At 35.9% G+C, this 72,089-nt stretch overlaps 4 protein-coding genes across 6 annotated transcripts; 2 read left to right on the top strand and 2 right to left on the bottom strand.

Annotated features, from left to right (window-relative positions):
• Positions 1-19,302: 19,302 nt before the first annotated feature.
• LOC127119967 (protein PIN-LIKES 7) lies at positions 19,303-69,884 on the bottom strand. Of its 2 annotated transcripts, none has more exons than XM_051050351.1 (11): positions 69,737-69,884; positions 21,801-22,016; positions 21,570-21,649; positions 21,361-21,485; positions 20,979-21,100; positions 20,643-20,855; positions 20,313-20,432; positions 20,138-20,238; positions 19,997-20,049; positions 19,717-19,902; positions 19,303-19,629 (listed from the first exon to the last, which is right to left on the bottom strand). In XM_051050351.1, exons 2-11 carry the CDS (start codon positions 21,936-21,938, stop codon positions 19,502-19,504), a joined length of 1,266 nt encoding a protein of 421 aa, XP_050906308.1. In that variant the 5' UTR covers positions 21,939-22,016; positions 69,737-69,884; the 3' UTR covers positions 19,303-19,501. The 2 variants fall into 2 exon arrangements, with proteins under 2 accessions (XP_050906308.1, XP_050906307.1); XM_051050350.1 differs by lacking the exon at positions 69,737-69,884 and adding an exon at positions 68,974-69,084.
• On the top strand, positions 42,367-43,815 carry LOC127123557 (uncharacterized). Its single transcript, XM_051053766.1, has one exon. The coding sequence runs from the start codon at positions 42,367-42,369 to the stop codon at positions 43,813-43,815; it is 1,449 nt and encodes a 482-aa protein (XP_050909723.1).
• LOC127123556 (uncharacterized) lies at positions 44,121-49,270 on the top strand. The gene is made up of 5 exons (XM_051053765.1): positions 44,121-47,584; positions 47,856-48,320; positions 48,807-48,912; positions 49,006-49,152; positions 49,250-49,270. The coding sequence occupies exons 1-5, from the start codon at positions 44,121-44,123 to the stop codon at positions 49,268-49,270; spliced, it is 4,203 nt and encodes a 1,400-aa protein (XP_050909722.1).
• Positions 62,240-69,886, bottom strand: LOC127119966 (protein PIN-LIKES 7). Of its 2 annotated transcripts, XM_051050347.1 has the most exons (12): positions 69,737-69,771; positions 68,974-69,087; positions 68,216-68,431; positions 67,984-68,063; positions 67,775-67,899; positions 67,426-67,547; positions 67,090-67,302; positions 63,212-63,331; positions 63,034-63,134; positions 62,889-62,941; positions 62,608-62,793; positions 62,240-62,520 (listed from the first exon to the last, which is right to left on the bottom strand). In XM_051050347.1, exons 3-12 carry the CDS (start codon positions 68,351-68,353, stop codon positions 62,393-62,395), a joined length of 1,266 nt encoding a protein of 421 aa, XP_050906304.1. In that variant the 5' UTR covers positions 68,354-68,431; positions 68,974-69,087; positions 69,737-69,771; the 3' UTR covers positions 62,240-62,392. The 2 variants fall into 2 exon arrangements, with proteins under 2 accessions (XP_050906304.1, XP_050906306.1); XM_051050349.1 differs by lacking the exon at positions 68,974-69,087 and having other exon boundaries at positions 69,737-69,886.
• Between the last annotated feature and the right edge of the window lie 2,203 nt (positions 69,887-72,089).

Below are 72,089 nucleotides of genomic sequence, written 5' to 3'. Positions count from 1 at the left end.
ATAAGAAACAAATCTGATGTGTTTGAAGTCTTCAAAGATCTTTGTCTAAAACTTCAAGGAGAAAAGGAAAGTCAAGTTATCAAAATTAGAAGTGAACAAAGAAGGAAGATGGATCCCAAAATATTATTTTTGGGCTACAGCAGAGCATATAGAGTCCTTAATTCCAGAATCAAAATAATGATGGAATATACTAATGGTGTGGTTGATGACCAACAAACTGATGTCTCAGACGATGTTAAGACATCTCTGAATGATCCCCCAGCTGATTTCTCAGACAAGGTGAATGAGCCTCCTCAAGCTGAACCTGACAAAGTCAACAAGGGACCCTCCATCAGAGTTCAGAAGGATCATCCCAAAGATCTCATTCAAAGAGATCCAAGTAAAAGGGTCACAACTAGATCAAGGGAAGTGATCTCAAATGTCTACTTGAAAGAGGAAGTATATGTTGAACAGCCTAAAAGGCATGTGTACAGATTGAAGAAAGCCCTCTATGGTTTGAAGCAAGCTCCTAGGGCTTGGTATGAGAGACTCATAATGTTCCTCACTAACAATGGTTATAAGAGGGGAGGTATTGACAAGATGCTATCTGTGAAAAACGAAAGAGAAAAGCTCATGGTGGCTCAAATAGATATGGATAATATTGGGTTTGGTGGGAGGTTAGATCAAATGGTAGAACATGTTGTTAGACAAATGCAGTCTAAGGTTGAGATGAACCTTGTTGGACTTGGGCTACAAGTCAAGCATATAGAAGAGTCTATTTTTCTATCTCAAAGCAAATATGCCAAGAACAAGGTTAAGAAGGTTGGCATGGAGAATGCAGATCATAAAAGGACACCTGCTCCTACACATTTGAAAGATGAAAATGGTGTTTGTGCTAGATATCAAGCTGAATACATAGCAGCTGGAAGTAGCTGTTCTCAACTGGTTTTGATGAAACAAATGTTGACAGAATACAATGTCACACAAGATGTCATGACAGTGTACTGTGACAACCTGAGTGCTATAAATATTTCTAAAAATCCTATTCAGCATAGCAGGACAAAACACATTGATATTCGTCATCACTTCATTAGAGAACTTATGGAAGAGAAAATCATAGCACTGGAGCATGTTACAACTGAAATGCAATTAGCTGACATATTTACAAAGGCTTTGGATGCTAATCAATTTGAATGTTTAAGAAGGAAATTGGGGATTTGTATCCATGAGAATTTATAGCAATTAATGTGGAGTGGAAAAAGCTCAGATAAGGAAGATGACACTGCTGAGAAGGTAATTGATTTGGAAGAAGAAAGCTCAGACGAGGAAGATGACACCTTGGTTCATCACTTGAAACCAAGTGTTGCAAAGAAAATAAAGACCAGGAAAGGCAAGTCTGTGGCTGAATTGATGACAGCCAGAACAGGTAAGAAGGCTGCTTCTGTAGGTCCTTCTAAATCATGGAGTAAAGTGGAAGTCAAGAAAAGAAAGGTCAGAGAAATTTCTGACTCCGAAGATGATGTCGAAGACGATGTCCTAGACATCTCTACTGCTAAAAGGAAAACTGTTAGAAAGTCTTCAGCTAAGGTTGCAGCTGTGCATTTGGACAACATTTCCTTTCATTTGGAAGATGGTGCAACCAAGTGGAAATTTGTTATACAGAGGAGAGTTGCTGTGAAAAGGGAGCTAGGGAAGGAGGCTGTGGAAGTGAAGGAGGTTATGGAATTGATCAAGTCTGTTGGTTTGATGAAAATAGCTAGTGCATTGCTCCAATGTTTTGAAGGTCTTGTGAAGGAGTTTATGGTGAACATTCCGGAGGATATTGCTGACAAGAACAACAAAGGGTTTTGCAAAGTGTTTGTTAGAGGAAGGTGTGTAAGGGTCTCCCCAACTGTAATCAATAAGTTCCTAGGAAGAGGAACAAAAGAAGTTGTTGAATTAGAAGCCACAGACAATGAAGCCTATAGGACAACCACTGGTGGACAAGCCAAGGTAACAAATGCCCATACCTCAAGTGAGAAGTCTGATTCTCAAGACAATTCTAGTGGCAGTTCTGGATCTAAAGGTGAAGAAGATGCTACCTCTTCAGATTGAGTTGTGGTGAATATCTATGTATGATTGAATATCTGATTTGCAAGCGCATTCAATCATTAATTACAACCTGATTTACTTATTTTCCAAGGAGATCTAACCAGTTGTCATGAGAAGATTTAATTGAAAAATAGTTTTAGGGTTTTCAAGATGTCCAAGCCCAGCTGAATACTTCTATAAATAGGACATGGAAAACCTGATTTGTTACACAACCAATACTGAGCGAAATATTAAGAGAATATAAGGGTTTGTGTCTTGTTTAGTCGTGAGACTTGTAAGCCATTCACTTCATCCATAGATGATTGAATTGGTCTAATTTGTGAGTTGTAATTTGTCACTCTAAGCTTTTAATCATGATTGTGTGTCTACTTGGTTGAAGCTGTTAAGTAAGATCAAGTGTGTGTCTACTTGGTTGAAGATCAAGTGTGTGTCTACTTGGTTGAAGATCAAGTGTGTGTAATTGAAAAGTGTCTTCTTTTCAGAGTAATTGTTGTTTAAAATCACAGGTGTGATTGAGGGGGAGTGAGTGGATTCTCATATCTAAGAGTGCTTAGGTAGAAGTCGCACGGGTAGAGATTAGGTGAGAAAGACTGTAACTTGTTGAAGTGTACGGAGAGTCTTTGAACTGATTCTATTTAGTGGATTTCCTTCCTGGCTTGGTAGCTCCCAGATGTAGGTGAGTTGGACCGAACTGGGTTAAGAATTGCTTGTGTCTCTTGCATTACTATTCTTTATCTTTATCCTGTTTGTATTATTCAGATATTAGTGTCGTGACATTACCTTCGACATCTCATATCTGATACCAGAATTTCAAGGTCCAATAGCTTCAGTTGTTGCTGTTGAACCAACTTCATTCATGACATATTGAGTAGGTATAGTTTTATTAGGCTGACCCATCACTGAAAAATGAAGGAGCCATAATCAGCAAACCATCGTAAAAAGATAATTAAATAGCTTATAATGATACATTTGACTACTTTGCTAATACTGATAGTATCCTCATAATATACATTAAATAGCAGAATTAAAATTATCCATTAAAACTAATATGCAGTGAGAATAATCAAAGCTAGACTATAAAATGAGTACTAAAGACCAGAGCAATAACAAATCAAGCCTTATCCTATGGAATTAGTTACATGAATAAAAATACATCACGTATGAAATATTAGTTTCTAAAATGAATTACAAGCTCATATATTCCTAAAACGAAGATGAAATACAAACTCATATATTCTTAAAATGTATTAGTTTCTAAAATATAATTACAAACTCATTTGAATATCATATATTAGTTTCTAAAAAAGATATTTTTAGTTTCTAAAATGAAGATTCCACGTATATAAAATGAAGATGAAATACAAACTCATATATTCTTAAAATGAAGATATTAGTTTCTAATAAGATATTTATTCTAAAATGAAGATGTCACGTATATAAAATATGCCTACATAATAATAATTTACCAAAAGTCTCACTGGGAACATACTAACAATCTGTTAAAAGAGTCTAACTTTTTATAATGTTAACCCTTAATAAAAATTATATGCTAAAGAACCTACCATTCAATTTCACCAAGAAATCATATTTTAAATAGTCTGTTAAAGAATCTACAACAGAAACTAGTTTACATACAATTCAGTTTCAAATGATATTCATAAAAATATAGTTTCAAGATTATATTAGAGGATAATGTAATAGAGTCACAAAAGATAGCATTGAAACTGTCATCATTTGGTAGCACTAAATTAGCGCATACGCAACAACAACATACTATACATTTCAAAAGTTTTGACAAAATTTTAAAAGACAGTTATACATGTAAACACATTTCAAAAGATACTTTCATTGTCAAGCATTTATGCATACCATAAAAACAATACAAACAATATTGAAAAACATTTGAATCCACTTGCAGTTACATTGTTCCTGCTCTAAGATTCTTTCAATGCCACTTCCAACTCCAAATCTCCAAATCACTCTTGAATCTGTGTCAATTCAAAAAACCAACAGGTTAACTAAAGAACCAACAAATTGAAAAAGTATTAATACATTGTTGAGAAAACATTATTGAAAATCTTACAACCCTAAATCAAAACAGGTAATCCACAAGAACTTGAATCACTAAAAAATAGATCATAAACAAAAAAATGTTTTATGGTCTTTAGTGGTGGTTAAGCACCCTTGTAAAAAATAAAAAATGTTTTTATAGGTAAAGATATATTTTCGAACGTATGTTACATTATATCCATTTCAAGTGAGTCACAATTTCATTTTTGACAAAAAAAAAATATAGAGATATATTCCCGTAAAAAAATACATAAATGTATCTTTAAATAAGTTTTAAGTCAAATATGCGTAAGACATTTTTCCTTTTTCATTTCCATCAAAACTTCTTCAATGTCAAAGTAAAAGGTGTGCGTGAGAATCCCCAAAATCCATAATTTTTCAACATTGCTCAAAATTTCTATTGCATTGCACCCAATCCAAGAGACTTATCAATTACTTCTCAAGTCCATTCAATTAATGTCCTTTCCACTAATCAGATTTTGTAAAAAAAAACTAGTTTCCTATTTTATTTATTTATTTACGAAGCATGCATTACTAAATAACTACATAAAATTGTTAAAGGTACATTACTAAATATGCAGTTACTTTCATAATTCGATAGTTTATTGAAACACACGTTGTGTCCTTATTTTTCGCATAACGGACTAAGGTGTTAAACTTACTGTTAACTGACAAATTTCGGCTAAGGGAAAAGCCAATTTCGACCATGGGTTCTCTCGGAGGCTCCTCGACAGGAGGGTGGACGAGTCTGCAGGTTGACACATGCAAGCTTCGGTCGAAGTCGAAGGTTTTGAATGGAGAATGGGAACGTGGGCACGCACAGAGGTCGTGGGTAGTTATTCGCCAAGATGGGGGAAGTGGACCGACACGTGGCACCACGAGAAAGTTTTGTAACCTTCAGACGGTTATTTTTAACTAGTATTTAAGCCAATGTTAGGTGAAATTCTAGAGGTGGCAATTTGAACATTTGCAGTAAGGGTAAAGCTTGAAGTACCAAAGCGTTTACGAGAAAAAAGATACTCTCCTTAAAAAAGTGTATTTTGCCTCCACTTTATATTTACAAGTCATTTAATCTTGCAAATTTTACCTTTTGTCTTTCTTGCTTTATTGTTTATCCTCTTTGGTTCAGTACTTTATTGTTTCTATTTTACATTTTACCTTTATCACCTCCATGACTCATCAAGAGTCGCGTTTACACCCTTTCAACCTCTCAAGAACACTGTTTACCAAAAGACCATACACCCAAAACACTAGGTTCAGGACTCTGTAGCCGGTCCTGCAAGTAACCCTCATATAGGAAGGCTAGAGATTATTGTGTGAAACAACAAATTGGCACACTTGGTGGGACCTCGATAGTGTTAAGTTGTATGCGATTGCATAGTGGAAAAAGGACGTCTCCTAGACCCCACGAAGAAACGTCTTCGGCGGGAGACATAACGACGCCCCAGGCCGCTGACACCATCTCCAGTATGGCGTTGTCGGTTTCAACAACGTTTGTAGGACCAATTTTGATGCCGTGTCAGCCACAAACGCTGATACCGACAACCATGGGAACTATGGGGAAACATATTCCCAATTACACGACTCCCATGCACAGCACGTTGGGAATACCGACGGAGTTTATGGAAAATATGCATAACCTCGGTTCGATTTACAGCGATACCTTGTCATCGCCATTCCCTCGTTATCATGGATTTGGACCTTTGGCAACCCCATTTGGTCGACCCCCAGGGTTCATATTGACGTCCCAATCAGTCCCAACTTTTATGTCAAACTCTGTTGTCGTTATGAGACAACAGATGGACGAAAGTAACCATGAAATGGTACACATGCTAACTCAACAAATGGGTACTATTTTGAGGCTATTAATATAGGATTCGACGTAGAGCTATCAGCAGTTGGCAACCCAAATGACCAGGATTTGAGACTTTTTGGGAGCTCCAAGGGCTCAAGTTCGTCGAAATCCCACGCCTCCTCCTCGACCATAAACATCGGCTTGACAAGAGGAGATGACAGACGATACCGTTGAACAAGAATATCAGGAATTCGAACACATCCCAAGAGTGGCACGAAGGTCCCTCGTGGTATTGGTTAACTGTAACCAGGATCCATACCAGGTGGTTTGACAAGTTCGATATGATGCAGCCATGCGGGAACAAAACCTAGAGGCCATCGTCGAACGGATTATAGTTCGAAACAGAGTAACTCCTTGCCTCTAGTGACCGACGTGGTCCTCGCCTCTACCAGATTTTGTCTTACAAACAGAGTTACCAAGGGGATGAAAAGTCCCTAAATTTACTACGTTCGCGGGGGATACTGAAGAATCCACCGCCGAGTACGTGGCCAGGTACCAGACCGAAGCTGGTGACATATCGAACAATGAGGACTTGAAGTTAAAATACTTCCCAAGTTCTCTTACGAAAAATGCATTTACATGGTTCACAACGCTACCTCCACAGTCGATTCAAACATGGACACAGTTGGAGAGGTTGTTCCATGAATGATTATACATGGGACAATCAAAGATAAGCCTTAGGGAACTAGCTAGCGTTAAGCGAAAGGTTGCTGAGTCAATTGATCAGTACCTGAACAGGTTTAAACTACTGAAGGCGCAATGCTTTACTCAAGTCCCTAAACACGAACTAGTCGAGATGGTTGTTGGGGGTTTAGATTATTCTATAAGGAAGAAGCTGGATACTCATTATCTTAGGGATATGGCCCAATTGACCGATAGGGTTCGACGTATCGAACGCTTGAAAGCCGAGAAGTCCAAGGCGGGTCGATATCATAAGAAAGAGAAAGTGTCCTACATCGTAGTCGAAGGAGGCTCTTCCGACGACGAAGATATAGTTGACAGGAGTGAGGTTAACATGGTGGAACTTAAGCCCGGACCTCCATATGCATATAAGTTTTTGAAGCCAACGAAGGGAAAAAACCTTGTCGAACCAGAGAGAACAGACAAATACGTCGCTAAGACATATATGTTCAACGTGTCTAAGTGCGACGAGATCTTTGATCTATTGGTAAAATATGGTCAGATTATCGTCCCTTAGGGTTTAAAAGACCATCTCCTAGAAAGAAATAAGAAAATGAGATTTTGTAAATTTCATAATTTCCTTGGTCACAAAACTCACCAATGTGTTCTTTTTAGGGATTTGGTGTAGAAAGCTCTGAAAGAAGGAAGGCTCCAGTTTGGCAAAAGGCCAAAAATGCTGGTGGATTCTGACCCTTTGAAGGTGGAAGAAGCTTTGTATGTAGAGCCTCTAGAGTGCATGATGGTAGAGACTACTGATGGTCTCATTGAGGTTCTCAACGCAACCTCGTTAGCTGAATCATTTGAAGTGATGATGGTCGAAAATACTGAAGGTTTCGGAAATAAAGACCAAAGGAGGCCTGAGTCGGCCTATCCCCAGCCTGGCGAAAGCTTGTCTGACGTCCAGGAGAAGTGCAAGGAAAAGGGATCAAAAGCTCTGTTATGCCCGAAGTGCAGCACGATATTCGATGAGAAAACCGCTGAAAGACTAAAGGTCGACAACAAGGTCTTGAAGGAGGAAAAGTCTACTATCCCACGATTCATTTTCGACAGGAATGAAGCACCTCGACAGAACAAAGAGTACTGAAGACAGTTTCAACATCCCCGACCAAAAACATTCATTCCTCCAATTGATGTTCCATATGAGAAATGGATAGAATCCCTCAATCAGAAGGGGGCAAAAAGCCAAAATGGAGGGTGTTGGAGAAAGAGGCAATGTCTCCAGAGAAGAAAAGAGGCTACACAATCTCTCCTAACTACAAAGGAAAGAATACAATGACTAGGACACAGTGGAGACGCCACCAGCGAAACAAAAAAGCTGGGAAAGTCGTTACCACTCCACAGTCGAAGACTTCGGAGATTGCTGGACAAAAGGAACAAATGTCAAAGGTCAAAGGACTAGCAAAATGGTGGCCAATCATACAATGGCCATGACCGTTGACTCGAAGGGAAAGAAGGCGATGATAGCTACTCAGAACGTGGAATGTTCGTCAGAGATCAAGAGACAACCACAAAGCGAGGAAAAATCAAAGGAGGGGGAGCCAAAGTATTCTCCCTAACCATAGAAAGAAGAACCTGAATATTCTCCTCAATCTGATGAGGAATTTGACGAGGATATGTACGATGAAAACAACGATGATATCTATGGTGATGATTTCGTCGTAAATGGTCGCATTGTATCGGTACTACCAGCTGAATACAACATGGTATCTGAAGTTTCTGAAACAGATGGAAACTTTATACCAGAAGAAACAGTTGGAGGAAAGCCTTTATGCTACTATGTCATGAATAACGACATGGTGGAAGAACATAAAGCAATGTTTGAAAGGCCCATTCCTGGGATGATGTACCATCAAAAACCATTGTTCTTCAGAGCTAAGGTGGATGGAATGGCGGTGAATAAGGTTTTTGTCGACGAAGGTGTTGTAGTCAATCTAATTCCCTATACTCTGTTCAAGAAAATGGGAAAGGTCGATGAAGATCTCCGACAACACAACATGGTCCTTTCAAAATATAAAGGGAAAACCAGCAATATAATGGGGGTTGTTCAGGTCGACCTCGCGGTGGGCACGACAACACATTCAACATTATTCATAGTGATAGATTCAAAAGCCAACTTCAACTTAATCCTAGGTCGAGAATGGATCCATGGGATAAGGGTTGTTCCCTCAACGGTCCACCAAAGGCTTATAATCTGGCGAAAGGACGGCATCATAGAGAATATTGAAGTCGACCAAAGTTACTATCGGGTCAATGACAGGGGTTCCAAGAGGTCGTTTGACCAACATTTGGTGAATATAGCGCCATGTGATGATGAATCGGGATCCTATACCTCCGTCAATACTGGTCGAGTTCTGAACTTGGACCCTGATCATGGTTTCATTTGGGATAACGAGGAAGACACAGGATCAAAGACGGGAATTCCACCTATGGGGTGGACAGCAGTCGACAAGGATGACTAATGAGTCAGAAAGCCTGACTCGAATTTCGGCCTATTTGGCTGAAAATAAGAGGAAGTCAATTCTGGAAAGAAAGAGACTTCAGAATTTGGCTTGTGAGGCCGAAGGTCTATATGATGGTCGACTAGACCAGACAATAGCTTCAGAAAGCTGGAGGCTTGATTGTATCTATGACAATGAGCCTTTGGGGTTCAAAAAGAACCCACAAAATGAGTCCCAGAAGATGCAAGCGCAAGATCCCCTCGAAGATATCGACCTAGGAAATGGAACCACAAAAAGACCAACCTACATAAGTACTAAGGTGGGTTCAGAGATGAAGGCAAAACTAGTCAAGATATTGACCGAATACAAGGATTGCTTTTCCTAGGATTATGACGAAATGCCAGGTTTGGATCGAAGTGTAGTAGAGCATCGACTGCCTACCCAACCTGGGAAGAAGCCAGTGAAGTAACACCCTCAGCGGTTTGCTCAGAACGTTACTTTGAAGATCAAGCAAGAGATCAAAAGACTCCTAAAAAGTCGTTTCATAAGAACGACAAGGTACATCGAATGGCTGGCCAACATAGTGCCCGTCATCAAGAAAAATGGAACTCTTAGGATTTGTATAGATTTCAGAGATCTAAACAACGCCACGCCAAAGGATGAGTATTCGATGCCAGTGGCGGAAATGTTGGTCGACTCGGCCGCAGGTTTTGAGTATATGAGCCTACTTGATGGATACTCTGGCTACAATCAGATTCTCATTACCGAAGAAGATTTCCCCAAGACAGCATTTCGATGCCCTGGTGCGTTGGGGACATACGAGTGGGTCGTCATTCCGTTTGGTTTAAAAAACGTAGGAGCAACTTACCAAAGGGCCATGAATGCCATCTTTCACGACTTCATTGAGAAGTTCATGCAGGTGTATATCGACGACATCGTGGTGAAATCATCATCTCAAGAAGGGCACCTGGATCACCTTCGATGCTCGTTTTATAGAATGAGGAAATATGGATTGAAAATGAATCCATTGAAGTGTGATTTCGGGGTGCACGCAGGTGACTTCCTGGGATTTGTGGTACTCAAACAAGGTATAGAGATCAATCAGAACAAGACAAAGGCGACCTTAGATCTCAAAAGCCCATCTACAAAGAAACAACTCCAGTCTTTGTTGGGGAAAATAAACTTCTAAAGAAGGTTCATCTCGAATCTAAGTGGTAAAACAAAGGTGTTTTTGCCGCTACTTAAAATGAAGAAGGAAAGTGATTTTCACTGGATCCCTGAACAACAAGAGGCTTTCGACGCGATCAAGGGGTACCTTACCAAGCCTCCTATTCTATTACCTCCTAGTAGAAATAAAAGTATGAGTTTATATATTGTTGCATCTGATACAACTATAGGGAGCATGCTAGCCCAAGAGGATTGTAATGGTGTTGAAAGGCCCATATATTACCTCAATAGAATATTGGTAGATGCTGAAACTAGGTACAATCTCATAGAAAAACTATGTTTGTGTTTGTACTTTACCTATATGAAATTAAAGCAATATATTAAACCAGTTGGTGTTTATGTTTCGTCTCATTACGATATTATTAAACATATGTTATCTAAGTCTATTCTACATAGTAAAATTGGGAAATGGGCACTAGCGTTGACACAGTTTTCTCTAACTTTCAAGCCTTTAAAGGCCATGAGAGGCCAGATCGTGGCGAATTTTATAGTGGATCATGCCATGGTCAAATCATCCCTAAATATGGTCGACACCATACCATGGCGTCTGTATTTTGATGGATTGAGTCATCAAGACGGAATGGGAGTCGGGATATTGATATTATCCCCTCAGGTGGGTCCGACGAAGTTTAAGTACAAGATCAGTGAAAAGTGTTCCAACAACGAAGCCGAATACAAGGCCTTAATATTCGGTCTTCAGCTTTTGAAAGGGATGAGAGCCAGTTGAATTGAAGTGAGGGGACACTCGGAGTTGATAATAAAGCGAGTCACGCGCGAATATAAGTGCATCAAGAGGAGTCTGCTGAAATATTTTGTGACTACAACACGGTTACTAGAACATTTCGAAGTTGCAGACATAAGACATGTGCCCAAAAGCGAGAACCAAGATGCCAACGACCTGGACCAAGTCGCTTCAGGGTATAAGATGTCTAAGTCGAAGTTACAAGATATGGTCGAGGTTCGAGAAAAAATGGTGTCAAGTACACCCCCAACAGAAGACGTCCTCGACGAGAATGTCAGTCGTGATGGGGAGCTCGACGAAGAGTGTCAGGAAACCCGTGGAGTCGAAGAGGCATGTGAACATGGAGTTTTTGCTATCAACAGTTGATCATCGACATACTGAAGAAAGCCGATTATCGAATATTTGGAGAATCCAGTCGGAAGTACTGACAGGAAAACCAAATGCATGGCTTTGAGCTACGTGTGGTCAGGAAATGAATTGCTAAAGAAGACACCAGAAGGGTTACTACTCAAATTCCTGGGAGATACCGAAGCGTACTTAGCCATATACGAAGTACACAATAGAGCTTATGGCACTCACCAGGAAGGCCATAAGATGAAATGGTTGTTGTTCCGACAAGGGGTTTACTGGTCCAGCATGTTGAAAGATTGCATCAAGTTTGCCAAAGGATGCCAGGAATGTCAAAGACACACGGTTATTCAACATATGCAAGAAAGCGAGTTGCATGTTATCATCAAACCATGGCTTTTTAGGGTGGGGGGGGGGGGGGGGGGGCTTAGACATCATTGGAGAAATTCGACCGGCCTCGTCAAAGCAACAGAAGTTTATACTAGTCGGGATAGATTACTTCACCAAATGGGTCGAAGCTATCCCTCTGGTGAAGGTGGATCAAGAGGCGATGATCGAATTTATTCTGAAACATATCGTATATAGGTTTGGTATCCCAGAGACCATTACTATGGATCAAGGTCAGTATTCGTAGGACAAAAGATGCAGGAATTTACCGTCGAGACGGGTTTCAGGTTGGTTACCTCTACACCCTACTATGCACAAGAAAATGGCCAATTAGAAGCGGCCAACAAAGTAATAATAAGTTTGATTAAGAAGCATGTTTCTAAAAAACCAACGAATTGACACAAAACTTTGGACCAAATTCTATGGGCATGTCGAACGTCCCCCAAAGAGGCGACAAACTCGACGCCTTTTCGACTAACATTTGGTCACGATGCCATATTGTCGGTGGATATATGCTTACAATCCGTTAGAGTCCAGCGTCAGAATGATCTTCAGTCAGAGCCATATTGTAGGGTGTTACAATGTTCGACGAGTTGGCTGATTTAAATGAAGAAAGATTGGTTACGGTTGAAATACTGATCCGACAAAAGGAGCGCGTAGCCAAGGTATACAATAGAAAAATAAGGGAACAAACCTTTGTTGATAATGATTACGTTTGGAAAGTAATCTTGCCTATGGATCGTCGAGATCGAACCCTAGGTAAATGGTCACCAAAGTGGGAAATACCATTTTAAGTAACTCGAGCGTACAGTAACAATGCATATGAAATCAAAGAACTTGGTGGGGATGAAAGGGTCTTGAGAGTAAATGGAATATACTTGAATAAATATAAACCTATGCTACAAGAGATTCACGAGCGACCTCCCTATCCAAACATAAGTTTCATTGATTCTTTAGAAATTGTCCCAGGAGGACATTATAAATATGGTCGACAAACCTACAATAAATTGAAGAAAGATTTAAATGGGGAACCTAGATTTAAAATCCTCAAACGCGGCCATCTCATGCTTAATCCTATTATCCAGAGAGATTTTCTTCTCGCGTAAATACTTGATGTCAGCCTCGATTTTGAGGGCTTTTTCCCCATGAGATATTCCCCTCATGACCTCACTGTCGATCAAAATAAGCTGTCATCAGGAAAGATTGTTGGAACCTAAAAACTGGAAGTTCGTAATGATTAGTGGATCTGCAGAAATGGAGGTAAGCCTTGTGGTCATCGACTGTTAACGCTCGACCAGACCAGACAATGTCGGTATCATGAGATACTCGAGACTTCGGGACCATTTAGCTTATGCCAAGTTGACGAGCCACGAGGTTCGGCTGACAGCTCAATAAACCAAATCCCTTCGACCCTGGTTCAATCCTGTATGATAGCAAGGTTGGAGTCAGGAAAGCCCTCCATATCGCATTCGAATGAGCCGCAGTTTTTGGAGAGCTACCAGGAAAGGGATCCTTGAACCATTTGGGGCCGAAGTTCCTATCAGCAAACATTTCATGAAGATACTTGTGTTTGGAGTCTTCTGACAAGTTGTCAAAGCCAATTTGGCCCCTTCGATCGGTCGGTCTTTGTTCAGTCGCATAAGACGCTCTGACATTGTGTATCCCAGTTGATACTCAAAGGTAGCTTTCAACCAATGTTGCAAGAGCCATAAAGGACCCGACAGATTCAGGGCTTTAGGTGTGTTGGAAAGGAGCTTCAGTTTCAAGGTTGCCAACCCCAGGGCCTGGTACAGAGAAGCCAATAGTAGTTTACCCAACGATATCTATCGACCCTCATGGATCTGGATCTCCAGAGAAATGTAGCTTTTGGCTATCTGCATGGATCCGGGAGAGAAGACGTGGTAGGAGAGCCATAAGGTGAGGAAAGCTATGTGCTCTTCGACAGACACTTCGATGGAGTCTTTGTTGTGGCGGTCTTCGATATAGTTCAGAAGGATGACCCGACCGAACATGAAAGTATTCTCTGTCGAAAGGGTTGGATCGAAAGTTTCTCCCAAGGGCGAAAGGCCGGTAATCGCCGCCACGTCAAAGAGAGTGAGTGTTAGCATCCCACGGGGCAGCTGGAAGGTGTTAGTCAAACCCTCCCAAAAGTAAAGGGACGCCAACAACATGAAAGGGTTAACACGGTGGGCGTACCTCGATACCTGAATGAGGTCGAAAATCCCAACACTCCGTCATTGGTCTTGACGCTTGCGCTGGACCTTGTTAAGCCACGCCAAGTATTCCTTGTTACCAGGAGTGGGCATGGAGTGAAAAACCCTAGCTTTTGCCTCCATGAATCGGACGTCAAGTACGACAGATCTGTCGAAAGCAGGAGGCATAGCAGGCTTGTACCCAGGAAAGAAGGATGAAAAAGTATTTGGGGAAGATTTTTTGTTAGCAAGGGGACCATGGAAAGCCAACAACTTTCTGTCCACCACGAAAGGAATCACCATATGGTTTTGCCAATTCTTGATAATGGCTTCATCAGATGATGAGGGTTGAGGAATACTTTTCATCTTTTCTTTAGCAGTAAGCTTGAAGGCAGTGGGGTTATGACCAGTACCGTAAAAGATAGTTTCTTTAGTGAGAGATGAGGAAGCCATTGGGAAATGAAGCAAAGGTTTGAGGATTTCTTGAGATTCTGTATGAGAAAGTGCAATAAAGAAGTATGTCTAAGGTCTAAGCAAGAGGATACGCGAGTATGGAAGCAGAAGAATGTGTAAAGAAGGAGAAGATACTATTTATAAGCCAGTGAGGTTAACAATCGAGCAGTAGGTGATTGACAAGTGGCTGGCTAGGAAGTAATTAGAAGAGTTAGTGGGTTTCGGTGGAGATCCCACGACCTAGGGATAACTTTTAATGATGGTTGAGTGTCTTGGAAATCGCGCGGCCGAAAAAAGTCATCATCACATATGAAGTCATGAGTAATGACAAGACAGCTAGCCGAAATATGGAACGTCAAAAGGAAAGCTTCTCATTCGACCCTCTCATGTCAAAGCCAGCCTAAGGGAAAAGCCAGTTTCGACCATGGGTCCTGTCGGAGGCTCCTCGACAGGAGGGTGGACGAGTCTGCAGGTCGACACATGCAAGCTTCGGTCGAAATCAAAGATTTTGAGCGGAGAATGGGAACATGGGCACACACAGAGGTCGTGGGTAGTTATTCACCAAGATGGGGGAAGTTGACCGACACGTGGCACCACGAGAAAGTTTTGTAACCTCCGGACGGTTATTTTTAACTAGTATTTAAGCCAATGTTAGGTGAAATTCTAGAGGTGGCAATTTGAATATTTGTAGTAGGGATAAAGCTTGAAGTACCAAAGTGTTTACGAGAAAAAAGTTACTCTCCTTACAAAAATGTATTTTGCCTCCACTTTATAATTACAAGTCATTTAATCTTGCAAAGTTTACCTTTTGTCTTTCTTGCTTTATCGTTTATCCTCTTTGGTTTAGTACTTTATCGTTTCTATTTTATATTTTACCTTTATCACCTTTTTAACTCATCAAGAGTCGCATTTACACCCTTTTAACCTGTCAAGAACACTATTTACCAAAAGACCATACACCCAAAACACTAGGTCCATGACTCTGTAGCCGGTCCTGCAAGTAACCCTCATATAGGAAGGCTAGAGATTGTTGCGCGAAACAACACTTACATCTTATAATATGGTCGTTCCATTTTTTCCAGGCTTTTGTAGAAACTAACATCTATTATCTATTATAATATATTAATTATGAGTCACAAATTAGTTTATTGACAACTCATCATCTTTCACATGCCATATCAATTAAAATCTGATGTGGCACTCTTCCAAACTTCTCTATATAAATATTTTAATATTCTTCTTAGCATAATGTGTAACGTTGAATTCGTAATTATTATTTTTAAAGTATCATTATTTATACTCTACAAATTAATTTTTTATTTTATTTTTCATATACTAATCATTACTTTTTATGTGTTTATCAACTTTTTTTCAAACCTAAAATATATTATCTAATGTTTTACTCCATAAAAATTATATAAAAATATATATTTTATAAATATTTTTTTAAAATTATGACAAAAAAGAGTATTAAATTATCTGAATTGTTCAAATGTGGAATCTATTCATTTCATATCATGATGGAAAACAATTCTTGAAAATGTTTGATAAGTGAAAAATGAAGCAATAAAAACTATATAAGTTTTATACACTTATTTCATATAGTTTTTATTTTATTTTAATGTCTTAGCTTATATTTCTATAGTTCAAACTTTTTTTTTCATGTAAAATTGTATTTTTTTAATACTCTCTTCATCTTATTCTTTTAATTAATTTTTTTTATACTAGACAACAAAAATTAATCTAATCTAATATTACTTAAATAATAAATCTCAATCCCGCGCATCACGCGGATCTTAATCTAGTTTACATAAAATTTTATAATTTTTAGACTTAAAAAATGCAATGCCAATGAGTCAAAGTTTTAGGTTCTTACCTTCAACTATGTTTGCGAATAATTTTTTAAATAAATTTTAGACTTAAAAAGTGCAATGGAATGAGCATGTCTATTTTCTTAAGGATGACAAATAAGTTTGTCCGCCCGTTTAGGTCTGTCCCACAAAAATCAGGGCGGAACTGACATAGTTAAAGATGCAAGTCTAAAATCTTGGTCCGCCACGCAAAAAATGACAGCGCGGTCGGGTAGACATACATGCATTGCATTTTGTTAAACTTAAATTTGCAATTTTTTTTGTTAATACACACACTCACAAAAACCTCTAAGAAAAGGGGTGGAACAAGACACACATATTACAGGATGCATGTCTAAAATCTTGATTCATCCCAGAAAAAAAATACAGACAAACGAACATACCTAATATGTCAATCTATTTTTCATCCCTACGTCTGTCAACCCTAATTACACCCCATATAAATTCAAGTAGCCATGTCAAACTAATAACTTGAAGAAAAAAAAGAATTCTTATCAAATCTTGTTGATCCTGAACATCAAAAAAGAATTTAAGAAAGATCTCAACTAGTTTTTGGATTATGGGTACTCTATTCATATGACATTGAGAAATTTTGGTTTTTCAAATGAAACAATCAAGTTTGTTGATGACATAATTCTTAATGGTGATGAAGTACGAAAGATATTGATAGGTGTTGATTGAGGGAAAAAATGGAAAGAATCATATCATTACAAATGCGTTATTTGTTCTAAGTAGAATTAAGAACAATCTTCTGAGTCTTGAGAAATTATTAGAGAAATAGTACGTGGAGGGGGTGGAGGATTGGGTATAAAAGTAAGGGTGTGTTTATTTCAAATTTAGAAGTAATATTCCTTGGAATCTCATTCCCATCATTATTATTACTTGAAATAATATTCATATCCAAGTGTTTGGCAAAAACTAAATTTTCTAGGAATGTTTATAATATTTATAAATTTAAAAATGAGATTAATTGTTATGCGCTGTCAGTGTAAAAAGTTTTACACCGTCAATGCATCACAATCATCCGTTTGTATTATTTTTTAAGTTTTTAAAATAAAAGTCAAACATGTTAAATAAATCAATGGTTGTGATTAACCGACAGTGTAAAAAATCTTTACACTGTCCGTGTATATCAATTAAATTCTTTAAAAATTATAAAAAATAAAATAAATAAATAAATATGAGTAGTAGTGGGGAGTTGTAGTTAATTGAACTTTATTCTCATGGGAATGTTGGATTCCCACCCTTTAAACATTAAAATAAAAATAAAAGGACCATGTATAAATAAAGTTTCTGAAAATAAAATATGTCTTGAAATAATTTTTTAAAAATTGAATCAAACATGAGAATGTTGTATTCCCGTGACAATATTCTCAGGATCCCATGACAATATTCTCAGGAATATTTTTTAAAACCTTGAAACAAACGCCCCCTAAATGTATTATTTGTTGAAGAAATGAAGAACAATCGTCTAAGTCTTGAAAAATTGTTAGAAATTGTTAGATAAATGGTATATGGTGGAGGACAAGGCCCGAAGACATTTGACCAGAAAAACAATGTGTTGATGGATATTAAAGTCATGGAGCACATGAAGTTATCAACCTCTATTACAATAAAAAAGATTGGCTTTGGCATTGGCGCATTACAGACTCTAATACCTAAATTTAAGGAACCTAAGTATGTTAAAGAGTAAATGTTAAGAGTGTATAGTCAGCAGAATTGAGCTTAATTATATTTGATTTTTAATTTTTCTTTTTAAAAATGTACAAAATGAGCCAAAGAAAACTCTAGATGTTATTTTATTAAAAAAAAACAAAAATAGAGGTAATATTACTCATAAAATACATTAAAAAAATAAGTAACCCCCATACTTTCTTTTTCCTTTTCTTTTGTGTTCTTTTGTTGTACTCCTTTCATTTTTTTATAAGTCGTTTAGAATTTTTCACATGTTAAAAAAAATAATTATTATATGAAATAAATAAATTATAAATTTTTTATAATATTCTTTTTTATTAATTTCATGGAAAAAATAAATTTAAATAATTAAAAGAAAATATGATAATAAATACTTAAAATTATAATAATAATAAAAAAGATTCTTTGTATAGCAAAACTATTTAAATTTTGATACAATTTGTTTTTTTTTTCAAAGTAGCTTATAAAAAATAGAAAGAGTGATAAGTTAGGGGTGACAACAATGTAGACCCACTTTAGTTACTACAAAAAGAACATTTTTTTTTATTCTTTCTTATTTCTTTTTCTCAATTTTCCTTCTTTTCTAAATAAATTGTTGGGTTCCACTATTTGAACCCACCCAACAGAAAAAAACAGAAGATACATGACATAATGTGAAGCTTTAGATTAAACAAAAGGTCCACATTAATTGAAAGTTACAGAGGTCGGTCCCTTTCTTGTGTGCCGTCGTTGTAGCTTATAGTCTTTTGATCTGTTCTTGATGAGCTTGATGAACTGAGCTCTAACTTAGTTTTCAGCCGAGTATAGCTCTGAGAGTTCTCTTGTTCTTACGCTCTAATCTCTGTGTTTTTTTCTTCCTTTTGATTTGGTTTTAGATGTTTTTAGTAGTACCTATTTTAACCTTTACTATGGAGATTTTTTCCTGTTTTAGTGTTATATATATATATATATATATATATATATATATATATGAAAGTTTTCGTAGTAGCTATGGTGAGGAGTATGCTGAAAAGTAAGCATTTTCAAAAGTAGCTGTCTAGTGAGGAGAATATTAATGGAGTCCATATTCCAATGAGTAATTTGATAACAAGACATCTATGTTTGTGACAATTTTATAGACTTTTATTATAATAAGTAGAATAACATTCAAAACTTTCATCATAGTTTCTATATATACAAAGGGCAAGTGATTTTTTTTTCATCTTACATTCTATTATTTGACAAACTTTTGTATTAAACAATGAAAATAAATTTTATTATTTTCATAGCTATGTGTAGAAAACTCAATCTCAATCGATTTAACACTTTTGTAATTAACATATCAAACATACGATCAACATCAAAATCAAACCAAACCAAATCAAACCAAACGGATCTTAGATTTTTTGAAAGGTGAGTGCATCCGAAATCTTTTTCGCACGGTCACCATCATGATGACCGCAGAGCCCAAACACTCTGTAACCAAATGCACATTAATAAGATAATATCCATAAGAGGAATGTTGACCAAGCAGTAAGTGCTATGGCCGCAGCACTATATGTGCATAACATAATAACTGAACACTCTTCATTTCCTACATCGAACAGCTGCGCCATAGTACCTGCATTACATTTTTCATTAAATTTTGAAGTTAGAATTTAGGACCAATAACATAATCATATATGCATGAATGAATCTAATTACTTACTAATATTCATTGCTGGTGGCATTGCATATTGCATCACTAGAGTGTACCGAAACAAAGGATCTACGGGGAGAAGGCCGAAATTTGCCGCAGCTTTAACAATAAACAATCCGATAAGAGGTAGCACAAAAAGCCGAGTTACGATGATGCTGATCAGTGTTAATGGTTTCACACTTGATGATTTCAAGCCTGCAATTTCAGTACAAAGTTAACGAAACAAAACCATTTTTCGGATACTGAATGGGTGAAATACTGTTATAAGCTAGTTTTTTTATTCTGATACCTTGAGTGAGGTTACCACCAAGTAAAAGTGTGATGCAAGGAATTGTTCCATCCCTGAAAAGTAGTTTCAACAAATAATTGCATGGTTAGAAAATAAGTAGAAATTTTTAGGACTAATTGATTTCTAAATTATGGCACTTACCCAAGTAATACAAGTGTGTCTTGGATTACACTCAATGGAGCATTGACTCCAATTATTAGGTTTCTTAACCATGCCACCGCGCCAAAAAGGAAACCGAAAAACTGATAATTGAATATGGAAGATTTAATGTAACAAAGTATAAAAAAGGAAGAAGGAAAGAGAGAAAAAAACTCACTGTAGCTATTGCTGGTGGTGACAGTAGCTCTACTACAAGATCGCGTAGAACTTCTATTGTTCTAGCGAGAAATGAATGATTCTCCTTCTTCAACACAATAAACTGATCTTGTTCATCAATCTGAAAGTCAAAATCAACATTCATTGCATAACAATTTAGTATTAATTTAGGACATTCAACTTTATTAAAGTTTGAAATAAGAGTTAAAGAAGTTAAAAGACTAGGGTTCAAACCGATGAATGAAAACAATACTGACATAATAATAACTAACATACTAACATTTGTCTATAAAAAATATATACAGCCATAATCTTGTTCATTAAGTCTTACGATTTGGCTTTCAGAGTCTTCAATATAACTCAACGGTGCCACTTCTGTCGCGGTGCTTTCATCGTCTTTTCCGGTTAGAAGGGGAGTATCTGCATTTCCTTCAAGGTCTTTGTTTGGTGCCTTTATGATCTGAGAAGCCTCAAGTGCCTTAAATCTCATTGAACTGCTTCTTATAGTTTGAAAAGTATAGGTCCATATGAAAATACCACCAAGCTACAATTGAAAAAAACATCAATATAATAAGATAGATACATACACTATATGCTATATCGCCTAATGTAATCAAATTGTTTCAATGCAAAATTTAATTTAAATGCGAAAAGGATGAAGCCTTACTGCCATAGAGAAAGATGCATATGAGAGTGCATGACTCTGGCAAACATCATGTGCACCAAATGGACCTCCTTTCTCATCACATATTGCTGGGATAATTACAATAGGTAGGTTTCCCATGTTTCCTGATTAATTTAGAGAATAACTCATGAAATCACTTAACTTTAGACAAAAAATTCATAACATACGATCATAACGGAGCTTAAAATCGTTTGAAAAATATTTCTGTCATCAAAGAAATTATTATGATGATTGTATGTTAGATCGCTCTTTTTAAGAAATTTCGTGGTAGTCTAAAACTGTACAAGCGGATTATGTCTCGAAGATAAAACAATTCAGTTACAAACTCTATCAGAGTCCTACTATTTTAAAGAAATAAATATACCTGATGAACATGCAGCAATAATAAGACCTTCAACTTTTAAATTAGGCTTTAATAACTTTACTAGTATCCATCCTAGAATCCCTCCGATTAAGAATGTGAGTCCAACATTAACAGGCATAAACCACCTGTATAAATTGGTAACTAACAAATGATTAAATAAACATAACCAATAAAGAGAAACAATAATGAGAATCAAAAGGCACAAGTACCATGATATCATGTCTTCAAGTGAAACACTCTTGGCAAAACTTGAAAACACAAGTGAAGGAGTAAATATAAAGAATACAACCTGCAAAAATAGGTAAATCAAGTTCGAAACAGATTTGGACTCGACGTAGTAATTGAACTTCTCGGATCACTCTTAAATCAATGGCGGCCGAGATCAATTAGTGCAGTAAATGCAGAAGATCCATATATGATGCATTTATTGAAAATGTTACCTTGTTTAAGGATTTTCTAAAATCTGATGAAAGAAGATTATTGAAATATTGAGTAGCCATAAAAGCTCCCAATGCACTAATGAGCAGAACTTGAATAACTGGCATAGAAGCCGCTTCCAGAAGCTCTAGAAAACCCATTTTTGCTTTTGCTGAACTATAGTATACACAGTTGTTGTGTTTTGTGCTGAATCTGAACTGAAAAACTTCAATTTATTTCTATAGAACAAGAGAAAGATGAATGATTAGCCAGCAGTGATTATTTACTGTACATGAAGTAGGGTCAGTGACTAATATATCCCCACATTTGCGTCATGTTCCAAAAAGTTTGGTGACAATGTGACATTTGTGTCATGTTTTAAGACTAAATCATATGCTGTGAGGAATGCATTTAATTCATCAATCAAATATTATATAGTATAATTATAGATAAAATTTCTTTATATTTAGAGGGTGGTGCATAACATCATGTAAAATTATTGGTTCATTGACCATACATCAATAATTAAAAATGCATCTCACAAATATTCATCTGAGTCATATGATCTCGAATCGACAATCGAGATTTGATTTTATTAGTCTCAACAAATGTATTTTTTAAAAGATAATTTTTTTTAGTGTTACACAAATTTAAAAGGAGGGGTTAAACCTTCGACCCTGCTCGAGATTCGGATTTTTTAGCCTTTTAACAATTACCGTTTCAATCTAAATTTTAATAGAGATATTAATTTTTAAAATTTAAACAAACAACTTAAAAATTTAAATTATTCAATCTTAAGACGGTTCAGAAGTGTCTGATTGGGTACAATCAAGAGTTTGCTATGAAACAAACATCCTCCATATGAATCAATTAAGATCCTAAAAGAAATCAGAATTATCATGAGAGTCCAAAAGAGTTGTAATTCCAAAAATACAGGGTAAGCAATAAGGGTGAACAGAGAGCAGAGACAAACATCCTCCACATGTATCGATCACTATCATGTCCCACACCAGATTCCACCTCCCCCTAAATTTTAAGGTTTATTTTTCCATAAAGTTATGTCGTTTAATACGTGATTATTATTGGTTAAAGGGTGATTGACGCTGAATTTAATAAGAATGATTATGGTTCTATTATTTATAATTATGATTGAAAAGAGATTGAAATCATTTAGGGTCTTGCTAACTTATGTCTTAAGAGCACAAGTTAAGGATACTACAATTAAAAATTTTGTGTGGAATAAAATAATATTTTAAATTTTAAAAAATTAAATACATTCATTTCAAGATAATGTTTCTATAAAATAAGTCATTAACTTATGCCCCAAGAGCACATGTTAGCATTAACCAATCATTTAATATCAATATTAATCATCAAATCAGATTAATCGATTAAGTGAATTAGATATTGTCAGAGAAAATAATAATAATAAAAATAAAAATAAAAAGAATTAGCTAGCTACCTTGAAAAAGAAAAATAGAGTTATTGTTAAGATTGATCAGTATGACTAATTTGTATGGGCCACTTAAACAAAATGATTAGTGATGATGATGTTATCCGTGCATTATTAAAGTGAAGCAATTTTTGTGTTAGGGACTCCAATCTTATATTTACGTGTCAATAGAATAAATGACATTTTAATTGATATATTTTAAATGAAAAAGGTTTATCAAACTAATCTATTTTTTAAATTAATTCACTTTCAAATAAAAAGTCAAATATAAAGAAGATGTGAATTTAATTAGTGATAGTTTACGACACATAAGAGAAGATGTCAATCAAATTTGTGACACTTTGTCTTCTCTGCATTTGCACATTGTCGCCAATTGAATTGACGTTTCCTCTTATTTGTTGTACACTGGATTGACGTCTTATTTATTTTATTTTATTTTAAAAATTAATTAGTTTGAGATATACGTGAAAAGATGGATTAATTTGTATGTATTTAAAAATGTTGATTATTTGAGTTATTTTATCTTAAGTGAATTCAAATACTAACTTGTATTTTAATAATACTAAAAAAAATTAACTAAAAATATTAGTTTAAAATTTTAGTTCAAAATATTTTATTATTTTAATATAAAGTTTTTATGTTAAATTATTTAACACTACTCTTATGATTCAAATTAGCTTAACGTTCTAGTAAAATAATGTTTAAAGTAATTTAATCAACTCAAAAGATTAAAATCACTAAAATATATATATATATATATATATATATATATATATATATATATATATATATATATATAAAGTTATTGATGACTTCTCGGCAAATATACTGATAATATTGCAGTAAGAAAATATTAAATTCACATGGACTATTTTTTAACAAAATAAAATGTGTGCAATGTATAGAAAATAGTAAAAGGGGGTGTTTTCGAGTTTGCAATGTGAAAGAGGTCAGAATGTGTTTAGAATCTCCTATTTCTTTATTGTTGATGTTTGATGTCTTATATAAATGATCTTATTATTATCACCCCATAACGAATTAACAAAACCATTATAAGTGATCACTTGTGAAATAACCCATTAATCACTACTCGGAGCTTCTTATCCTTAGTCCACCAGCGTAAGCAGGATTAGGCGATGCACATAACGCTAATTCCATGTGCCACTATTCGGGGTCTCCTATTCTTATTCATCCAGTGTAAGTACAACAATTGCCCTAGGTCCAACACATAGACTAATAGTCAGTATTCTCTATGTGTCCAAAATCAATTTAAAAGAGTATCTCACATAAAACATATTAAGAACAGTAAGCAATTGGATAGGATTATAGATCAAAAGGTTCATACAAACTCAAATCAACTTGTTATCCAACAATAGTGAAATAAATTCATCATAACACAACCTAATCTGGAGGAATTTAGCTACTCATAATTCAGATTACAATACCAAAAATAATAAATGAGAATAACATGTGAATTCCCTTGAAGTAATGGCCTTCAATGGCTTCCCATGCCCTAAAAATCACCTTTGATGCTGTCAAAATCGTGTTTTGCTCTTCAAAATTCGTAACCCTTGCAAAAGTTCATAATTTCCCCTTAAAAAGAGCTCAGATGGATCAAACGTGTCAAAAAAAGCTCAGAAAAAGAAGTCATTGCGCGCGTGATGACTTGCATCGCGCGAGTTGTAGCATTTATGTCACTATGGACCGCGATGTTGCACGATGTTGTGCGTGAATTTTCCCGTGGCTGCACTCTTTTGCTCCCTTTTTCACTAGGATTTTCACTAATTCCAATTTCTTCACTCTTATATATTTTTCCTTATTATTTGGTCTTTCTTCTTCATTTTAGCCAATCTTTCACTTGTTTTGATCTGATTCTTCGACTAAATTCATGCAATGACGGACTGTCGTCACAATCCCAAACTTGAATTATTACTTGTCCTCAAGTAACTCGCCTGCAACTGCATATTTCAACAGAAAACAAGTCGCACAATAATAATCGATCATTACCAAATAAGTTTTCTTTTACCTAACCATCATTTTAGCTTCCAACTTCCATCCAGCAAATACAAAAAACATTCTCAAACATTGACGAGTACTCAACATGTCTCTTAGCTCACTTTGATTCACTCAATGGATATGACTATCTCTCAATCAAAATGCAAAATAAATTATCCTTAGCTTGATCACTTTCTAATATAATTCATCACAAAAATCACAACACACACATTAGATGTCTTTTTATGTTGTAACTTGCCTTATGTTTGGGTAGGATATTTTTGGAAAAGTATGTTTAAACCTTTCGAGTCAGGTGTCCAGTTCTCTTTCTATCATCATACCCATTTGTTCATTCTTAACGGTACTAGAGATCTTTGGTCCTTCTTATACTTACATTCTTTTTCTTTCTTTTTTTTTGTCTTTTTTTTGAAGAAGTGTTTTTTTTCCACTTCTTATTTCCTCATAATTTTTTAAATTTTGACCAATTTTCTCTAGTATCCCAACCCCAAACTTAAAATTTTGCTCACTTTCAAGAGTAACCCCAAACTTAATATTTTCCGTACACTTTAGGAACTATATTTCTACCTAACTCCAAAGAGATGGTGGAAAGAAAAGGTCTTTCAAGTCATATGGCTAAGAATTTTATGCTACGTCACCGAAAGAAAGGCTAAGCTCAAAGTGGTTAGCAATGGATATACATATTACTACATGGTGGTTTAAAAAGGCTCAAAGTTATAAATAAATAACTGCCTCAGTGTGTGTCGGTCAAACTAGATGAACTTAATCTAAAATAAATCAAACCAGATGAAATAATAATTCATGGATACACTCAAAAAGAAAGAAAAGTGAACACTGAAATTTATTTGGCTCAAACCTTACTATATGAGGTATTTGAAGGTTGAGTATAAGTCATTTGATTCTTTTCTCATCCTTTGTCTTAAACTAGAAATTTTAGAGTTCTGATCTAACTGAGTTTTTTAGAAATATTAGAAATCGATTAGTTTAGGTTAATTATGTTTATTAGAAATAATAGGTTAATTAGATTTAGATAGAATTTCTTAGAAATATTAACTTTGATTAAAAAAATTGGATTAAATTTAGAGATAGAATAATATGTTGATTAGTGTAATAGACTTTTAGAAATATTAGAATTAATCGATATTAGCTTAATTTTAGAATTCTAGATAATTAGGATTTTTAGTTTAGTTAGAAATACCATTAGGATTAAATAATATTAGGATTAGAAGTAATTAGATAATCTCTTAGAAACTAAAATAGTTTAGAATTTAGAATCAATTTCAATTAGAATATATCATTATAATTTTAACTCAAATAACCATAATTTTTAAATGACTGTTTTGTCCCTAGATGTGGAAATAGTCCAATTTTTGCATGTTCCCATAGTTTTAGGCATTGAGAAAATAATTCTAAATAAACATTAACCCTTTAGGTAGTTGTACACTCATTCAACCAATTTTTTATCTACTGATTAAGTCGAGCAAAGTACGTTTTGATCGACTAAATCCTTTGACTGTGCTTAATTCCCCAAGCTTAGTCAAGTGATCAAGAGATCCTTGATCACTTGATAAAGCAAGTCCTTGTGATCAAGGTGCTGAATATTGGATCTCTAACTTCAATCAAAATTCAAAGATCAAGATCGAGAGTTCAAACAATGCAAATCAGTACAAGACAGGACTACTATTCAAGCACTACAAAGGTCAAAATTCAACACTTGTTAATCATGAGCCAAGTTGTGTGCCATGAGTCTTAAGTAATAGAGAATGAATGGGACTGAGGTATTCCTACCCCCATTCTGAATATCTTCGGGTGCAGGACGAATGACCTGTTTGCTCATCGTATTCACCTTTATTCATAGACTTTAGCATAACTCGATTCAAATTGATTAACAAGCTTCTTCATCATTCGAAGACAACCCTTCATCATGGGAAGCTGCAAGGAGATTCAAATTCAACCCTCATCAATCATGATGAGAATTGCACGCCATGAGCCTTAAGTAGTGGAGAAGGAATGTGACTGGAGAATTTCTACCCATATTCTGAATATCTTTGGGTATGGGACGAATGACCCAGTGCTCATTGTATTCGCCTCTATTCATAGACATTAGTGCAATTTAAATTGAATGATTGATAAGTCTTCCTACACAGTCGCGAAGCATAGATTGAAGATCAGACTTCAACCTTCCAGGGTTTCTTTTCTTTCCCTTTTGTTCTCCCAGTAAAATTAAAGCCATTTAGTAAATAAACTCAAAAACAATTAACCTTACGATTATGATTGTACGATACGAGCCTTAAGCAATGAAGAATGAATGGGATTGGAGAATTCCTACCCTCATTCTGAACATCTTTGGGTGCGGGACGAATGACCCAGTTGCTCACTATATTCGTCTCCATTCATAAACTTTAATATGATTCAAATCATGACTCTCATTTCAGAATAAAAGCAAACTCATCTCATCAAACTCAGTTTTTCTTTTGGGCTTCATTTTCAATTTAAAACCTTTTTAGAAAGGACGTGTTACTTCCGTTCTACCGTGAACGAAGCTTAAGCCTCCATGTGCGAGCAAGCAATGCCTAACTGCTAGAGTGCGATCCGAGTCATCCATTCTACCGTAAACAGACAGATGCTTAAAGCTTCCATGCTCGAGCATACAAGCCAGTCGACGGTAGAACGCGAACGTTAATACTGTCCACTAAAAACAACTAACCCATCAGTCCTAGCTCCACGAACTACAGAGCTCTGATTTCCTCATTACACGAATGAGGATACGTAGGCACGAGATCCCAAATCCTTGGCGAGCACAATTATCTATTTCTCACCTTTTTCACAATTATCTATTAACCCCCGTTTCCTTTCCGCGAGTAATCTTCAGATAATAACACCTATTCTTACAAAGAACATTCAAAACGGTTCCCATGGAGTATCATGAATGTTTGGGATGCTAATACCTTCCCCTTGCATAACCAACTTCCTTACCCATTTCTCTTTCCCCCGGGTTTTATCGATGTTTTCCCTTTTCTTCGGGAATAAATAAAGTTCGATGGCGACTCTGTTGTATCTTTGAGCATGCGATGTGCTCGGGTATAATTCACGTAGCTTCAGCTGGCGACTCTGCTAGGGATCCTTTCTTAAGCAAGTCTAGCCTAGTTTTGTTTGTTCTCCTTATGAGAGTAGATGTTTACCTTTATTGATTCACTCGCGTTATTTATGTTATTTATCGTATTACTTTATTGCTTTAAATATTCATATGCTGTATTCTGGATATTATCTGTCATATCTGTTGGGATGGGATGATACTATGTGAGAGAAGCTCTACACCCGAGCTTGAGCATACACACAGGATAGATTCGTGGATAGTCGTGTCGGCATGTGTTTTGCGTGTTGGGTTGTCACGAGAACCATACCCAGACTAGACTCACTTGAAAGTACTTTTGTCCTATGAGAATTCACTATGGCAGGGTATTTTCATTTGACTCGATGACTCTGGGAGACCTTTTAGGGACCACCTTTAAGGATTAGTACACATCTGTGAGAGGGCTATTGGGTTTTTAAGTAGGAAACCAATACCCTTCATACCATTGATATCTTATATATGTCGGACCTTTGATCCTATATTGAGTTACATGGACAAATTATTATTCAGATTTCTCATATCACATCAGATTATTGATCCTATACTGAAGTTATCCAGACTGTCTAGGTCATGTCGGACCTTTGATCTTATACTGTGTGATATGGCCAGATTATCCAGAATATCCAGATTATATTGAACGGTTGAATCTATGATGCTTGCATATCATTACATCATTTTGAAATTAATTTTTGCATGTACATTTCCAGTGAATTCAAGAGACGAGTCTTTGTTTGAGTGATTATTAGAGAATGGATCCTACTAGAAAAGGTGCTTATAGTTAGAGGTTTGTGGAACCTTCTTTGAAGACATTGAGAGGATTAGGAGCTCGCCCGGTTCTCAACAACAAAGACAAGTTCAAAGATGCATATGGGAATCTCCTAGGCATGCTTAACACTGAGGTCAACATTACAGCTCTTCACACTCTAGTGCAGTTCTACGACCCCTCTCTGAGGTGCTTCACATTCAGGATTACCAATTGGCTCCTACTTTGGAGGAATATTCACATATTCTGGGGATTGAGATTAAGGATCAGGCTCCCTTTTTCCCTACAAAGGAACTTCCTAAGCCTCAACATCTAGCTGAAATCCTTCACATAGGGAAGAACGAGGTGAAGCTCAATCTTAAACCTAAGGGTGGGACCCATGGGTTTGCCTTGAAGTTTCTGGTTGACAAGGCTATTACATTTGCTGAAGCTGAGAGTTGGGATGCCTTCAACACTATCTTTGCTTTGATCATATATGGGATCATGTTGTTCCCGAATATGGAAGACTTTGTTGACTTGGCTTCTATCTATCTCTTCATGGCCAAGAATTCCGTTCCTATTCTTCTTGCAAACACATACTATTCCATCCACGTGAGAAATGAGAAGAAGAAAGGGACTATCGTGTGATGTACCCCGCTGTTGTATAGATGGTTTATTTCGCATCTACCCAGCAAGGGTCTTTTTGTCGACAACGAGGGAAACCTGAAATGGTCTCAAAGGATCATGTCCCTCACAGCTGAAGACATCTCCTGGTATTCTAGAGTTTATGACGGTGTTAAGATCATCATGGATTATGGTAATTTCCCCAATGTACCCTTTCTCGGTACAAAGGATAGAATTAACTATAACCCGGGGATAACATTACGCCAGTTGGGCTACCCGATGGTAGACAAGCCACATTCCGAGCATCTAAAGGAGTTTGTTTTGTATGAAGGGGTTGACAACCTAGAGTTCCAGAAGAGGATTTTCCGAGCATGGGGAGATATCCATCATCATGGAAGGGTTGAATTGGGAAAGAAGAATTGTATTGCGAAGGAAGTCTACACTCAATGGGTTAATGAGAGAGTCAAAGAGTTTTTATTGCCATTTCCACCTGAACCTTCCATGATCATCAAGTCGGTTGAGCCTGTTGTTGCTCCTAATAAACAAATATTTATTTTCTTTAATTATTTATTATTTTATTTTATTTTTTAATGTTTGTTGATTTATTTAATTAAAAGACATATTTTACAATTTGTAGTTGAATAAGTTGAAAATAGAATATTTTTTATTATAAAAATGATTTTTTCAATATTTTTTTTATTACTAATAATATTTATTTTTATTAGTTTTATCATATATTTTTCGTTTAAGAATATTTATATTTTTTTAATAATACATTTGTCTTTCCTTTAATGCACATGGTCAAAAATTTAAAAATATGTGAGACCTATTTTTTTTAAAAATATTTTTTAATTGGCAAGAAATGAAAAATATAAATGACAAAAATCAAACCTACAACATCAGTATCTATGTCCTTTAAAAAGTACCTCTATTCAATAATAGTTTTGTAATAAATTATATATCAATGAATTGATGTATATACATGCGTGTTTATGTTTTTGAACTTATGTTCGGATGTGGAGGATTTAACTTGTCACTCACACATTTGTATTTGACACCTCTCAAATCCATTGAATAGACAATATTAGTCTTCGAATGTTTTTTTGCTTTTTCTCAAAATTTACCAAACATCCCCGCGAACTCCAAATTCTCTAGGCGATATCAGAAATTTCGTTTTCGCTTCTGAAAATTTTGAAATCAGTATGTATTTGATCGGGAATTGCAAAATTTGCGTGAACTTGTACCGCGAATTTCATAATTTGCCCGATACATGTGGTTGTTCAGTAGCCTTTAAGATACCAGTTGGGCTTGGGGTTTCGTTACGTTGACCATCCTATATTCATCACTTGGAGTTACGATAACCTTTGAGACCAGACATCTTACTAGTTATTTGAGCCTTTGAGACCAGAAAACTTGTTGGTTATTTGAGTCTATCGTACGACCAGTTCTGGATATTCCATCTGCAGGCATTGGCATGTGGTTTAAGAGTAACATCATTAGCTTTGATCGTGCCATTAGAGATTGTACAGTGAGAGTTTATCATGACTCGCAGTGTGAGGATGGTTACTTGGAGTGGTACGTCACTGTATCACACCCTTGCATCATCCTACCTGTTGAACATACAAATGATGATGGACCTTCCATGTTGGGGTACCTGTCGATGACGTGCCGCCGTCACCACTTCCAATTGATGCCGATGACCAACAATGCCTCCAGATAATTACAATTATTATAGATAACCTCATGGGTTGGTAAACTCAGATGGTGAGGTTTTTACTGGTTTATCTCATGCTGCACATATAGCCAGTGGAAGACCTATTTAGACATTATTGTTATTTTCATGTTTTATTTGTATATTACGTGTAACATTACTCAGACATCTGCATATAACTTTTTATTAGATAACATTTTGAATCTTCAATTGATGCAAGATGAACGTAATTTAACATTTGACAAAGGATTACATAACCTAAGAAAACAATAGTAAATAAAAAAACTTAAACATTACAGATAATTATGGACGTTTCATCATCTTAATTATGTCGTCGGCAGATCTTAAAATCTTCAGATCTAACTCGATCGTTCCCTTTGTTAACCTACGACGAAATGATCTCCACATAACATTCACATCTTCACCGGTCTTCAACTCCATAAGGTTGTATTGTTGGTGTAAGCCCTAGAGGCCAATACTTTTGGTACTTGTATCTAATTATTTAAAGGCATTTTCTTTATTATGGTTGATTAATAAAGTCCCTGGAATAGATAGTCCGTTTAATGTATTAAGTGTGACTTAATCATGAGAACACATTAAACATAAGGACACTATTCTTAAAGTATTTGTAGTCGAGCTTTAGTGTGAAGTGGGATAACATTAAAGCATTAAGACTATTATGTTTGTAGAGTGATGATCACATCTCATGGATCATGGATAATGAGTTATCAAGTCTTAAACATAGGTATGAATATTAGGAGTAATATTTATACCGGATTGACCCGCTATGAGAATACTATATAGAAAGTTATGCAAAGTGTCATAAGTTATTCTCATGGTGATAATAGGTATGATAAAGTGTTGATCCAACGTTGTCCGTAACTGGATAACCATAAAGACAGTTGATGGGTACTCCACGATTCTATCACTGATCATGACCATTCGTAAGGATCACTAAATGGAGAAATTTTTAAATTCCGCTGCGCCTTGGATGGCCATTCTCCAACAGTGGTATCAGAGCCACTTACGAAACCATGAATTTGATATCTGTTTTTGTTCTGTAATAATATGATTAAAGACAGAATGAATCAAAGGTTAAATTGAGATCGATCAAGTTACATATATGTGATATATGTAATCCTGATGCAAAATACATTATATATGATATAGTGTTCTCGTTTCGTTCATTCAAACCCTCAATGATTATTTTCCTTTGAGCGATCAATGATCGTTTGCTTCTTGATCCGACATTAGTATGGTGAAGCAATAACGTATTGATCAATCATACTGAATTAACAATCGAGATGTGTTTGACGGTCTGAAATTGGTGCATCAGGGTTAGTGACGACACAAGGGTTGTGTTGTCAGAGAGTTATGCGATTGGGGTTTGACTGCACAAGAGTTGTGCGTCCTAAACACTTTTCCGAACAGTGTTAACCGGTTAACGCGTATGGTTAACCGGTTAACGCAATACGAAATAATTTATTTTTAAATTTTGGAACAGTGTTAACCGGTTAACGCAATGCGAAATAAATTTTTTGAGATTTTCAAACAGTGTTAACCGGTTAACGCATTTGGTTAACCGGTTAACGCAAGGCGGAAAACAGTTTTCCAAGACATTTTCAAACAGTGTTAACCGGTTAACGCATATGGTTAACCGGTTAACGCAAGGCAGAAAAGAATTTTCTAAAAGTTTTCAAACAGTGTTAACCGGTTAACGCAAATGGTTAACCGGTTAACGCAAGAAAAAATTCACCCGTTCGGCTAGAAAAAGTGTTTTGAAGTATCAAGTGTTGATACGAAAAACGACGTCAATTTTAAATGAATTGTTCATTAAAATTTTCGAGCAGGGGCGCTGCCCCCTTGACCCCTGTCCGCTGAACGGTCAGCGGAACCACCGTCCGCTGACCGGGCAGCGGACCCCCGGCTAACTCTGCGTAGTGTGATCAGTCGTCAAAATTTAATTTGATTTTAATTAATTAAAGGAATTAATAATAATAATAATAATAAAGTGTTTATTATTGTCTTGTGGTGATCGGTTATGGCCTTAGTTTTCCTTTGTTTTGTTTTGGGTTTTTAAAATACGACCTGCGTGTCGTGCCTCTCTCTTAATCTCCCCAATGTAACTTCTTTTCTCATCTCACTCCCTCGTATGTAAAACGAGTTTCTTTCATGTAATGTAATGATATGAAGAAAGCAAAGAAGTCAGTGCCAAAGGAGGACAACCTTGAAGATCTTGCTTGGAGAAGCTTAGATCGTTGTAGGTTAGCTTAGGTTCTCTCATTGGCTTGGGAGAACAATTGCGCTAGGGGCCATAACTGTTTCATTATGTATGTATGTATGTTGATGCATGTGAATGTATGTTGATGCATGTGAGAGACGGTTTATATGATAAACAAGCCGGTGAGAGATCAGAAAAATTGCAATTCCCTCAAATTAAATATTAAGTTTATGCTTTCCAAGTTTTAACACTCATCAAGACTAGTAATGGATAATGTAGGTTTCGCCTACGCGAGGTGCATGATCTATATATTAGTAAGGTGCGATGGGATAATTGTAATATCCAACTGTTAAAACAATGGGTCAAACTTAACTAAACAAAATTATGAGAATATTATATATGTTTGCTTTCCAAGTTTTAGCACTCATCAAGACTGGTATCGAATAATGTAGGTTTCGCCTACGCAAGGTGCATGTTTTGTATTAGTTAAGGTGCGATGGGATAATTGTAATATCCAACTGCTAAAACGATGAGTCAAACTTGATTATAATTTTCTTATACATGTTTAGAAGCAAGAGTTGGGAATAATCCATATGATGGATTGGAATAAGGAGTTATTCACCCAATTGAAATTTTCGAGAGTTGTATGAGATACAATTGGAAGGAGTTCCTACCTAAATAACCTAGTTTTGTGTAATCCGCCTACGCGGACTTAGAACGAAGTGAAATATGGATCTCGACCCACTAGAAAATCTTCCAACGGGATTTTCCGAATCAGATGATGAGGGTCATTTGTTTTGAGTAAAATAGTGGGAGCATATTTAATTAAAGGTCTAATTAAATATGTCCATGATACTTATATTTTCATTAATCCTTATATAGATTACCATGACAGCAAACACCTCTAACAACATCCTGCAATCAATCCTTGATAAGGAAAAATTGTCTGGGACAAATTTTCTGGATTGGTACCGAGACATGAGGATTGTCCTCAAACATGATAAAGGGAAAGGCAAGGAAGTTGCCAAACCCAAACCCACTAGTGCTGCTTTGAAGCCTAGTGGAAGCATAGAAAAGGAAGGCACCTGCTTCCATTGCGGTAAGACCGCACACTGGAAGAGGAACTGCCCAAAGTACCTGGAAGATAGGAAGAATGGAGTAGAGACTCCAACTTCAGGTATTTTTGTTATTGAAATTAATTTATCTACTTCTGCATCATGGGTATTAGATACTGGATGCGGTTCTCACATTTGTACAAATGTGCAAGAACTAAAAAGGAGTAGAAAATTGGCAAAAGGTGAAGTCGGCCTACGAGTTGGTAATGGAGCAAAGGTTGCTGCCTTAGCCGTAGGAACTTATGAATTGACTTTACCTAGTGGTTTAATAATTCAGTTATAGAACTGTTATTATGTACCAGCAATTAGCAGGAATATTATTTCCGTTTCTTGTTTGGACAAGTTCGGTTTTTCATTCATAATAAAGAACAATTGTTGTTCAATTTATTTGAATGATATATTCTATGCAACTGCACAAATGAACAATGGACTATATGTCATTGATCTTGAAATGCCTATTTATAACATTAATACTAAAAGGATGAAACCTAATGAGTTAAATCCAACTTACCTTTGGCATTGTCGATTAGGCCACATAAATGAGAAACACATTTCCAAACTCCATAAAGATGGACTGTTGGACTCTTTTGATTATGAATCATATGAGACATGCAGATCTTGTTTAATTGGCAAGATGACAAAGTCTCCATTCACAGGAAAAGGTGAAAGAGCAAATGATCTTTTGGCCCTCATACATACTGATGTATGTGGTCCACTGAACATATCAGCTAGAGGAGGTTTTCAGTACTTCATCACATTCACTGATGATTTCAGTAGATATGGTTATGTGTATTTAATGAAACACAAATCAGAGTCCTTTGAAAAGTTCCAAGAATTCAAGAATGAAGTACAAAACCAACTAGGTAAGAATATTAAAGCTCTTTGATCAGATCGAGGTGGTGAATATTTAAGCCTAGAGTTTGATGACCATCTGAAAGAGTGTGGGATCCTATCCCAACTCACTCCTCCTGGAACACCCCAATGGAATGGTGTGTCTGAGAGAAGAAATCGAACCCTGTTAGACATGGTCCGATCCATGATGAGTCACGCCGATCTTCCAAACTCCTTTTGGGGACATGCGCTGTTGACCGCAGCTTACACACTTAACCGTGTTCCATCCAAAAAGGGTTGAAAAGACACCATATGAGATATGGAGTGGTAAGAGACCACATATGTCTTACATGAAGATTTGGGGTTGCGAAGTTTATGTGAAACGACAAATTTCAACTAAGCTTGAGCCCAAATCTGACCAATGCTTATTTGTGGGGTATCCTAAAGAAACAAGAGGATATTACTTCTACAATCCTTCTGAGGGCAAAGTGTTTGTCGCTCGAACTGGAGTTTTCCTAGAAAAAAGATTTTAATTCCAAAGGAACCAGTGGGAGGAAAGTAGAGCTTGAAGAAATTCAAGAATCACAAAGCATCGATACACATATGGAGGAATTAGAGTAGGAAACACAAGTAGTTGTGTAAGAGCAACCTGCTCAAGTAGAACAAGCCCAGCGTAGGTCAGGCAGGATACGTCACCTACCTGAGATATATGGATATCTGATCAAGGTGATGTATTACTCATGGATCAAGATGAGCCTGTGACCTACTCATGGAATCTTCGTTTTGATGAAACAGTAAAACTGTATGGATTCATCAAGAACGAAGATGAGACTTGTGTCTACAAGAAGGTTAGTGGTAGCATGATCGTATTCCTGGTATTATATGTAGATGACATATTACTCATTGGAATCGATATCCCTACCCTGCAACAAGTAAAGTCTTGGTTGGGGAAATGCTTTTCTATGAAGGACCTAGGTGAAGCAGCCTATATATTAGGAACCAGAATCTATAGAGATAGATCACAAAACTGCTTGGCCTAAGTCAGAGTACATACATAGACAAAGTGCTGAGACGCTTTAATATGAATGATTCCAATCTGGTTATGTGTTGTGCTTAAATGGTGGCACTGTGAGCTTGAAAAGTTCAACGCAAGATGCAGTTGCTGATTCTATAACTGAGGCCGAGTATATTGTTGCCTTAAGTGCAGCAAAGGAAGCTGTTTGGATCAATAAACTTGGCATAGTCCCTAGCATTGTGGATCCCATTGGTCTCTATTATGATAACAATGGTGTTATTGCACAAGCTAAGGAGCCTAGATCTCACCAACGATCCAAATACATACTTAGGCGTTGTGCGAAAATATGTAAAGTACCTACACTTGACAATGTTGCTGACCCACTGACAAAGCCTCTTGCGCAGCAGAAGCATGATGGCCATACTAGATCAATGGGCATACGGGGTATGCCTGATTGGCTCTAGTGCTAGTGGGATATTGTTGGTGTAAGCCCTAGAGGCCAATACTTTTGGTACTTGTATCGAATTATTTAAAGGCATTTTCTTTATTATGGTTGATTAATAAAGTCCCTGGAATAGATAGTTGTCACACCCCAAATTTTACCCCTAAATTTCATAATCATTTTCATCATAGCCATCATTCATGCATAGCTAACCTCAAGATCAAGATATGTCTGGTTTGTTTCATATGTGAATTAGGGTTTCCCTCAAAGAGCTTAAAGGATTGACCATTCAAAGTTTTGGATTGGTCATCAATAAATCAAGTTTTCATACACTCAAGAGATCTCTCTCCATCAACAAATAAGGGTATTATGTCCTAATCAGAAGTGCATCAAGCTTCACTTTCATCTGGTTCACTAATTAGGATTTCTCAACAACATTCAATTTCATCTGAGAATTTTGATCAAGACATGATCTCAAGCCTTGAGAAATCACTCAACACACTAAAGTACATCTTAGGTCCCATCCATGATGTTCAATTTGCTCAAGAGTTTGAATTCATTGAAGATCAAGAATTGAAATTCATCTGATACACAATTAATGCATTACAAAGTCAAACCTTTGACTTTTGAGATTTATGATCAAATATGAACTTCTCAAGTTAAATTTCATAATTATATGCTTAATTGATGAATTTGATCAAGAAAAATCAAGATAAATGAGGTTACTTGCAAAAAGGGCAATCTTGAAAACATTGAAAATTTCACTAAGTACCCAAATTTCATGTTCAAGTGCACTACTTTCTCATACCATAACTTCCAATCCGAGCAGCCATTTTATTTGCTACAAATCTCAAATGAAAGCTCTTGTTTCATACTTCAACTTTGTCCTAGAGGGTTGATTCCATAAAAGTGCATGGATTTTGAGTTATGAGGATATAAAGTTGGTGTCTCAAGTTGAAACACTTAGAAAATTTTCAAGACAGCATTGATCCCTAAAAAGTGATAAACTTTACAGCCAGTTTTCATCATGATCCACTTTGATTCAGAAAAAACTCAAAACATGAAAGTTGTAGAGCATGTTTGGGGCTTTTTAAAAAGTACAAGTACATTTTTTTCCCATGCATGAGCTGTGAGTTTCGAAAATGGGAAGTTGGGGTTCCAAACTTGAATTTCAAGTCATGTTCATGCTGAATTTTTGGAGGAAAACCATTTCAAATGTGAAGATCTCTTGATTGCAGGTCCTCTTGTGTATAAATCTCTCCATAATCAGATGTTTATATGAATCCTAAGGGCATTGCACAAGGAGTTGAGGTTTTGTCCATTGCATTATACCATTTATGGGTGAATTTGCAAAAGGCCACTTTACTACTTTGATAAAGCAAGCTTTATGCCAACAACTCAATCTTTCACCCTTGAAACTTGTCCCTAAAGATCACAAATAATCTTAAGAGATCAGAAGCAATCTTATAGAGGCTAGGGAGATATGACAAACTCCTTGAAATCCAACTATTCATGCAAACTTCACTTTCATTCTCAACCAAAACCATAACTTCACAACTTTTGTTTCTAATCAGTTCCAATCCTCACTCTTTTCCTATAAATAGAGGGATCTCTTAAGCCTCAAAGGACACAACAAGAACCCCTTAACACTTCATCAAACCCCCATTCCATTAGAATTTGCAAAAACACACTATTTTTGCAAGTTCTCTAGCCAAACTTATTCTCCACATGTATCTTCCAAACAAACACCACAAATCATCTCTAGACATCATTTAGAACTTGTTTAATCACTTGAATAAGTTCTGTAACATCTACTTTATCATTCACCATTTCACTCCTTCACTTTGCAAGAACATTTGTGTGAGATAATACAAGTTGTTTCTGGCCATTCTCATTGTTCAAACACTATCCTCAAGGACCAACAAGGCTGGTGGAATCTCTATTTTATCTCTGTAATAGCTAAGAAGAAGCATTGGACTTTCTCCAATAGGTAAGTGCACTTACACTTGAAACTCTTGTTCATGCATCATTCTTGAATATTTATTGAAGTTAAGATGTAGTACATAGTGTATTTATTGTCTGTTTGCTACTGTATGCATTATACCATGCTCATGCATTGAGATTTTTTTGTTTGAAAATTAAAAGTTCAGTTCTGGTTTTTGCCTTGGCACGCTTTATACATTGATTTTTAGGATGAGATAATGGTACCATTAAATTCCTTGCGAAAAATAGAGCAATTTAGGTTCTTACGGTTTTTAATTTCATGGAAAATTGAGAGAGTTATGACTGTTTGAAGTTGTGAAAATAATAATAAAAGAAACATGCAAGAACATGAGGAAGAAGATGATGTTTGGTGTCATTTTCCAGTTTCTGGAATCGTTTTATTATATATATTTATGTTTGTAAATAAGTTAATGGATGTATCGCTGCCCCAGCGGTTAGAGTGTGTGTGTTAAGGCTTTGTGTGTGTAAGAGGTCTGGGGTTCGAATCTTGCTTACCCCAGACCCATTTTTATTCATTGTTTTTTTTTTTGCCTATTTATTTTTGTTATTTTTCATAACTTCAAAGACTCATAACTTGATGATCCCTAAGCCTTTTTAAGCCACTCTTTTTGCTATGTGTTCATAATTTTGTCTATTTTATGATGGTGAAAAGAAATTCCAGAATTTATTTATTTTTCACACACTTATACTTGTCTAAAGTTGACACCCTTTTTAGGATTGTTTTAGGGTTTCAAATGACTTTCTTTGGTTGATACTTTAATTTTTCTTGATCACCATGACTTGTATGAATGTTTTGAATCATATATGAACTTTGTTTGGTGTTGTTAATATATGCCTATTGATTTTGACCTATTTTGACTTACTTTAATGTATGTTTACATGTTTTTGTGCTTTGAACTTTGTTGCTATACCATGAGCTTTTGTGTGTTTATTTTGCCATTGATCCATGATTCACATGTCATTATTTCATGTCTTGTTGAATCTTTGTGTGCATTTATGCCATTGTGTTTGTGTTTGTTTATGTGTTTACGAATGCTTTAAACTTGTATTAACATGTCTTTGTATGACTTATATGCTTACATGTTCAAACTTTTTGTATGATGTTGAACCTTTGTTTGTGATCATATTGAACCTTAACATGCATGTAACTTAAATTGTTTTCATGATCAAGTTGATGTTATGTCTAAACCATGTTTTACTTCATGCATACACATGTTCATTCATACTTACTATGACATCCATATACATGTTCATGAATTGTTATGTCATTCATATTTGTTTCTTCATGATGATATATCCATGTCATTCATATTCGTGTAACTTGATACATCTTTGATTGATGTTGTTATACCCTTGTTCATGTTCACATGTTGTACATATGTGTATACATACCATGCTTGATATTATTATGATCATGCTTTCATATCTTTGTTGATGTCATGCTTGAACATCTTCTTTATCATGTGCTTATATTTGTTGGTGTCATGTATGAACATCTCCTTCATTTGATTATCTTTGTGGATGTCATGTTTGAACATCTTCTTCATCTTTGTTTATATTTGTTGATGTCATGTATGAACATCTCCTTCATTTGATTATCTTTGTGGATGTCATGTTTGAACATCTTCTTCATCTTTGTTTATATTTGTTGATGTCATATATGAACATCTCCTTCATTTGATTATCTTTGTGGATGTCATGTTTGAACATCTTCTTCATCTTTGTTTATATTTGTTGATGTCATGTATGAACATCTCCTTCATTTGATTATCTTTGTGGATGTCATGTTTGAACATCTTCTTCATCCTTGTTTGTCATTGTTGATGTCATGCTTGAACATCTTATTTGCCATTTGATTATCCTTGTTGATGTCATGCTTGAACATCTTCTTTATCATGTGCTTATATTTGTTGATGTCATGTATGAACAGCTTCTTCATTTTGCTTATATTTTGTTTATCTTTTTGCCTAAATCCAAGGGAAAGACCTCTTTTTGACTTAATGTCATAGGTAGTTTAGCAATCCCTAGTTTCCCTTTGACCTTGTTAGAGTCATTCTCACTTTCAACTTAGACTCAAGTAAGAGTTACTTGGTAACTCTTGTAAGTATGTTTGTTATGAACACTTACTTCCCCCCTTGGAACCTTGATCACTACCAAGTGTTCCTTCGCCCTTAGTTAGGTGAACTACGGTTGCTCTGATTCCATCCTTATAAGGATACGTAGGCACATGACCGCGAAGTTTTGGCGAGCAAACTTAATAAAACCTTTAGGTCCTTCCCAACAAAACATTTCCAAATAATAACATAACACAAATACTTTCAAAAGGTTCCTATAGGATACTATAGATATTAAGGATGCTAACACCTTCCCTTAGTATAACCAACCCCCGAACTTTAGATCTCTTCGCATTGTTTTTACATTGCACAATTAGGGTTTTATTCGACCTTTTTCCCTTTCCCTTGGATAAATTAAAGTTCGGTGGTGAACATTTAATGTTTTGTGATTCAAGTTAATACAATAGCTTGATATCCGATTCTCACCGCGACAGAATTGGCGACTTCACTGGGGAGACATTGAAAGAGGGTTAAGCCTATTTTGATTATATTTGTGTTATTATTATTGGTTGTTTCTTTTGTTTGTTTGGACCTTTGTTTTGGGTGATCCATTGTGTGGTGAGGTAAGTCCTAACCCGGATTTGAGTGTACATAAATAAGATAGGATGTGGTATAGTCAAGAAGGCTTATAGGGAGTTTAATCCCGAACAAGCTGACTTGAGAATGCACCACTCATGTGGAGGTTCCCTTTACAATTAGTATTGTTGATCAAGCAATTGTGAAAACACATACTATATTGATTTGGGTAACCTGAGAAGCTGAGGACCTTAGTAACCCCCTTCACCCCACTTGGCCTTTAGGATGTAGTGCGATGACTATGAAGGTGTAAATCTGAAATAGTTGATACGCGATACTACACTCAAATTAGATTCCCTTGAGAATATTATTAACTCCCGAGTAATTGGCATGTTGATAATATCCGAAAGATGGGTCGATGATTTTTGGGAACCTTTGTAGAACCCGTTGTACAGGTACAAAATAAACCCATAGTACATTTGGGATGGTTAGACCTATGGCCTCATGCTCGCAACGTCGAACCTTTGAACCCTATTTGTGTGTGACCCTTGTTTGTGTGATTGTGCATTCATGCATCCATGCATCATAAACATCATTTTTTTTAACAAAGTTTTCAAGGAGCTTAGGAACTTTTGTTGCAAACATTAGGTTTATCATGGATTTTGGAAGGAAAAAGACTCAAAAGTACACTTTCAAGAGTCCTAAGTTAGAAGACCTAAGGAAATTGGGATCTTTGGTTGTCGACACAGAGGCTTTCAGTAAAAGATATGGACATTTGCTCTCTCTTTTGAAGATCAACATGGCAGATGGACTTCTTTCTACTTTGATTCAGTTTTATGATCCCATGTATCACTGTTTCACTTTCCCCGACTATCAGCTTATGCCAACACTTGAAGAATACTCTCATCTGATTGGTGTTCCTATTTCTAGTCAAGCTCCATTTTCTGGTTTGGAGGAAGATCCCAAAAATCAAGACATTGCAAAGGCTACTCACTTGAAAATATCAGAGATCAAGGATCACATGACCACAAAAGGAAAAATGCTTGGTTTGACAGCTAAGTTTCTAATGAACAAAGCTCAGTATTTTGCTAGAATGAGGAGTGTGGATGCTTTTGAGGCTGTTTTTGCTCTACTTATCTATGGATTGTTCCTATTTCCTAGTTTTGATGACTTTGTTGCCATGGATGCCATCAAGATCTTCTTAATAGGAAATCCAGTTCCTACTTTGCTTGCTGATGCATATCATTCTGTTCATATGAGGAATTCTTATAGTGGAGGAATGATTACATGTTGTGTGCCTATGTTGTACAAGTGGTTTATTTCTCATTTGCCTAGGTCTCATGCTTTTTGGGATCTAAAGGATGGTCTTTTATGGTCACAGAAGATTATGTCTCTCACACATTCAGATATTGTTTGGTATAGTCGTGACTATGATGGAGTTAGTATCATTGATAGTTGTGGAGAATTTTCTAATGTACCTCTTCTTGGTACAAAAGGGGGCATCAGTTACAACCCAATCCTAGATCGGCGTCAACTCGGTTATCCAATGAGAGATAAGCCAAAGAATATTCACTTGGAGGGTTTGTTCTTTAAGGAATGTGAAGATTGCAAAGCGCTCAAAGAGAAGATTGTGCACGCTTGGCGCCATGTTCATAAGTTAGAAAAGAAAGTCTTAGGGAAGACAAATTGTGTATCCTTAGAACCTTATCTTAAATGGGTGCAAGATAGGGCCATCAGCTTGAAAATGCCTTATCCTCGCCAAGAGCCTTTGCCTTTAGCTGACAAAGAACCTACCTATATCTTCATGACTGATGCAGAGAAGTTGAAGATTGCTTTGACCAAAGCGCATCGAGAAAGGGACGCTTGGAAGAACAAGTATCAAATCATCAAAAATGAGGATGAAGAACTTCAAAGGCAGTTGAAGATGAAGAATGAAGAAGAGCTCTCCAACAAGAAGAGAAAGGTGCAAGAGGATTTATTTTCCTATGGCGTTCAGTCAAATACTCCTTGGAAGTTGATCGTGGACAAGCTTGTGCTCGAGAAGGCTGAGATGGAAGAACAAATTAAGAAGCTCAACTTGAGGCTACTAGGGGAATCTCCTTAGGACTTTACCTAGCTTTTATTTAGCTTTGTTTAGAACTTTTGAAAGTGTACTCAAATTTTGTAACTCCCTTTGATTAATGAAATGAGTTTCTTTTGGTCATTGTTATTTGCCTTTTGATGTTTGCAATTATCTCTTAAGTTCCTTGAAACTTTTAAAATTTTGAATTTTCATTGCATTCATGCATATGTCATCACACTTACATTTTTTATCAAAATAAAAACTCATTTCCGTCATTTCTTTCTCCAATAGTTTCCACACTGAGACCCTCACACCAGTACAACACCAGAGCTCAAGCCCGACATAGAATGGCCGAGCAAGAGCAAGAGATGGAAAGAGTGAATGAAGAGCTTACAGATCTACGTGGGAATATAGGTCAAATCATGGAGATGTTGCAAGTAATACGTGCAAAGATGGATACTCAACCCACAATTGTTTCTGAGATCGTCAATCCGGTGATTACTCCTCAGTCAACAGTTACTACTCCAGCAACTTGGCCTCCCTTTGGTCTTCCTTATGGTTTTGTGCCTCCTCCTCAAGGACAGTCCACTCAACACACAGTCCCATTAACTACTGAAGTTAATCAAGTGATTCCTACTTTTGCACCCACTGCCATGCACACTCGAGTTCAACCGTACTTCGATGATCATCAACAAGTGTATGATATACCTGATATGTCTGAAGAAGGTGATGAAAGACATGAAAAGCTGAGAGAAAATGTTGAAACCATTGAGAAAAGGCTGAGAGCAATGGAAGGTGATCAGATCTTTGGTGCTGCTGCCAGAGAAATGTGTCTTGTATCTGGATTAGTGATCCCCGCAAAATTCAAGATACCCAACCTTGATCAATATGAAGGAGCTACTTGTCCCAAAAGTCACCTCATCATGTATTATAGAAAGATGGCAGCTCACGTGGACAATGACAAACTCATGATCCACTGTTTCCAAGACAGTTTGAAAGGTGCCTCTTCCAAATGGTACTTAACCCTTGATCAGACTCGCATCCGTTGTTTCCAAGATTTGTCTGATGCTTTCATCAAACAATACAAGTACAACATGGATCTAGCCCCCGATAGAAGGCAATTGTTGAGCATGTCCCAAAAGGATTCTGAATCCTTTAAAGAATATGCACAAAGGTGGAGAGAGACTGCATCTCAAGTGGAACCTCCATTAACAGAAAAAGAATTGGCAGATTGGTTCGTCGACACAGTGCGACCAGAATTTTTTGAAAGGATGGTGGGAAGCGTGACTGCAAGTTTTTCTGACTTGGTGGCCGTGGGTATCAAAGTGGAACTTGGCTTAAAAAATGGCAAGATGATTATTTCAGCTAGTAATTCCAACAATAACAACAATACCAAGAAATTATCTAGTAGTTTCCATAAGAAAAAGGAAGGAGAAACAAATGCAGTGATGGGTAGTAGAAGAAAGAATCAGCCTTGGAAAAAGCAACAATATTTTGCTCAACAACATTATGTTCAACAACCACAATTTTCTCAACAGCCGTATGTAGCAGCTATTGCACCAACTTTCAATCAGCAAGTCCCAATGCATCAGTCGACTCAAGTAGCTCCGATCTTTCAAACAACACCCAACGTTCCAACTTATCAACAAGCGCCCAACGTTCCAACTTATCAACAAGCGCCCAACGCTCCAGCTTATCAACAAAGGACTCCAGCTCCGCGCCAAAATGCTCCATTCCAAAATAGAAGACAAGGTGGAAAACCTCCGATTCCTCAAATTCCTATGTCTTACACTGAATTATATCCGTCATTGTTGAAGAAAGGGTTAGTTGTTCCGAGACCTTTGGGACCTCCACCAGATCCTCTCCCACCATATTACAATCCCAATGCACATTGTCTGTTCCATGAAGGTGCCCCAGGGCATGATTTGGAAGGTTGTTATGCCTTAAAACATATTGTGAGGGAATTGATTGAGAAAAAGATTCTTTCATTTGGGGATACCAGTCCAAATGTCAAAAACAATCCTCTGCCTGCCCATGGGTCTGTCAATGCTATTGATGATGAGCCTAATGAAGGTCTGATTCTTGATGCAACCAAAATCAAGACTCCTCTCAGAGATTTTCATGCAAAGTTAGTGGAGGCAGGTTTATTGAAAATTTGCCATAAGAGTTGTGAAGAATGTACTATTGGTCCTAAAGGATGTGAAATGGTCCGAAAGGATATTCAAGAATTGATTAACCAAGGTGTGTTGCAAGTAAGCAGTCGTATGAAAAAGAATGAGGTAGCAGTGATTGAACCCATCTTCAATCTACCTGAGTTAAGTACTACAACACCAATCTTCAACATTCCAGAGCCAATATTCAACGTTCTAGATTCTACTGTTGTTCAGCCAATTTTCAACATTCCAGAATCAGTTGAACCAATCTTCAATATGCCTAATCCAGTGGTTGTCCAAAGGCCTAGATCTTTTCCTTTTGAGAATACTAAAGCAGTTCCTTGGAAGTATGATACATCTGTGGTTAACCAAAGGTCTGACAAAGAAGGTCATAAAGAAGGTCTGAGTATTGCAAGCACTGATATAGCAGTGGGAAGTAGAATGACCCGCAGTGGTCGCATTTATACCCCTCAGGTCAACTTGGCTCCACCAAATCCACCGAAAGAAACCACCACTACTGTTACCGGCAAAGGCAAAGAGGTAATCACAATTGATGAAGACGCTGAATTTCTGAGGATTATCAAGAAGAGTGATTACAAGATTATTGATCAGCTGCATCAAACTCCTTCAAAGATATCCATTTTGTCTCTTCTCATGAGCTCTCCAGCTCATAGGAGTGCCTTGCAGAAATTGTTAGCTCAGGCTCATGTCACTCACGACATTACTATTGATCAATTTGATGGGGTCATTGCCAACATTACAGCATGCAACCATCTCAGCTTCAGTAGAGAAGATTTGACGAAGGATGGTCAAGACCATAATCGTGCTTTGCACATATCTGTGAAATGCCAAGAAGATACCCTAGCAAGAGTCCTTGTGGACACTGGCTCCTCTCTGAATGTTTTACCTAAGAGGACACTGGCTAAGTTGGCATATCAAGGGACTGAGATGAGGCCAAGCGCATTGATTGTCAAGGCATTTGATGGATCGAGGAGGACCGTCATAGGGGAGGTGGAGCTGCCAATATTAATTGGTCCACATGTATTTGAAATTACCTTTCAGGTTATGGACATCAACCCAAATTATAGTTGTTTGCTTGGAAGACCGTGGATTCATGCCGCTGGGGCCGTGACTTCCACCTTGCACCAAAAAATGAAATTTGTTATTGGTGATAAGCTGGTGATTGTGTCAGGTGAGGAAGATCTTATGGTAAGCCACCTCTCTTCGTTCAGTTACATTGAGACTGATGAGGATGCTTTGGAAACTTCTTTCCAAGCTCTTGAAATAGCCAACGCTGTCCTTATAGAAGTCGAAGAACCAAAGGAGAAGGGTATTCCATCTTTTGCATCATGGAAGAAAGCAAGATCAACCATCGAGGAAGGAAGTCCCGAAGGTTGGGGAGATGTTATTGATGTCAAACTAAAGCTAGACCGTTGTGGGTTGGGTTACAAACCAACCAATGTCAAGAAGGAAGCATCAACCTCCATCGAAGGACGTCCGAAGACTATCCAAGAAGTGTTCGTCAACACTGGATATCAAGTCAATGCTATTGATGAATATCTTGAAGATGAAGATTTGAGCAACCTGGTGTACCAATCTGATGTGGCTTTGAACAATTGGAAGGCGATTGAAATCCCAGAGATGTTTCCTTTGTCAAAGTAATTTGTTGTTTTTCTTTGGTGTTTTCAAAATTCCATAGTTATGCCCAAAGCTATTGGACTATTTTGTAGGGCCACCTTTGCATTTCCAAGATTTATATCAATGAAGGCGTTTTGTTAAATTCCTGTTTGTTCATTTACTTCTTTTTCTCTTTCACTTTTAAAGAAAAATGGCAATCTTTTCAAAACCATTAAAATAAAAATCATTTTCCTCTTGCATTCCTTTGTTTTTTTTTTACTTTTAATAAAAACAAATCATTTAAACATGCAGAATAAAAGAAAACCATGTTGAATCCAATGACTCTACTTTCCCTCTTAACTTTGATTCACCAATCTACCAAGCTGAAGAAGAGGGTGAGGAAGATTGTGATGTTCCCGACGAACTGGCAAGATTGGTTGAGTACGAGTACACAGATATCCAACCACGTCAAGAGCAGGTAGAGACAATCAACCTTGGCACCGAGGAAGCAAAGAAAGAGGTCAAGATTGGTACAACACTTGGGGCAGACATCAAAGAAAGATTGGTCAAGCTTTTACAAGAATATGTGGATGTGTTTGCATGGTCGTATCAAGATATGCCCGGTTTAGACACAGACATTGTCGTTCACAAATTACCACTCCGACCAGATTGTCCACCAGTAAAACAAAAACTCCGAAGAACAAGACCAGACATGGCTTTGAAGATTCGAGAAGAGGTCAAAAGACAGTTTGATGCTGGCTTCCTTGCAGTTGCAAAGTACCCTCAATGGGTAGCTAACATTGTGCCAGTACCTAAAAAGGATGGCAAGGTCAGAATGTGCGTGGACTATAGGGATTTGAATAAAGCTAGTCCGAAAGACGATTTCCCTCTCCCACATATTGACACCTTGGTTGATAACACTGCTAGGTTTGCTGTTTTCTCCTTCATGGATGGGTTTTCAGGCTATAATCAGATCAAGATGGATCCCGATGACATGGAAAAGACCACCTTCATCACACCATGGGGAACTTACTGCTACAAGGTTATGCCTTTTGGTCTCAAGAACGCAGGGGCAACCTATCAAAGGGCGATGGTCACCCTCTTTCATGACATGATGCATAAGGAGATTGAAGTCTATGTGGACGATATGATTGCCAAATCACAGAGTGAGGAGGATCATTTGGACCATTTGTTGAAACTATTTGAGCGCCTCAGAAAATTTAGATTGCGTCTGAATCCAGCTAAGTGTACATTTGGGGTCAGATCAGGGAAGTTACTTGGTTTCATTGTTAGTCAACGAGGAATTGAAGTAGATCCAGATAAGGTCAGAGCGATACAAGACATGCCAGCTCCACAAACTGAAAAGCAAGTTAGAGGTTTTCTTGGAAGATTGAACTACATTTCCAGATTTATTTCCAACATGACTGCTACATGTGAGCCTATATTTAAATTGCTCCGAAAGGATCAAGCAATTGAATGGAATTCTGATTGTCAGCAAGCTTTTGAGAAGATTAAAGGTTATCTGCAAGAACCTCCTATCTTGATTCCACCCATTCCAGGGAAGCCTCTCTTCATGTACTTAACTGTGCTCGAAGGATCCATGGGTTGTGTACTAGGTCAACATGATGAAACTGGAAAGAAAGAACATGCCATTTATTACTTGAGCAAGAAGTTTACTGATTGTGAAAGCAGATATTCACTCTTAGAAAAAACTTGTTGTGCTTTAGCATGGGCTGCCAGACGTCTTAGGCAGTATATGATTTGTCACACTACTTTGTTGATCTCCAAAATGGATCCAATAAAGTATATCTTTGAGAAGCCTGCTTTGACTGGAAGACTTGCCCGTTGGCACATGTTGTTATCTGAATACGACATCCAGTACGTAACCCAGAAATCTATCAAAGGAAGTGTTTTGTCTGACTACCTCGCTAATCATCCTGTCGAAGACTATGAGCCATTGAAGTTTGATTTCCCAGATGAAGACATTATGTTGGTGAAAGATTGTGAAACTCCAAGCCCAGATGAAGGTCCCGAGCCAGGTTCATGTTGGAAGATGATGTTTGATGGTTCCTCCAATTGCATGGGGCATGGTGTGGGAGCCGTGTTGATGAATCCCAATGGTGGATATTCTCCTTTCACAGCAAGATTGTGTTTTGAATGTACCAACAACATTTCAGAGTATGAAGCATGTATCTTGGGTATTGAAGCTGCAATTGACACCCGAATCAAGATCCTTAAAGTATATGGAGACTCAGCCTTAGTGATCTACCAAGTCAAAGGAGAATGGGAAACTCGTGATGAGAAGTTAATCCCATATCGTGCCCACATTATGGGATTGATAAAGTACTTTGATGAAATCACCTTTCATCATGTTCCGAGAGCAGAAAATCAGATAGCAGATGCTTTGGCTATGTTAGCCTCTATGTTCCAAGTCAGATTTCTCAATGAGGCGCCACTTATCACAATTGAGAGGAAAATTGCACCAGCCTATTGTCTATTGGTTGAAGAAGAAATTGACGAGAAACCGTGGTTCTATGATATCAAGAACTACTTACAAAATCAAGAATACCCAGTGAATGCAACAACCCTAGATAAGAAGACTTTAAGGAGGTTGGCATCCAAATTCTTCCTTAGCAACGAGGTGCTATATAAAAGAAACTATGACATGGTTCTGCTCAGATGCGTGGACAGACACGAAGCAGACCTGTTGATCAAAGAGATTCATGAAGGATCATTTGGAACTCACGCCAATGGACATGCCATGTCTAGGAAGATCTTGAGAGCTGGTTATTATTGGTTGACCATGGAGTCTGATTGTTTCAACTATGCTAGAAAATGTCATAAATGTCAAATTTATGCTGACAAGGTGCACGTGCCTCCGACAATGTTGAATGTTTTATCATCACCTTGGCCTTTCTCAATGTGGGGCATTGACATGATTGGGGCAATTGAGCCTAAAGCTTCCAATGGTCATCGTTTCATCTTGGTTGCAATTGACTACTTCACCAAATGGGTAGAAGCTACGTCATACGCCAACGTGACGAAACAAGTGGTTGCCCGCTTCATTAAGAACCAGATTATCTGTCGCTATGGAGTTCCAAGCAGAATTATCACGGATAATGGGACAAATTTGAACAACAAAACAATGAAAGAGTTGTGTGAGACCTTCAAGATTGAACATCACAACTCTTCTCCATATCGTCCGAAGATGAATGGAGCTGTTGAAGCCGCAAATAAGAATATCAAGAAAATCCTGCAAAAGATGGTGAAAACTTACAAAGATTGGCATGAAATGTTACCCTTTGCTTTGCATGGATACAGAACCTCAGTTCGCACTTCAACAGGGGTTTCTCTCTAGTATATGGGATGGATGCAGTTCTCCCAATTGAAGTAGAGATACCATCTTTGAGAGTCTTGATGGAGACCAAGCTAGAGGAAGCTGAATGGATCCAGAATAGATATGACCAATTGAACCTCATTGATGAGAAGAGAATGACTGCTATGTGCCATGGCCAGTTGTACCAAAAGAGGATCAAGAGGGCGTTTGACAAAAAAGTCCGTCTTCGTGAATTCAAAGAAGGAGATCTCGTACTCAAGAAGATCTTGCCAGTACACAAGGATATGCGTGGAAAGTGGAGTCCCAACTATGAAGGCCCATATGTTGTGAAGAAAGCATTCTCCGGAGGTTCCTTGATTCTCACAACTATGGATGGTGAAGAGCTTGCACACCCTGTGAACTCTGATGCGGTCAAAAAATATTATGCCTAAATAAAACCCGCTAAGTCGAAAACCTAAAAAGGCGACTAAGGCAAAAAAAAAAAAAAAAAGGGTATCCCGGTGGATCATAACCTACAAAGGAGATCCAGGCAAAAGTTAGGGGTAAAAATAAAAAAAAATGAAAGCTCGCTAAGTTGAAAACCCGAAAGGGCGGCTTAGGCAAAAAAGAGCGTCCCGGTGGACTGAAAACCCGAAAGGGCGGTCCAGGCAAAAATTAGGGACAAAAGGCATTTGACTGTATCAGATTGTTTACCATTACTAAAGAATCAAAGTCAAAGATCAATCCAGTTGCTCTCGTCAGAAGCAAAGTTTTGGGAAAATCTTAGTCATTAGGGATAGTAGTGGTTATTGGATTCAATGTAAACCTTTCCCTATTGCCATCTTCGAAATGTAATACTCCATGGAGCTTTTGCCATTTGCAAGCTACCATTCTTGAATAAAAAAAAAAAACAGACTTTTCCTTTCAATTTTGTCATTTGTACTTCTCTTACCTTTCCTTGCTATGCAAAACGTTATTTGTTTGTTAATAATGACTTTTGAAAATGAAAAGGTTTTGAAAAGAAAATGTTTTGAAAAAAAACTTTGAAAAACATAATTTTTCTTTGACATATGGAAACATTGAAAGGGAAATGTTTTGTCTCCCCAATAAGTCTCAAGGTTGCAGAAGCATTTTTACACTGTCAATATAGAAATCCCCATTGAAGTCTAAACTGACAAGCACTCTTGGATAAATCCTTCGTTTGTGTGCAACTCTCAGGTTTGAGGATCTCCCTAGTGTCCATCTTGTGATACTTATTTAAGCTACTGGTGTTGAGGATGTATTCCCCATTAAATCTCCACAAAACTCTTTGTCTCTCCAGAGTCAGCATTTTCATATCATGATCATTCACATCATGCTCAATCATGTGCATTTGACATTTAATCTAAATCCTTGTTCTTAGTTGTCGTTCTTCAAACTCCAAAAGTCCAGCTATCATTAGCACTCTAGTTGAAAATCCAATTGTTGTTGGTACCTTGAAGTTTGAACATGACCAATGTTTTATTTCTAGTAAGTTGTTGGTGTCCCCTGTGAAAGTCAAATTGGTTAACCCCAATATTCCCCTTGAAGTCTAGTTGTTACTGGCATTCTACTTTGAAAGTCTAATTATTATTGACATCATTGTTAAAGTCCAGTTGTTGCTGGCATTAAATCCGCTAGAAGATGGTCGTGTTACCTTTGCTTGCGGTATAAAATCCAATCTGATTTGGCATATACAGAAGAGTTTAATTACCCTGTATTCTTCCTGATGGTTCCCGAAGGTCATGTTTGAACTCTTCATTATAGGGAATTTCCAGAGGATTGGATGTTTTATCTTGTTTGAAAACTCCAATGAGGATATTTCGAAGTGTCAACCGGTCATGCTTGAACCTGTTGATCAATCACTTTGAATACTTCCAGTTTGTTATTTTTAGTGTCAATCGGTCATGCTTGAACCTGTTGATCAATCACTTTGAATACTTCCAGCTCGCTATTTTTAGTGTCATCCGGTCATGCCTGAACCTGGTGATCAATCACTTCTTTCCAGTTTGTTTATTTCTTGTTATTCTCAGTGTCATCCGGTCATGCCTGAATCTGGTGATCAACTGCTTTGAATATTCCCCATTTTGTTTTTTCCCAATACATGTTATCCCCAGTGAGTCGTTGCTCATGGTCACTGACATTATACTCTATCTCCATCATTTCTTACATATCATATTCATCATTCATCATAAATCACCATGCTAGAATTCATTGCATTTTTGCATCATATCCCCAGCAGATCAAAAAAAATATGTACCAAAAAGAGAGTTTGTTTGTCCATAGCATATCATGCCATTGCATCTAAGGGCAAAATTTCCGGTTATTTCTATATTTAAATACCTTTCACACCGATTTCATGAGTATTATCATCACTCATGCCATCTGGAAAAGTTATTTAAATAGGGGCAACTGTCACACCCCAAATTTTACCCCTAAATTTCATAATCATTTTCATCATAGCCATCATTCATGCATAGCTAACCTCAAGATCAAGATATGTCTGGTTTGTTTCATATGTGAATTAGGGTTTCCCTCAAAGAGCTTAAAGGATTGACCATTCAAAGTTTTGGATTGGTCATCAATAAATCAAGTTTTCATACACTCAAGAGATCTCTCTCCATCAACAAATAAGGGTATTATGTCCTAATCAGAAGTGCATCAAGCTTCACTTTCATCTGGTTCACTAATTAGGATTTCTCAACAACATTCAATTTCATCTGAGAATTTTGATCAAGACATGATCTCAAGCCTTGAGAAATCACTCAACACACTAAAGTACATCTTAGGTCCCATCCATGATGTTCAATTTGCTCAAGAGTTTGAATTCATTGAAGATCAAGAATTGAAATTCATCTGATACACAATTAATGCATTACAAAGTCAAACCTTTGACTTTTGAGATTTATGATCAAATATGAACTTCTCAAGTTAAATTTCATAATTATATGCTTAATTGATGAATTTGATCAAGAAAAATCAAGATAAATGAGGTTACTTGCAAAAAGGGCAATCTTGAAAACATTGAAAATTTCACTAAGTACCCAAATTTCATGTTCAAGTGCACTACTTTCTCATACCATAACTTCCAATCCGAGCAGCCATTTTATTTGCTACAAATCTCAAATGAAAGCTCTTGTTTCATACTTCAACTTTGTCCTAGAGGGTTGATTCCATAAAAGTGCATGGATTTTGAGTTATGAGGATATAAAGTTGGTGTCTCAAGTTGAAACACTTAGAAAATTTTCAAGACAGCATTGATCCCTAAAAAGTGATAAACTTTACAGCCAGTTTTCATCATGATCCACTTTGATTCAGAAAAAACTCAAAACATGAAAGTTGTAGAGCATGTTTGGGGCTTTTTAAAAAGTACAAGTACATTTTTTTCCCATGCATGAGCTGTGAGTTTCGAAAATGGGAAGTTGGGGTTCCAAACTTGAATTTCAAGTCATGTTCATGCTGAATTTTGGAGGAAAACCATTTCAAATGTGAAGATCTCTTGATTGCAGGTCCTCTTGTGTATAAATCTCTCCATAATCAGATGTTTATATGAATCCTAAGGGCATTGCACAAGGAGTTGAGGTTTTGTCCATTGCATTATACCATTTATGGGTGAATTTGCAAAAGGCCACTTTACTACTTTGATAAAGCAAGCTTTATGCCAACAACTCAATCTTTCACCCTTGAAACTTGTCCCTAAAGATCACAAATAATCTTAAGAGATCAGAAGCAATCTTATAGAGGCTAGGGAGATATGACAAACTCCTTGAAATCCAACTATTCATGCAAACTTCACTTTCATTCTCAACCAAAACCATAACTTCACAACTTTTGTTTCTAATCAGTTCCAATCCTCACTCTTTTCCTATAAATAGAGGGATCTCTTAAGCCTCAAAGGACACAACAAGAACCCCTTAACACTTCATCAACCCCCATTCCATTAGAATTTGCAAAAACACACTATTTTTGCAAGTTCTCTAGCCAAACTTATTCTCCACATGTATCTTCCAAACAAACACCACAAATCATCTCTAGACATCATTTAGAACTTGTTTAATCACTTGAATAAGTTCTGTAACATCTACTTTATCATTCACCATTTCACTCCTTCACTTTGCAAGAACATTTGTGTGAGATAATACAAGTTGTTTCTGGCCATTCTCATTGTTCAAACACTATCCTCAAGGACCAACAAGGCTGGTGGAATCTCTCTTTTATCTCTGTAATAGCTAAGAAGAAGCATTGGACTTTCTCCAATAGGTAAGTGCACTTACACTTGAAACTCTTGTTCATGCATCATTCTTGAATATTTATTGAAGTTAAGATGTAGTACATAGTGTATTTATTGTCTGTTTGCTACTGTATGCATTATACCATGCTCATGCATTGAGATTTTTTTGTTTGAAAATTAAAAGTTCAGTTCTGGTTTTTGCCTTGGCACGCTTTATACATTGATTTTTAGGATGAGATAATGGTACCATTAAATTCCTTGCGAAAAATAGAGCAATTTAGGTTCTTACGGTTTTTAATTTCATGGAAAATTGAGAGAGTTATGACTGTTTGAAGTTGTGAAAATAATAATAAAAGAAACATGCAAGAACATGAGGAAGAAGATGATGTTTGGTGTCATTTTCCAGTTTCTGGAATCGTTTTATTATATATATTTATGTTTGTAAATAAGTTAATGGATGTATCGCCGCCCCAGCGGTTAGAGTGTGTGTGTTAAGGCTTTGTGTGTGTAAGAGGTCTGGGGTTCAAATCTTGCTTACCCCAGACCCATTTTTATTCATTGTTTTTTTTTTGCCTATTTATTTTTGTTATTTTTCATAACTTCAAAGACTCATAACTTGATGATCCCTAAGCCTTTTTAAGCCACTCTTTTTGCTATGTGTTCATAATTTTGTCTATTTTATGATGGTGAAAAGAAATTCCAGAATTTATTTATTTTTCACACACTTATACTTGTCTAAAGTTGACACCCTTTTTAGGATTGTTTTAGGGTTTCAAATGACTTTCTTTGGTTGATACTTTAATTTTTCTTGATCACCATGACTTGTATGAATGTTTTGAATCATATATGAACTTTGTTTGGTGTTGTTAATATATGCCTATTGATTTTGACCTATTTTGACTTACTTTAATGTATGTTTACATGTTTTTGTGCTTTGAACTTTGTTGCTATACCATGAGCTTTTGTGTGTTTATTTTGCCATTGATCCATGATTCACATGTCATTCTTTCATGTCTTGTTGAATCTTTGTGTGCATTTATGCCATTGTGTTTGTGTTTGTTTATGTGTTTACGAATGCTTTAAACTTGTATTAACATGTCTTTGTATGACTTATATGCTTACATGTTCAAACTTTTTGTATGATGTTGAACCTTTGTTTGTGATCATATTGAACCTTAACATGCATGTAACTTAAATTGTTTTCATGATCAAGTTGATGTTATGTCTAAACCATGTTTTACTTCATGCATACACATGTTCATTCATACTTACTATGACATCCATATACATGTTCATGAATTGTTATGTCATTCATATTTGTTTCTTCATGATGATATATCCATGTCATTCATATTCGTGTAACTTGATACATCTTTGATTGATGTTGTTATACCCTTGTTCATGTTCACATGTTGTACATATGTGTATACATACCATGCTTGATATTATTATGATCATGCTTTCATATCTTTGTTGATGTCATGCTTGAACATCTTCTTTATCATGTGCTTATATTTGTTGGTGTCATGTATGAACATCTCCTTCATTTGATTATCTTTGTGGATGTCATGTTTGAACATCTTCTTCATCTTTGTTTATATTTGTTGATGTCATGTATGAACATCTCCTTCATTTGATTATCTTTGTGGATGTCATGTTTGAACATCTTCTTCATCTTTGTTTATATTTGTTGATGTCATGTATGAACATCTCCTTCATTTGATTATCTTTGTGGATGTCATGTTTGAACATCTTCTTCATCTTTGTTTATATTTGTTGATGTCATGTATGAACATCTCCTTCATTTGATTATCTTTGTGGATGTCATGTTTGAACATCTTCTTCATCCTTGTTTGTCATTGTTGATGTCATGCTTGAACATCTTATTTGCCATTTGATTATCCTTGTTGATGTCATGCTTGAACATCTTCTTTATCATGTGCTTATATTTGTTGATGTCATGTATGAACAGCTTCTTCATTTTGCTTATATTTTGTTTATCTTTTTGCCTAAATCCAAGGGAAAGACCTCTTTTTGACTTAATGTCATAGGTAGTTTAGCAATCCCTAGTTTCCCTTTGACCTTGTTAGAGTCATTCTCACTTTAAACTTAGACTCAAGTAAGAGTTACTTGGTAACTCTTGTAAGTATGTTTGTTATGAACACTTACTTCCCCCTTGGAACCTTGATCACTACCAAGTGTTCCTTCGCCCTTAGTTAGGTGAACTACGGTTGCTCTGATTCCATCCTTATAAGGATACGTAGGCACATGACCGCGAAGTTTTGGCGAGCAAACTTAATAAAACCTTTAGGTCCTTCCCAACAAAACATTTCCAAATAATAACATAACACAAATACTTTCAAAAGGTTCCTATAGGATACTATAGATATTAAGGATGCTAACACCTTCCCTTAGTATAACCAACCCCCGAACTTTAGATCTCTTCGCATTGTTTTTACATTGCACAATTAGGGTTTTATTCGACCTTTTTCCCTTTCCCTTGGATAAATTAAAGTTCGGTGGTGAACATTTAATGTTTTGTGATTCAAGTTAATACAATAGCTTGATATCCGATTCTCACCGCGACAATAGTCCGTTTAATGTATTAAGTGTGACTTAATCATGAGAACACATTAAACATAAGGACACTATTCTTAAAGTATCCGTAGTCGAGCTTTAGTGTGAAGTGGGATAACATTAAAGCATTAAGACTATTATGTTTGTAGACTGATGATCACATCTCATGGATCATGGATAAAGAGTTATCAAGTCTTAAACATAGGTATGAATATTAGGAGTAATATTTATACCGGATTGACCCGCTATGAGAATACTATATAGAAAGTTATGCAAAGTGTCATAAGTTATTCTCATGGTGATAATAGTGTATACCACTCTTCGACCTGAAACCACTATGGATCCTAGATGTAGAGTCAAGTGCTTTGTTGCTGATCCAACGTTGTCCGTAACTGGATAACCATAAAGACAGTTGATGGGTACTCCACGAAGCATGCTGAGGGACATGAGTGTCCTAGATGGAATTTGCCAATCCTGCGTAACAGGATAAATGTCTATGGGCCCAATATTGAACTGGACAAGGGTGACACAGTCTATACCTTGTGTTCAATATAGACATAAGGGCAAAGGGGTAATTATACACATAATTATTATCACAGGAGGTTTTGTCAGATCACATGACATTTTCGTGACTTGGGTAGCAGTGATGTGTTGCTAGATACCGCTTACTGTTTATTATGTTAAATGTGTGATTTAATATAATTGTCAACGCCGCGAAAACCTATAGGGTCACAGACAAAGGACGGATTGATGAGAGATAGAGTAACTAAGGAACACCGTAAGGTACGGTGCACTTAAGTGGGAGACGAAATATGGTAAGGTACCAAATACTTAAGTGATATTGGGCATAGTATAAGATATGTGCCAAAATACACTTAAGTGGGCTTTTTAGCTTGAAGCCCACACAAGTGGTTCTATAAATAGAACCCCTTGGGTAGAAGCATTGTCACTCCAATCCACTCAGACAGAAATTCAAGTAGAGACTTGGAATTTTGTTTCCCTCTTTCTCTCACTCAAAGCCTTCATTCATAACAGCTAGCACTGCGATTGAAGGAATCCGTTCGTGTGGACTGAGTAGAGACGTTGTCATCGTTCAACGTTCGTGATCGCCCCGTGGATCTGTCTCAAAGGTTTTGATCATTATCAGAGATCTGCACCAAAGGTTTGAATCGCCACAAGAGGTAACGATTCTATCACTGATGATGCCCATTCGTAAGGATCACTAAATGGAGAAATTTTTAAATTCCGCTGCGCCTTGGATGGCCATTCTCCAACATGTATTTCATCCTTCCATTAGTATCAATCAAATCTTCATAAAATTTGATCTTTATCACCTTTCTATTATCAGTATCAGGAAAATATTTATTCAACTTGGATGTCAAGGCAGTGAGAGATGTAGTGCCATCTGGAAGCCAAAACTCTACGAAAGATGATGCTCCGTTGAAGTACACTTCTACCTTAATCAAAAATTGAGGATGAGGCATTTTGAGATGTTTTTCTCAAACGACAAGTGACCCCTATTTATACAACTTTGCATTCATTTCGGACCACACAAAATGGCCAGGGCAATCACATCCGTCAAAAACTGTCGGCAAAATCCTGATCATTTAAAATTTTATAGAATTAACTACCTGAAACTTCACTTTGGTTGAAATTTTCGGTAAAAATATGGCACTTTAAACATTTTCGATAAAATTGTAAACTCCGTAAATTTTAGAAATTCTAGTGTACCAAAAATTCTGAATACACTACCGGAATTTTAGGTGGTACCAGAAATTTTTGAATTCTCTATCAAAAATTTTGTACGCAAATATGTTTCAAAATTTTGGCAGGGGCAATTATAAAATTATGGGGAGGTCAAGTACAAGTGTGAGGGTGACAAGTTAAATATTCTTGGACTTGGAATGTAAGTTGAATGACTCAAATTAGATCCATAAGGCATCATATGATTATGGATTAGGACTGATAGAGGCTTTTATCCTGCCACTCCATAATTACACTCGGTACTCTACATATTTCCATAATACATATATTGTTCTGGTCAAAATTTTATCAAAATGTCCGAATGAAAAATCCGATAGAATAAGTAAAATTTTTGGTAAAAATTAAAAAATTCGATAGTGTATTCAAAAAATATGGTATGCATTTTTATCGAATTAAAAAAAACGAATTTAACATACCCGATATTTTGATAAATCTGATATCTTTGATAATTTTCCGAATTTAAGAAAAAGTTCGATAGTTCATTTTTTATAAGCAATTTTTTTAACACTATCGGATTTTTCAAGAAATCTCGATATGGACGATAGTTTTCCAACATATTTGAAAACCCCAATAAAAATTCTTTTTTTTTCCAAAAAAATTATGATTTTATACCTTATATTTAAAAAATATGGTATGATTTTATACCATATTTTTCATAAATTTGGTATAAAATTATAGTTTTCTAGAAAATTATATGATTTCACACCTATTTATTTAAAATTTAGTGTAAAAGTATGTTTTTTACACCTATTTTTAAAAAATCCGGTAAATACTCATACAAGTCCCAAAAAATCCGGTAAAAACTCAATTAATCTCCCCAAAATTTAATAAAACTTTAAAAAAAATTCAAAAATCCAATAACATAAATTTTTTCTAAAAATCATAAGATTCGCAAAGGCTATTAAGGTAAACAACCACTACAGTAGGGTGTCATCTATAAGTAGGGGGTGGCAGGATAAAACCTCGGACGAAGAAGAGTTTATGGCATATCTTCTCATTTTTGTTGGGGATTGTTTATTGTACCTTTAGTGACGCTAATGCACCCTTGTAAAAAAAGTTCCTATAGTATGAAGATATATTTCCGAATGTATCCTATATATACCACATTCATTCGTAAGTGAGTCACATTCTCATTTTGGCAAAAATCAGGACATAGATGCATCCCCGTAAAAAATACAGGAATATACCTCTAAATAGGTTTTAAGTCAAATATGCATCAGAATTTTCTTCTTCCTCATTTTCAGAAGTTTTTTCTTGATGCCAAAGCAAAAGGTGTGTGTGAGAACCCCCAAAATCCACAATTTTCAACCTGCTCAAAATTTCTACTGCATTGCGCCTAATCAAAGAGTTTTGTCAATTACTTCTCAAGTCCATTCAATTCATGTCTTTCCATTACTCACATTTGATAAGTTTTTTTTTTGTTTTTTTTTTTTATTTTTTTTTATTTTGTGATGCATGCATTACTAAATAGCTACATAAGGTTGTTTAAGGTACATTACTAAAAAGGTAGTTACATTAATAATTCGATAGTTTATTGAGGCATATGTTATGTTCCATTTTTTTTCGGGACAGACTAAGGTTTTAGACCTGCACCCTCTAATATGATCGTCCTAATTTTTGCAGGCTTTTGTGGGAACTAACATTAACATAAAGTTGTACAATTTTTAGGCTTAGAAAGTGCAACGCCCACGAGTCAAAGTTTTAGGTCCGAACTTTCAACTATGCTTGCCTCGCAAAAGTCTGTGACATATCTAAACAGGATAAACATGTATGTTTTTATAGGGGTGGCGAATAGGTTTTCCCGCCCCGTTTAGGCATGCCCACAAAAAATAGGGTGAAACTGACATAGTTAAAGGTGCGGGTTTAAAATCTTGACCGTCCGTGCAAAAAATCGATGGTGAGACGGACCTGGGGGCATTCCTTCTTTATAGCTTAAAATTTACAAAATTTTATGTTAATATACGCACTCACAAAACCCCGAAAACAATGGACAAAATAAGACATACATATTATAGGATGCATGCCTAAAACCTTAATCCATATCCGTTTTTCAACTCTAAGTTTGTCACCCCTAATCACACCCCTATAAATTCAAGTAGCCATATTAAACTATTTATATTAACTTGCACAACAAAATAATTCTTATCAAATCTTATTCATCTTGACCACCAAAAAAGAATTTAAGAAATATATCAACTAGTTTTTGGATTATGGGTAATCTATTCATATGACATTGAGAAATTTTGGTTTTTCAAATGAAACAATCAAGTTTGTTGATGACATAATTCTTAATGGTGATGAAGTACGAAAGGTATTGATTGAGGGAAAAAATGGAAAGAATCGTATCATTACATATGCATTATTTGTTCTAAGAATTAAGAACAATCTTCGGAAGAATTAAGAACAATCTTCGGAGTCTTGAGAAATTATTAGAGAAATAGTAAGTGGAAGGGATGGAGGATTGCGCCTAAAAGTAAATGTATTATTTGTTGCAAGAATGAACAACAATCATTTAAGTCTTCAAAAATTATTAAATAAATGGTATATGGAGGACAAGGCTTGTATATGTTTGACAAGAAAAAGGAAAACAATGTGTTGATGGATATTAAAGGCATGGAGCACATGTATTTATCACCTAAATTTTAGGAATCTAACAATGTTAAAGAGTAAATGTTAAGAGTCTATAGTCATTAGAATTGAGCTTAATTATATATAATTTTTTATTTTTTTTTATTTAAAGTGCACAAAATAAGCTAAAGAAAGTTCTAGATATTACTTTGTTAAGAATAATTAAATAAATAAAGGTAAAATTACTCATAAAATATATTAAAAGTAATTATATCTAATTTTAGATCTCTTAAAAAATGATTGTATCCGAGATCTTTTTCCCTTTGCGACCATCATGAAGGCCGCAAAGTCCAAAAACTGGGTAACCAATGCACATTAATTAGAAAATAGCCACAAGAGGAATGTTGACCAAGCAGTAAGTGCTATGGCTGCAGCACCATATGTCCATAACATAATAACAGAACACTCTTCATTTCCTACATCAAACAGTTGCGCCATAGTACCTGCATTACATTTTTCATTCAATTTTTAAGTTAGAATTCAGGACCAATTATATAATCATATATGCATGAATGAATCTAATTACTTACTAATATTCATTGCTGGTGGCATTGCATATTGCATCACTAGACTGTACTGAAACAAAGGATCCACCGGGAGAAGGCCAAAATCTGCCGCGGCTTTAACAATAAACAATCCGATAAGAGGTAGCACAAAAAGCCGAGTTACGATGATGCTGATCAGTGTCAATGGTTTTACACTTGACGATTTGAAGCCTGCAATTTCAACACAAAGTTAACAAAACAAAACCATTTTTTGGATACTGAATTGGTAAAGTTCTGCTATCAGCTAGTTTGATTTTTTCTGATACCTTGAGTGAGGTTAGCACCAAGTAAAAGTGTGATGCAAGGAATTGCTCCATTCCTGCAAAGTATTAGTTTCAACAAATAATTGCATGCTTAGAAAATAAGTAGAAATTTTTTAGGACTAATTGATTTCTAAATTATGGCACTTACCCAAGTAATACAAGTGTGCTTTGGATTACACTCAATGGAGCATTGACTCCAATTATTAGGTTTCTTAACCATGCCACCGCGCCAAAGAGGAAACCGAAAAACTGATAATTGAATATGGAAGATTTAATGTAACAAAGTATAAAAGAGGAAGAAGGAAAGAGAGAAAAAAAAAACTCACGGTAGCAATTGCTGGTGGTGACAGTAGCTCTACTACAAGATTGCGTAGAACTTCTATCGTTCTAGCGAGAAATGAATGATTCTCCTTCTTCAATCCAACAAACTGATCTTGTTGAACAATCTGAAAATCCAGATTAACATTCATTTCATAACAATCTAATATTAATTTAGGATATTTTAAATTTATTAACGTCTGAAATAACAATTAAACAAGTTAAAGGACTAGGATGTTGAAATATTAAACTTGATTTGGGCCTAATCTTATTATTTAATTTTTGGGCTTAATTATTTTGAGCTTAGTTTATTTTGGGTAATGTCTCTAGAAAATTCTTATAGTATTTGGAGTGTCTAGATATTTCTTAGGATTGTAATATCTTCTAGAATACTCTTTGAATGTCTAGAGTTGAGAACTCTCTAGAATTAGTGTGTCTAGAATTCTCCTTAGAGTACTATAAATAGAGATGTAATCCTACACTTTTGTATCAAGCAAAAATACAAAGTTCTCTCTTCCATAAATAATTCTCCTACCTATCAAGTGTCTATTCAAGCCTCTATTTCCACACACTCTCTCTAAACACAAAAAGGGTTTATTTCCAACAAAGTGGTATCAGAGCTTCAAGGTCCTAAAAAATGGCGAATGGAGGTTTCCCTTTTCAAATGCCGATGCTCACAAAGAACAACTATGATAATTGGAGTATCAAGATGAAGACGCTACTAGGAGCTCAAGATGTGTGGGATATCGTTGAGAAAAACTTCAATGAGTAAGATGAAGCCTCGCTAAGCCAAGGTGTAAAGGAGACATTGAGGGAGTCAAGAAAGAGAGACAAGAAAGCTCTCTTCCTCTTTTATCAATCAGTGGGTGAAGATACATTTGAGAAGATCTCCAACGCAACGACGGCCAAAGAAGCACGGGACAAACTTCAAACTTGCAACAAAGGAGTGGAACAGGTGAAAAAGATTCGTCTTCAAACTCTTAGAGGTGATTTTGAACGTTTATTTATGGAAGAGTCCGAGTCAATTTCTGATTATTTTTCTCGAGTATTGGCCGTAGTCAATCAACTTAAAAGAAATGATGAAGATGTTGATGAGGTGAAAGTCATGGAGAAAATACTCCGCACTTTAAATCCAAGTTTTGACTTCATTTTTACCAACATTGAAAAAAAATAGGGATTTAAAGACCATGACTATTGAGCAACTCATGGGTTCCTTACAAGCAGGCGAAGAAAAACAAAAGAGAAAAATTAAACAAAAGGAGGCTAAGGAGCAACTACTACAACTCAACATAAAGGAAGCAAATTATAAGAGTCAAAGAGGATGAGGTCGTGGCCAAGATCGTGGGTGTGGACGAGGACATGAAGGAGAAGGAAGAGGCAGTTACAACAACTACTCTAACAATGGAGAAATAAGTTGGAATCCACAAGCAACAAGAGGTCGTGGAAGAGGAAATTCATGGTCGAGGTGTGACAAATCACAAATCAAGTGCTTCAACTGCAACAAGGTCGGTCACTATGCATCTGAGTGTAGATTCTCGAAGAAAGTTGTGAAAGCTAACTTTGTAGAAGAAAAAGGCGGAGAAGAAGAAACTTTGTTGCTCGCGTGCCAAAACCAAGTTGAAGAAAAAAGAAACAAATGGTACCTCGACACCGACGCAAGCAATCACATGTGCGGCGATCGAAGCATGTTCGTAGAGATCAATGAAGCGACAACTGATAATGTCTCATTTGGAGATGACTCAAAGATACCGGTCAAAGGCAAAGGTAAAATTCTTATACGCTTAAAGAATGGGAGTCATCAATTCATATCCAATGTCTATTATGTTCCTAACATGAAGAATAATATTTTGAGCTTGGGACAATTATTAGAGAAAGGCTATGACATCTACTTGAAAGAACATAGTCTTTTCTTAAGAGATTGTAGACATAACTTGATTGCTAAGGTGCCTATGTCAAATAATATAATGTTTCTCTTGAACATTCAAAATGATGTTGCAAAATGTCTCAAGACTTGCTATACCGACTCTTCGTGGCTATGACATCTATGATTCAGACATCTCAACTTCGACAGTCTAAAATGTTTGTCAAAGAAGAAAATGGTGAGAGGCTTGCCTAGTATAAACCACCCAGACCAACTATGCGAAGGATGTCTAGTTGGGAAGCAATTCCAGAAAAGCTTTCCAAAGGAATCAACGTCAAGAGCGACAAAACTGCTAGAGCTCATACGCACTGATGTCTGTGGACCAATCAATCCAAACTCTTTTGGTAAGAGTAAATACTTTCTCCTCTTTATTGATGATTATTCTAGAAAAACATGGGTTTATTTCTTGAAGGAGAAGTCATAAGTGTTTGAAAACTTTAAGAAGTTCAAAGCTCTTGTGGAGAAAGAAAGTGGTCTTTCCATTAAGGCCATGAGATCTGACCGAGGAGGAGAGTTCATTTCAAATGAGTTCCAAAAATATTGTGAAGACCATGAAATTCGCCGCCCACTAATAGTGTCAAGATCACCACAACAAAATGGAGTAGCAGAGAGAAAGAATCGGACCATACTTAACATGGTGCGAAGCATGCTTAAGAGCAAGAAGATGCCGAGAGAGTTTTGGGCCGAAGCAGTGGCATGTGCAGTTTATCTGACAAACTGTTCCCCAACAAGAAGCGTGCATGAGAAGACACCACAAGAAGCATGAAGTGGAAGGAAGTCTGGGATCTCTCATCTCAAAGTGTTTGGAAGCATTGCCTATACTCACGTTCCTGATGAAAGGTGAAAAAAGCTCGATGATAAAAGTGAAAAGTATGTATTCGTCGGTTATGACTCAAGCTCCAAAGGGTACAAGCTCGATAATCCAAATAGTGGAAAGATCGTCATAAGTCGTGACGTGGAGTTCGAAGAGGAAGATTGTTGGGATTAGAGTGTTCAAGAAGACAGGTATGATTTTCTTCCTTACTTTGAAGAAGAAGACGAAATGGAACAACCAATGATAGAGGAAAATATTACACCACCGACCTCATTGACACCAAGGTTGGATGAAACAAGCTCAAGTGAGAGGACACCACGACTAAGGAGTATTGAAGAGCTTTATGAGGTAACCGAAAACAGAAACGACATTAACCTTTTTTGTCTTTTGGGTGATTGCGAGCTTTTAAGCTATCAAGAAGCAGTTGAAAACGTAAAGTGGAGAGACGCCGTGGAAGAAGAAATCAAGTCAACCACGAAGAATGATACATGGGAACTTACTACACTTCCACGAGGACATAAAGAGATCGGAATAAGATGGATGTATAAGGTGAAGTTGAAGTATGTATTGTCTCAAGATCAATCTGTCAACATTTTCACCAAGCCACTAAATTGGAAACTTTCGTGAAGCTAAGGAATATGTTTGGAGTCACAAATCAAATTTAAGGGGGGATGTTGAAATATTAAACTTGATTTGGGCCTAACCTTATTATTTAATTTTTGGGCTTAATTATTTTGAGCTTAGTTTATTTTGGATAATGTCTCTAGAAAGTTCTTGTAGTATTTGGAGTGTCTAGATATTTCTTAGGATCGTAATATCTTCTAGAATACTCTTTGAATGTCTAGAGTTAAGAACTTTCTAGAATTAGTGTGTCTAGAGTTCTCCTTAAAATATTTTAAATAGAGATGTAACTCTAGACTTTTGTATCAAGCAAAAATACAAAGTTCTCACTTTCATAAATAATTCTCCTATCTATCAAATTTCTGTTCAAGCCTCTATTCCCACACACTTTCTCTAAACACAAAAAAGATTTATTTCCAACATAGGATTCAAACTGACGAATGAAAACAATACTAACATAATAACAACTAATATACTAAAATTTGCCTATTAAAAAATATATAGCCATAAGCTTGTTCATTAAATCTTACATTTTGGCTTTCAGAATCTTGAATATAACTCAACGGTGCCGCTTCTATCGCGGTGCTTTCATTGTCTTTTCCCGTTAGAAGGGGAGTATCTACATTTCCTTCAAGATCTTTGTTTGGTGCTTTTATGATCTGAGTGGCCTCAAGTGCCTTAAATCTCATTGAACAGCTTTTTAGAGTTTGATAAGTAAAAGTCCATATGAATATCCCACCAAGCTACAATTGAAAAAAACATCAATATAATAAGATAGATACATACACTATATGCTATATCGCCTAATGTAATCAAATTGTTTCAATGCAAAATTTAATTTAAATGCGAATAGGATGAAACCTTACTGCCATAGAGAAAGATGCATATGAGAGTGCATGACTGTGGCAAACATCATGTGCACCAAATGGACCTCCTTTCTCATTACATATTGCTGGGATAATTACAATAGGTAGGTTTCCCATGTTTCCTGATTAATTTAGAAAATAACTCATGAAATCACTTAACTTTAGACAAAATTCATAACATACGATCACGACGGGAGCTTAAAATCGTTTGAAAAATGTTCTTGTCATCAAAGAAATTATTATAATGATTGTATGCTAGATCGCTCTTTTAAAGAAATTTCGTGGTCTTTAAGATAAAACAACTCAATTACAAACTCTATTAGAGTCCTACTACGTTAAAGAAATATACCTGATGAACATGCAGCAATAATAAGACCTTCAACTTTTAAATTAGGCTTTAGTAACTTTACTAGTATCCATCCTAGAATCCCTCCGATTAAGAATGTGAGTCCAACATTAACAGGCATAAACCACCTGTATAAATTGGTAACTAACAAATGATTAAATAAACATAACCAATGAAGAGAAACACTAATGAGGATCAAAAGGCATATGTACATTGATATCATGTCTTGAAGTGAAACACTCTTGGCAAAACTTGAAAACACAAGTGAAGGAGTGAATATAAAGAATACAACCTGCAAAACAGATAAATCAAATTTGAAACTGTTTTGGATTCGAAGCAGTAATTGAAATTCTCGGATCAATCTTAAATCAATGGCACCGAGATCAATTAGTGCAGTAAATGCAGAAGAAGATCCATATGTGATGCATTTATTGAATATGTTACCTTGTTTAAGGATTTTCTAAAATCTGATGAAAGAATATTATTGAAATATTGAGTAGCCATAAGAGCTCCCAATGCACTAATGAGCAGAACTTGAATAACTGGCATAGAAGCCGCTTCCAGAAGCTCTAGAAATCCCATTTTTGCTTTTGCTGAACTATAGTATACAGAGTTGTTGTGTTCTGTGCTGAATCTGAACTGAAAAACTTGAATTTATTTCTGCAGAACAAGAGAAAGATGAATGATTAGCCACCAGTGATTATTTACTGTGATGAAGTAGGGTCAATGACGAATGAGTGAATCCCACACACGTTCCAATAAATTTGGTGACAATGTGACATTTGTGTCATTGTTTTTGGACCAAATCATATGCTGTGACGAATGCATTTAATTCATCAATCAAATATTATATAGTATAATTATAGATAAATTTTCTTTATATTTAGAGGGTGGTGCATAACATCATCTAAAATTATTGATTCAGTGTATATCAATAATTTAAATATGCATCTCACATATATTTATCTTAGTCATATGATCTGGAATCGACGACTCAGATCTTGATTTTATTTGTCTCAACAAACGTCTTTTTCAAAAGATAATTTTTTTAGCGTTACACAAATCTAGAAGAAGGAGATATACCTATCTATTCCAAATCTACAATTTCGGTTTCCAATCTAAATTTAAAATCTAAAATCTAGATATTAACTTTTAAAACTTAAACCATGAACTCAAAAGTTGATATGTGTCTGATTGCGTACCATAAAAAGTTTGCAATAAGCATGACCAGGGAGTAGAGACAGCTTGTATATTTGTTGTGATGAAACAAACATGCATCAATCAATATCATGTCCCACACCAGATTCCACCTCCCCCTAAATTCAAGGTTTATTATTCCATTGTCGCTTTGTAACACTTGTAGAATAAAATAATACATTTTAGTCGAGTAATGTTTTTTAAAAAAAAATTATTATTTTAATACTAAGTTTTTATGTTAAATTATTTAACACGTGCTCTTATGATTCAAATTAGCTGAACCTTTTATCCAATAATGTTTAAACTAATTCAATGAATTTAAGAGACTAAAACCACTCAAAAGTATTTAAAAAGTACCAAAGTCATACATAATTCAAATTAGAGGATTAAAATTATAATTCATCCTTATAGAGTATACTTTAGCAGAAATTTCACGTCTCTCTATAGAATAATACTATTGTTTATATAAAAATTATAGCTATAAAGTTGTAATAATACAATCTATCTCATCTGGTTTCTAAGAGCCATTAAAAAACTGATAAGGTTTCCTAAATATGTATGGCTTCCATGGTGCATATATAAAACAACATGTCAATTTCTTTAAGGGATTATAACATATAAGTATTTAACATAGATACTGACAAAGAAAAAACTAGGATGAAACAAAATCACATTCATTACATTACATATTATTACAAAGGACCACTAAATCAAAATGAAAGAAATAATACACATAATGTTGAAATGAGTTTGAGGTATGAAATTAACCTGGGAAATTGAGGCTCTCAGCCACAAAGGAAAAATTTTTTGCCTAAAAATCTGGCTTTGTCAGGGTGGATATGTATAGAGAAAGATGAAAGAAAGTGATACATATATATCCCCGATCATGTTGGAGTAAGCAATTTGGGTATTTCCTACAACTTTGACCAAGTCAAGTTAGTCAATCACGCAAATGGATGAATATCAAACTACTATTTATTTCCTTTGTATTTAATATAAATATAAATAATTTTTTTATAGTAAAAACATGTTTTTTTAGTATTTTTTGATTTATTAAGTTTTTATTATGATATTTTGTTTATAATATTTTATTTATATTTATTAATATTAATAAAAAATTGGGTTTTCTAAAATTTAGAGCCTATGTTATAGAATTTATTACTCTTGGAGAGGATCGATCATAAATTTATAAATATAAATAATTTATTTATATTAATATACAAATATAGATAAATATTATTAACAAGAATCAAATCTTAAATTAAGAGATTACAACCAATAATATATAAATATAAATAAATTAATATATTGAAAAAGCATATACTATAAATGTATTATATTCTAGATTATGTCTAAGTGAGGATTCAATTAAATCCATCATCGGTGAACCAACAAAAATATACCATCAAATTTATTAAATGACTTAAATTTGCTTAAAATAAAATAAAATATATAAAAAACATTTTCACGTAATCCTACCCATATTTTATTAGTTAGTGTTGTCTCATACTCACGTTTCTCTTCTTTTTTTATTTAAAAAAAAATAACTATGTTTTTATAAAAACAAAATTAAAAACCAAAGTAACCATGTGTCCAAAAAAAAAAACTCCTCGCCATTTCCATCCATCTTCTAATTCTCTCATTCAATTTTTCTTCAAACTATCGTGTTATATTATCAAGAGAAATGTCAATTTAATTAATTCAGCAGTAAAGCCTCCGATGAAGATCCGACTTTGGAACACGAAGACTTTTGAGCATCTTCAGAGGAGCTTGATCTGTAGGCTAGATGAAGACATTGCAGACGATGAAAATATTAGAAGAATTCAAAAGTTTGTTACGGTGTACAACAACAATGGAGAAAGTCGTTTTTGGGAGTCAGATAAAACTGATACTGATTGTTGTATTATGATGCATAGTTCAGAAGAAATTGTTCTGATGGTTGTAATCGCATAAATATGTTATTTAGTCGTTGTATTTGTTTGTCTTGTTGTTTAGTTGTTGTTTAGTTGTTGTTTAAATTGTTGTAGTCGAATGTTGTGATCTTTGTAAAATGAACGTTGTTTTCAATATCAAATAAAATGATTACATAAAATGAATTACATAAAAAATGCAGGACTAAAAGTGGATTACTGAATTATGTTGTGGGGATTGCTCCAATATTGGGGTAGTTTGTACGATTGTGTTCGGGTTGACCACATGAACTACATAATCTCACTGTTTTGTTCGTCGTGTCCATTTCGGTTCAAATACACATGTTGTTAAGGCGACCATTTTTCTTTCTTCACATATTTTCATTGTGACAAACTATCTCCCCTTGATATACAGGCCAATAATCCTCCTTTTCTACCACCAGAAATCTATTATTTTATACATTGCATACATTTATGACTTTGTAAACGGCAGATAGTAAGTTGGAAGGGTCATGTTGATCCTTTGAACATGTCGCTATGACATGGGAACAAGGCATATTGAAGGCTTAGAACTTTTCGCAATCGCACCAACCTCTATCTAGTTCGATTGGATAGTCCCCCCTCATTGTAACCCATTGCCTCATTGATCCGCTGTCGCGCGCGGATCAAAAACGAGTATTTTTGACAAAACATAGTTAGCGATAAATTGACTCGGATTATCGTTCTCATAAGGATTCTTGAATGAATTAACCAATGATAGTAACGATTAGTGGGGTTTTGGTTGGTTTAGGATTCAATTAAAAAAATAGATTAAAATAAGTGATTATTGAAATAAGTTGTAGCAATAATTTACTGATTCGGTCGTTGCCTATCATCGACTATCGTAATTCCAACCGCAGATTAACTATTCCTATTCGATTATAATATCAACTGACAAACGCAATTGATAGTATAAGTTGTATGTTCCTATTATCCGAATTAAGCAAACGGGATTAAGTTTCATGAATTAAGCAAACATGAATTAAACGGACTCGATAACGAATTAAGCAAACGAAATCGTGACTATAGTTAGGATCACACAATCAATCGGATTAAATCAATATAGCATATGTAAATCGGATTAAGCAAACAAAATACATATATTAATATTGAAAGGAATAAAAAACCTGAATAAGAATTACTAAAATCTTAAGGTATCGGAACCCGAATAC

The sequence above is a fragment of the Lathyrus oleraceus genome, chromosome 2 (genome assembly GCF_024323335.1).
Source record: "Lathyrus oleraceus cultivar Zhongwan6 chromosome 2, CAAS_Psat_ZW6_1.0, whole genome shotgun sequence".
Classification (NCBI taxonomy): Eukaryota; Viridiplantae; Streptophyta; class Magnoliopsida; order Fabales; family Fabaceae; genus Lathyrus; species Lathyrus oleraceus.
This window is presented reverse-complemented; position numbering and strand designations above follow the sequence as displayed.

Coding starts and splice junctions, on each gene's coding strand:
- LOC127119967 (XM_051050351.1), bottom strand. CDS start 21,938: ATGGGTTTTCTAGAGCTTCTGGAAGCGGCTTCTATGCCAGTTATTCAA. Junction 20,856..20,978: donor ATGCATCTTTCTCTATGGCA/GTAAGGCTTCAT, acceptor TTTCAATTGTAG/CTTGGTGGTATTTTCATATG. Junction 19,630..19,716: donor GCCACCAGCAATGAATATTA/GTAAGTAATTAG, acceptor AATGTAATGCAG/GTACTATGGCGCAGCTGTTC.
- LOC127123557 (XM_051053766.1), top strand. CDS start 42,367: ATGGATTTTGGAAGGAAAAAGACTCAAAAGTACACTTTCAAGAGTCCT.
- LOC127123556 (XM_051053765.1), top strand. CDS start 44,121: ATGGCCGAGCAAGAGCAAGAGATGGAAAGAGTGAATGAAGAGCTTACA. Junction 48,913..49,005: donor CTCCACAAACTGAAAAGCAA/GTTAGAGGTTTT, acceptor TTGCTCCGAAAG/GATCAAGCAATTGAATGGAA. Junction 49,153..49,249: donor TCGAAGGATCCATGGGTTGT/GTACTAGGTCAA, acceptor ATTCACTCTTAG/AAAAAACTTGTTGTGCTTTA.
- LOC127119966 (XM_051050349.1), bottom strand. CDS start 68,353: ATGGGATTTCTAGAGCTTCTGGAAGCGGCTTCTATGCCAGTTATTCAA. Junction 67,548..67,774: donor TATTGCTGCATGTTCATCAG/GTATATTTCTTT, acceptor TAAATTAATCAG/GAAACATGGGAAACCTACCT. Junction 62,942..63,033: donor AGCACACTTGTATTACTTGG/GTAAGTGCCATA, acceptor AATACTTTGCAG/GAATGGAGCAATTCCTTGCA.